The sequence below is a fragment of the Vigna umbellata genome, chromosome 1 (genome assembly GCF_029865625.1).
Source record: "Vigna umbellata cultivar VRB3 chromosome 1, Vumbellata_1.0, whole genome shotgun sequence".
Taxonomy (NCBI): Eukaryota; Viridiplantae; Streptophyta; class Magnoliopsida; order Fabales; family Fabaceae; genus Vigna; species Vigna umbellata.
In genome coordinates this window covers 104,099,437-104,171,525 of record NC_142165.1, presented here as the reverse complement: position 1 = coordinate 104,171,525, position 72,089 = coordinate 104,099,437, and the positions used below count along the sequence as shown (strand labels likewise).

At 31.3% G+C, this 72,089-nt stretch overlaps 4 protein-coding genes and 1 non-coding gene across 15 annotated transcripts; 2 read left to right on the top strand and 3 right to left on the bottom strand.

Moving 5' to 3' along the window:
- The first annotated feature begins 16,224 nt into the window (after window positions 1–16,224).
- On the top strand, window positions 16,225–26,643 carry LOC124839560 (protein TRANSPARENT TESTA 9-like). 11 transcript variants are annotated; one of them, XM_088105314.1, is made up of 22 exons: window positions 16,225–16,326; window positions 16,415–16,540; window positions 16,640–16,691; window positions 16,785–16,861; window positions 16,943–17,076; window positions 17,176–17,272; window positions 17,447–17,504; window positions 18,024–18,132; window positions 18,261–18,384; window positions 18,476–18,662; window positions 18,799–19,124; window positions 19,849–19,937; window positions 20,011–20,081; window positions 20,452–20,556; window positions 20,682–20,747; window positions 23,008–23,145; window positions 23,845–23,950; window positions 24,035–24,106; window positions 24,193–24,251; window positions 24,414–24,573; window positions 25,603–25,769; window positions 26,151–26,643. In XM_088105314.1, the coding sequence occupies exons 2-22, from the start codon at window positions 16,488–16,490 to the stop codon at window positions 26,466–26,468; spliced, it is 2,568 nt and encodes an 855-aa protein (XP_087961440.1). In that variant the 5' UTR covers window positions 16,225–16,326; window positions 16,415–16,487; the 3' UTR covers window positions 26,469–26,643. The 11 variants fall into 11 exon arrangements, 9 of the variants coding, with proteins under 9 accessions (XP_087961440.1, XP_087961443.1, XP_047171379.1 ...); XM_047315419.2 differs by having other exon boundaries at window positions 16,255–16,540; window positions 18,799–18,934; window positions 19,064–19,124; window positions 20,032–20,081; XM_047315417.2 differs by having other exon boundaries at window positions 16,256–16,540; window positions 18,799–18,934; window positions 19,064–19,124.
- A 666-nt stretch (window positions 26,644–27,309) lies between these two features.
- On the bottom strand, window positions 27,310–28,489 carry LYSOPL2 (lysophospholipase 2). The gene has a single exon (XM_047315438.2). It carries the CDS (start codon window positions 28,385–28,387, stop codon window positions 27,422–27,424), a length of 966 nt encoding a protein of 321 aa, XP_047171394.1. The 5' UTR covers window positions 28,388–28,489; the 3' UTR covers window positions 27,310–27,421.
- Window positions 28,490–39,964: 11,475 nt separating this feature from the next.
- LOC124839562 (protein SMAX1-LIKE 4-like) lies at window positions 39,965–44,145 on the bottom strand. The gene is made up of 3 exons (XM_047315425.2): window positions 42,550–44,145; window positions 41,730–41,937; window positions 39,965–41,545 (listed from the first exon to the last, which is right to left on the bottom strand). Exons 1-3 carry the CDS (start codon window positions 43,857–43,859, stop codon window positions 40,061–40,063), a joined length of 3,003 nt encoding a protein of 1,000 aa, XP_047171381.2. The 5' UTR covers window positions 43,860–44,145; the 3' UTR covers window positions 39,965–40,060.
- Window positions 44,146–52,951: 8,806 nt separating this feature from the next.
- TRNAA-UGC (transfer RNA alanine (anticodon UGC)) lies at window positions 52,952–53,024 on the top strand. Its single transcript has one exon. It is a non-coding gene; the product is annotated as a tRNA-Ala (tRNA).
- Window positions 53,025–55,796: 2,772 nt separating this feature from the next.
- Window positions 55,797–60,846, bottom strand: LOC124839563 (mannosyl-oligosaccharide 1,2-alpha-mannosidase MNS1-like). Its single transcript, XM_047315427.2, has 14 exons — window positions 60,682–60,846; window positions 60,291–60,338; window positions 59,987–60,181; window positions 59,508–59,620; window positions 59,260–59,325; window positions 58,950–59,121; window positions 58,434–58,523; window positions 58,186–58,310; window positions 57,900–57,965; window positions 57,537–57,645; window positions 57,358–57,456; window positions 56,910–56,990; window positions 56,667–56,837; window positions 55,797–56,377 (listed from the first exon to the last, which is right to left on the bottom strand). The coding sequence occupies exons 1-14, from the start codon at window positions 60,844–60,846 to the stop codon at window positions 56,138–56,140; spliced, it is 1,740 nt and encodes a 579-aa protein (XP_047171383.2). The 3' UTR covers window positions 55,797–56,137.
- Between the last annotated feature and the right edge of the window lie 11,243 nt (window positions 60,847–72,089).

Here is a 72,089-nt window from a genome sequence, read left to right as displayed (position 1 = left end):
GTTATAAGTGTATAATAAGTAGTTTCATAAAAATAATAAAAAATTAAAGTTGTGTATCAAAAATATGATTTTTGTAAAAAAATTAAAAAATATTATTCTTTTTGAAATCATGCTTCCAAAATATAACTTACTCATATGTATACTTTTTTTAATATATATATATATATATATAATCTAATTATAATTTTTTTATAAATATATTAATTATATAAATATTTTATAATTTTTTAAATGATTAATTAGTGTATTTAATTATGAGTACTGATTTTATATATGTTTTAGATTAATCTTTGGATAATCATAAATGGTTTGCGTTGTTATATACTTATGAGTATACTAAAAGTATTAAACAAGATTAATTTGAGAATTAAAACTTTGTAAAAATAGTTAGGTTTGATTGGTTTAAAATTGTATATGTAACTATTCGGCCAGAGTTATATTATCATTGTCAATTTAAAATAGTTCAATAAATATAAAAACTCGAGTATGGAATTAACATTAAATAATAACTCCATTGAAATAAAGAAAAAATAATATTTAAATATATGATTAAGATTATACGATATTACATTATATAAATGGAGTACATTTATTATACTGTTTACAATAGAAAAATAGGTTTTTGACTATAAATTTCTTTTAATACATGTATGGTATGAAGTATCTGTTGAACGATCAACCGTAATAACCGTTTAATCTATTTCTTTTGTAAATGGTTAAGCAGATTCAAATGTTAGGTCATCACTTAAGTGATTGATGTTGAGCCGTAATTGGGTCAACATTCAAGACTTGGACCAATAGAGCTATGTCGCTTTAGGATCCATGAAATAACTTATAAATAGAAGACTAAGCCACAAATGTAAGTGAGTCTAATTGAGTTTTGATAATTCATAATGAGAAAAAAATCATTAATCAGTGCCTGACTTGAGCGTCAGAGTGTTTTTTATAGTTATCTTCCTCGTCTGAACTTGATTTGCTTGGAGCAGAAGATTCAGAGGTCAAAAGACAAGAAGACTAAGACACATAAAAGTATCTCTCAATCCTACTTAAATATATAAAAAAACATAAAGTACATAATAAAATAATTATTACACTCACTCAAAATATATTAATTTAAGCGTTAGAATTATTATAGGTTAATTTTTGGTATGTTGATTTGGAGCTGGAATACTCCTTAATTCATTTTGAAATTTAGTCAGCCAAATTCGATAAAATCAATATAGAAATTTTTAATTTTGCCTTTCATGGATATTCCAATTTGTTTTAGACATAAAAATAACCATGAATTTTACACGTTAAATTAAATTTCTTTACGAATAACGTAATTAATTATTATTCAATAGAATGTGATGAATAACTTAGTTATCCTTTCCACCTGTTTTTTATTTCAACAAAATTAAGTTTATATCATTATTTATATTTTGGGTACATGTGCTGCTGACAAAAAAATTGCATATACATTTGAATTAACATTAATAATAAATTCTCTGTTGAAGTGTATGTGGAATATAAAGAAAATAATTTTATCAGTATAAAAAAGAAATGGGTTGCCACCTCACTCCAGTGGCTATATATTTCATCGAAAGGCCATCTAATTAAGGCACAGATCGCCCCTTCAAAACAAAGAATAAGTTGTCTACTGTCCATATATTATTTTTATAATTATCTTTGTCTTTATTTATTTATTTCTAATTCACAGATAATTTTTTTTAAATGTTCCTTATCTAATAACTTTATATTTATATTGTGTGATCTTAATTTCTATATATTTTTGTTCCTCTTATACGCTTAAGAATAGAAAGCATAGACAAAAAGACACCCAGAACAATGATATTAAAATATATAGTTTTTTTTTTTGTAAGTTGAAATAACATTTTTAAGGTGCGTACGCACATACGAAAGTTTAAGTATATATATACAAAATGTTAATTAACGTGTAAAATTCTAATCACAGATACAGGATTGGAGACAAGAGGTGGGGCAGAAAATTTGTCTTTGGAACAGCTGACAAATTCTAAGTCTATTTGACAAAAACAAACAAACACTTAAAAAAATAAAATAAAATAAAATAAATTTCACCGTCAATTTTTTTTTCATGTTTATGCATAACTGTTTATCGATATGTTCGTGAAAAGAATAATATGTTTAATAATTGTCTTTTAAGAAGTACTTTAAATGGACTACTTTAAATAATTATAATAAATCATTAATTTTTATAAGTACTCACTAACACCATTGAAATAAATCATTAATCATTTCAAAAATTATGGGGGTATAGATAGTGATAAAGAGGTGCAGAAAACAAAAGCCCGTCTCTTATTTGAGATTTGGACTACTTTAAATGGCCCAGTTCAAGACCTCAATGTTTTTTTTTCTATCTCATAGTGTGGAAATATATCAATACTCAATGGGGATGTTACATCTGGTTTATAAATGCAGAGTCTCGATCTTTTTGGAATTTAGCATCAATAAAATTAGGTTTAATAGTTTTTTTTTTAGTTTTTTATTATAATAATCTTTTCAATTTTATATCAATTTAGTTTTATCATTCAAACTATATTTAGTTGTTCTTTTTTTGTTAAATATGAATTTGCTTTTAAAAAAAGTAAAATTTAGCTAAAAATCTTAAAAATAGTGAGACGTGTTGAGAATCTTTCCCACACACACGCCTACCTTACTATCTTTTTCTTATGTTAAATTGTTTTCTTTAATATATAAACATTATTTCATTTACAACCTTAATATATACAGAGGATTGTTGAATATATTCTTTTTGTTATAATATCTTGTGAAATAATAATACTGTGAAACCCTAAATAATTAGTAGTAGTAATTCCCTGTCATCATAATTAATCCACACCACAATCAACGCTTATTCTCATTAAAAACCCACTTTCAAAAGCTGATAAATCCCTCTGCAGTGCACTGAAACCAAGCCCCCATAATTCTCTGAAACCGCTCCACGTCACACGCACTCAGTACATTAAAAACGCACCAATCCTTGCATGCAAGCACGCCACGTGTTGCGGAAGAAGCTTCCTGATCAGAGGTTGCTGTGCAGGTGTCGGCTTGAGACACGTTCGTTCAAACGACCAAGAAATTAACAAAACTCTAAGTTTCAGAAAAACCCTTTCACCTGCACTCACTCATCTTCTTCCTCCGAATTCACCCTTTCATCTCCTCCAACTTCTCTCTAAGAACTCCCAAGCTTCTCTCTTCTGTAACTTACCAAAGCTTACTCCTAATCCATTTCAGAAACTGCAGAAACGTTCCCTGCACCGTGAGCAGCGTTCTGAACCGAACAGAACCAAGATCTGGACTGGTAAGCTCTCGAACCCTAGAAACCCTTTTCTAAGTTGCATGCAGACCTTAATGCAGCTGCATGTTAGAATATACTCTAAGTTTCCTACGTTCTTTCTGGATAGAGTTAGTGAAACGCTTGAGAAAGCACGTTGCGGGTAGGAAATTTTATTTGGACAAGTTAACAAGTGGTTGCATAGGGAGTACACTGCTATCCAGGTAAGGGAAGCTATGTGTTTAATTTATACTGCATGTTGTGGAATCTGAGTTGTATGAATGAAAAATGTAAGGTTTGAGTTGTATGGATGATCACTGTTATTGTGCATGTATGAACTGCATGATGTTTGAGTTGTATGATTGACCACTGTTATGGAATCTGGCTTTCTGATTTTGATTTATCTGTCATGAACGATCACTGTTTGCGTGGATTGTATATATTGTTGGTGGTTTGAAATGCATGATGATTTGATTACGTATGAATGGAGTATGATTATGGTAGAGTTGGAATGATTAAAATGTTGAAATCTGTATGAGAATGATGTTAGTAATGAATTAAATCTGGAATGAAAGTTATAAAGTTATAAATTTGAAATCTGGAAAGTTCTGTTAAACTTGAGAAATCTGGAATTTTAATCTCCCCTCTGATAAATGACGCTCGTCCCGGTACGGTCATAGACCGTTCGGGGTTCAGCAAAATAACTTAGATTTGGAATTCCTTCATTTGGAAGGAATTCTGCTCGAGAACGAGCGTCCCCAATTTTGTGAATGAGCGTTCGGTTCAGCTCAGTATAGATAAATATTTGAAACTTTATAAATACGTGACGTTCGGCCTTAAGTCGAGCGTTCGTCCTCAATGACGTTCGGCCTTAAGTCGAGCGTTCGTCCTTGATGTCATTCGACTTTGTGTCGAACGTTCATTTTACAGAGCGTTCGTCATTTTATTAAACGTTAGTCCCAAATGGGCGCTCGGTCTTATACCGAAGCGTTCGTCCTAGATAGCGCTCGGTTTATACCAAGCGTTCGTTCGGATTTATGCTCGGTCATTGACCCAGCGTTCGTTAAAGGAGGGTTCGGTTTTATAACTGAACGCTCGTCCTTATTATTGAATTCTGAATGCGAACGTAACTGGCGTTCGTCCAAATTGTTATTTAACGTTCGTTCTTTGACTGGCAGTGTTGTCTTCTGAATTTAATCATATTTGGTTGTTTATCTAAATATTTTCTTACTGGTTGTATCCTTTGGATTCTACCTGGAGTCTATATACTTAAAATCTTTCTAAGTATCATCCATATCTTCTAAGATCAGTACCTTCAAAATTTTTAGTGTTGAAACGTATTAAGTGGATAAATGGTTCGTTTCTTTTGATCAGAAACGAGGATGTAGGAGTACTGTAACGATAGTCTCTATTGATTAAGTGATGAACGTTAATGAATTTAAGAGAGTGGAACACAGAATGAAAATGTGAATATGAGAACCGTTTAATATGGGCGAATGATATTGTGAACGAATTATTGGAAATGGATTTTAACGAGCGTTCCAAGGAGGAACGTCTCAGATATGATTGATTATTGAGTTTTGTAAAGTATGACTGTGGGCATGCTAATGCTGGCTTGGTCCATCCTGATATTCCGTGATGCTCATCTTCACGTAGAAGGGAGTAGTCATGTGTGGGAATGGCAGGAGGTCTTTCGTATCCCTCACTTAGCAGGGGCGAAGGATTAACCTCGAGTGGCAGCTGTTGAGGGTATCCCAGTTACTACATCACTCGGGTGCAAGGACGCCTGTAGCTACACGGTTCATACAGTCCGGACGGTCTGTCTTATATTACATTTTTCTATGATTATTATTTGATGAACCACATGCTGTATGTGTGTTTTGAAATGTAAATGTATGTGTGTTTTGAAATGTAAATGTATGTGTTGATTGTATAAATTAAATATTATAAGCTTACCCTTGCAATTTTCTTTGTGTTGTCTACTGTCCATGTATCTCCGTCTTGTCAAATGCAATGATCATCCGTTGTGGATGTGAGCAGATGGTGGTACGTCCGTTGAAGAAATGCTGGAAGAAGGAAATTTGGAAGATGCAAATCTTGTGGAAGTGGAAGTAAAGACCGAGCCTGAACACGCTCGTTAAATTAGGACTGAAGTTGTTAGCTTCGATTGAACGTTCGGCCAAGTGTTTTGTATAGCCGTTCGTCCTAGTTATTGTTTTGCTTCTGTTTAGCGTACGTTAGTATATATTTGAAGCATTCGTTTTAGTTTCCCTTATAAGCGTTTATGCGCGCTTCCCTTGTACTGATGTCGTTCGGCTTTTAAATCTGAGTTAATGCAAAGACTGCACTGTTTATATTATTAATTGTAATTAATTCTCAATTATGGTAATTACTATATTTTGGGATGTTACATTAGTGGTATCAGAGCAGTTTTGTTCTATTAAAGGACACTGTAGGGTTATGAGTGCACTGTGTTTTTGCTGTGTGCTTATTGCATGTTTAATGAGTTATTATTGTTTTAACTCTTGGACATAACTAATGCTCGTTTGTTTTTCTCTGCATCCAGAGAACAAATGGCACCTAGACTTCCTCCTCCTCCTCAACCGAATGAGTCCGAAACGTCCAGCAACACTAGATTGTTGGAAACCGTGGTGGAGAGACTGCATCAACAGAATACCACGTTACTGGAGCAAAACGCCACCCTGATGCAGCAAAACCAAGCTGCTATGCAAGGTTTGGAGGCCTCGCGTGTCAATTCTGAAAACACGCAAAGGCAGTTGATGGAAATCTTGGCTGCAACTAGAGGTGCGCCTGGAGCATCTTCTTCAAACGCTGCTCAACCTGCTGCCGAGTGGAGTTTGGAGAGCTTCCTGCAACATCACCCAGCTAAGTTCAGTGGAAAATGCCTTCCTGATGAGGCTGATCAATGGCTGGGAGATATGGAGAGAATTTTTAACGCCAAACGCTGCCCAGATGTGAACAGGTTGGCGTACGCTGAGTATTTGTTGACTGGTGAAGCGAACCACTGGTGGACGAGCGTGAAAGCTCTCTTGACAGACGCTCAAACTCCTATTACTTGGGAAGTGTTTAGGAGTAAATTCTATGAAGAATATTTTCCTGATAGCGTCCGGTTTGCAAAAGAGGTGGAGTTTCTTCAACTGGTCCAAGGAGGGATGTCTATTTCTGAGTATACGAACAAGTTCAAACACTTGGTTCGTTTCAACACAATGACCACAAATGAAGAATGGCAGTGCCGTAAGTTTGAAAACGGACTGCGGAGTGACTTGAAGGTTTTGATCTCCAGCTTATGTATAAGAACGTTCCCTGCCATGGTTGAGAGGGCCAAGGTTTTAGAGAAGAACATGGCAGAAGTAGAAAGGCACAAGAAACAACAGCAAATAAATAGAGGACCTATCGTTTCCAGAGGCAATGTTACTCCAAGGAGGACCCCCTACGTTCGTCCAAATCAACCATCTAATACGAGCGGCTCTCGAGCTCTAGTTCCTACTGGACAATCTGGTCAGGTCGGGAACGTTACGTGTTTCCAGTGTGGAGGGCCACACTACCGTTCGTCCTGTCCTCAACTGGTGGGAGTGAAGCACTGTAATCTTTGTGGGCGAAACGGACACTTAGATAATGAGTGTAACATGGGTGGAAGAGCAGTGATGAGACCACCAAACGCTGGCAGGAATCAGTCTAGAGGAGGACGAGCCCAAGCAGCTGGACGTGTGTATGCTATTATTGGTGCAGAGGCAGCTAACTCAGGTACGTTTACCACCTGCACTTTCTTGCGGTATGAAACGCCATGATGTACGTTGTTTAGTTATTGTGATAAGGGAGCAGTTTGGTCTGATAGTGTATACACCAACAATTGGATTAATTTTAATATCCGACAGTGAGATAGACGCTTATTATGATACTAGGGAGGATGTAATTTTCTAGAGTTGACTAATTTAGGAGAATACTTTCCGAGAACGGGGTGTTGGCATTCGTTTCTTTTAAGATTAGACCATTCGGTAGAACAAATCGAAAGAGAGTAACGAGCAGACTTTGAATTACGAATGGACGGTGTGTTGAAAATTCAGCTAAAAGATCTTTGTCCTTTATAGTGAAGTGGGAGATGGATTTTTACAAGGTCATCACGATCAACTTAGTAGATGGGTTTATGAGCAGGAGTAGCTAGGTTTACGTGTTGTAAGGTAACATGTCAAAATGTAAAGGTGGAACTTTGGGGATCACACGACAACAGGATAGGGTTACCTAGAACTTAAGTCAATTACCTTTATAGATCGGTCATAAGGTAGAGGTACTATTAGAATTACTGAGGATAGACTGACCAAGAAATTTTGCTTTATGATCATCGGTTTGAGAACTAACCATAATGATGGGTTTAACTCCACATGTAAGTAGGAAGATTGATTTCTTAGAATCCAAACTGATAGCAATTCTGATAGACATTTTCAATTCATCTCTAGGTTCCGTGCAATCATTGAAGAGTAAATTTAGCATCCGGTTGAAGACTTACTCAGTTATCATTCTGAAGGAATGACTCGACGAGTAGATCGATTCTGACGTTCGCATACTTGTACGAACGTCTGTTTTGAATCAATTAGGGGTCAGATGAAGTCTCGTTCTCCAAATGATCAAGAAAATCAGTTCTCTGCCTAACTCTGATACATTTGATACTCTCTTTCAATCACTCGACCTATACTCCATTCTTCAAACAGTAACTGTCAGTTGGAATAAAACTTTTAAATTATTTTTCATTTTGTTTCTGGTGATTAATCGTTTGACCTTTTTGTGGCCAAACATTTTTAGCGTTTGGCTATGAACGGACGTTCGGGTCCTTTGACTGCTCGGTTTCGTTCATTCTTTAACGTTCGACACTTATGCCCTTTACTTGAAATTGCTATTTATATATATATACTGTCTTAGTTTTCGATTATCAATCTATCCTGGGATATTCAGATTAATCTTTTATGTTTCCTCTCATCTGTTGCTTCTGTGTATCCCTTTCACACTCTAATCCAATAGTAAAATACTTCAATATTAATTCTTTTCCTATATTGGTTTCTCATTTCAGAGCTTCCTTGTAATTTATTACCTTCCCATAAACATTTAGTCCTTACCCAAACATAACCGTTAGTTATAGTTGAAACCAGTCAACATTTAAGAATTGCTAAAGACATGAGTGTGGGACGAAGTCGCTTGTCCCAGGAAGCTGCTACCGAAGGTACTTGGATTGTAGACGCATTGGAACGATAGCTTATGAAGATACCATTGCCTTCTCAATTAATTAATCATCGTTTAGTTTTCACGCATCACCACTCTGGAAGTATAATGGAGACTCGTCTAATGTGCTAGAACTAGAAGATGTTCATATTTAGGGATACCGAATTGTGTAGATCCAACCAGTACGCATAGGAGATACCCCAACCAAGTGTTTCAAGAGAAAATCCATCAGATGGGTGAGAGTGGTATGGAGCGAGAAGGATGACAACATTACGAGAGAAGTTGAAGATTTACAAGCAAAGACAAAGTAACTCCGTATACCCTTTAGTATCCCTTAAATTTTCGAGGACGTAAGTGCCGCACACCACTTTGTTGGTTCCAGGAAGGAAAGAATGTGCTAACTGGACCTGAACTCATTCAGCAAACTACCGAGAAAGTGAAGTTAATTCAAGAAAGGCTGAAGACGTCACTTAGCAGGCAGAAGTCGCGGATAGAAGAAGAAGACCTTTGGAGTTCACTGCAGGAGACCTTGTATTTCTTAGACTCAACCTGATCACTAGAGTAGACCAAACCGTTCGTCCAAAGAAGCTGTCACCCAAGTTTATAGGACCGTACCAGATTTTGAGGAAGATCGGATCAGTGGTGTATGAACTAGCTTTGCCTCCTCAACTCTCAAACCTCCATCCTGTTTTCCACGTTTCCCAACTCAGAAGGTACGTAGCTAATCCTTCTCACGTGTTGGAGTTGGAGGACATCCAATTGCGCCCAGACCGAACATTAGAATTGCAACCAGTACGTATTGAAGACGTTCGCACCAGGCTGCACAAAGGAAAGGACATTCGTTTGGTGAAGGTAGTGTGGGACGCTAGAACTGGTGATTCAACGTGGAAAGTTGAGGGTGCAATGAAGGACTTGTATCCACACTTGTTCACGGGTAAGTTCTAAATTTTCGAGGACGAAAATTTTTGTAGTTAGGGGGAATGTGAAACCCTAAATAATTAGTAGTAGTAATTCCCTGTCATCATAATTAATCCACACCACAATCAACGCTTATTCTCATTAAAAACCCACTTTCAAAAGCTGATAAATCCCTCTGCAGTGCACTGAAACCAAGCCCCCATAATTCTCTGAAACCGCTCCACGTCACACGCACTCAGTACATTAAAAACGCACCAATCCTTGCATGCAAGCACGCCACGTGTTGCGGAAGAAGCTTCCTGATCAGAGGTTGCTGTGCAGGTGTCGGCTTGAGACACGTTCGTTCAAACGACCAAGAAATTAACAAAACTCTAAGTTTCAGAAAAACCCTTTCACCTGCACTCACTCATCTTCTTCCTCCGAATTCACCCTTTCATCTCCTCCAACTTCTCTCTAAGAACTCCCAAGCTTCTCTCTTCTGTAACTTACCAAAGCTTACTCCTAATCCATTTCAGAAACTGCAGAAACGTTCCCTGCACCGTGAGCAGCGTTCTGAACCGAACAGAACCAAGATCTGGACTGGTAAGCTCTCGAACCCTAGAAACCCTTTTCTAAGTTGCATGCAGACCTTAATGCAGCTGCATGTTAGAATATACTCTAAGTTTCCTACGTTCTTTCTGGATAGAGTTAGTGAAACGCTTGAGAAAGCACGTTGCGGGTAGGAAATTTTATTTGGACAAGTTAACAAGTGGTTGCATAGGGAGTACACTGCTATCCAGGTAAGGGAAGCTATGTGTTTAATTTATACTGCATGTTGTGGAATCTGAGTTGTATGAATGAAAAATGTAAGGTTTGAGTTGTATGGATGATCACTGTTATTGTGCATGTATGAACTGCATGATGTTTGAGTTGTATGATTGACCACTGTTATGGAATCTGGCTTTCTGATTTTGATTTATCTGTCATGAACGATCACTGTTTGCGTGGATTGTATATATTGTTGGTGGTTTGAAATGCATGATGATTTGATTACGTATGAATGGAGTATGATTATGGTAGAGTTGGAATGATTAAAATGTTGAAATCTGTATGAGAATGATGTTAGTAATGAATTAAATCTGGAATGAAAGTTATAAAGTTATAAATTTGAAATCTGGAAAGTTCTGTTAAACTTGAGAAATCTGGAATTTTAATCTCCCCTCTGATAAATGACGCTCGTCCCGGTACGGTCATAGACCGTTCGGGGTTCAGCAAAATAACTTAGATTTGGAATTCCTTCATTTGGAAGGAATTCTGCTCGAGAACGAGCGTCCCCAATTTTGTGAATGAGCGTTCGGTTCAGCTCAGTATAGATAAATATTTGAAACTTTATAAATACGTGACGTTCGGCCTTAAGTCGAGCGTTCGTCCTCAATGACGTTCGGCCTTAAGTCGAGCGTTCGTCCTTGATGTCATTCGACTTTGTGTCGAACGTTCATTTTACAGAGCGTTCGTCATTTTATTAAACGTTAGTCCCAAATGGGCGCTCGGTCTTATACCGAAGCGTTCGTCCTAGATAGCGCTCGGTTTATACCAAGCGTTCGTTCGGATTTATGCTCGGTCATTGACCCAGCGTTCGTTAAAGGAGGGTTCGGTTTTATAACTGAACGCTCGTCCTTATTATTGAATTCTGAATGCGAACGTAACTGGCGTTCGTCCAAATTGTTATTTAACGTTCGTTCTTTGACTGGCAGTGTTGTCTTCTGAATTTAATCATATTTGGTTGTTTATCTAAATATTTTCTTACTGGTTGTATCCTTTGGATTCTACCTGGAGTCTATATACTTAAAATCTTTCTAAGTATCATCCATATCTTCTAAGATCAGTACCTTCAAAATTTTTAGTGTTGAAACGTATTAAGTGGATAAATGGTTCGTTTCTTTTGATCAGAAACGAGGATGTAGGAGTACTGTAACGATAGTCTCTATTGATTAAGTGATGAACGTTAATGAATTTAAGAGAGTGGAACACAGAATGAAAATGTGAATATGAGAACCGTTTAATATGGGCGAATGATATTGTGAACGAATTATTGGAAATGGATTTTAACGAGCGTTCCAAGGAGGAACGTCTCAGATATGATTGATTATTGAGTTTTGTAAAGTATGACTGTGGGCATGCTAATGCTGGCTTGGTCCATCCTGATATTCCGTGATGCTCATCTTCACGTAGAAGGGAGTAGTCATGTGTGGGAATGGCAGGAGGTCTTTCGTATCCCTCACTTAGCAGGGGCGAAGGATTAACCTCGAGTGGCAGCTGTTGAGGGTATCCCAGTTACTACATCACTCGGGTGCAAGGACGCCTGTAGCTACACGGTTCATACAGTCCGGACGGTCTGTCTTATATTACATTTTTCTATGATTATTATTTGATGAACCACATGCTGTATGTGTGTTTTGAAATGTAAATGTATGTGTGTTTTGAAATGTAAATGTATGTGTTGATTGTATAAATTAAATATTATAAGCTTACCCTTGCAATTTTCTTTGTGTTGTCTACTGTCCATGTATCTCCGTCTTGTCAAATGCAATGATCATCCGTTGTGGATGTGAGCAGATGGTGGTACGTCCGTTGAAGAAATGCTGGAAGAAGGAAATTTGGAAGATGCAAATCTTGTGGAAGTGGAAGTAAAGACCGAGCCTGAACACGCTCGTTAAATTAGGACTGAAGTTGTTAGCTTCGATTGAACGTTCGGCCAAGTGTTTTGTATAGCCGTTCGTCCTAGTTATTGTTTTGCTTCTGTTTAGCGTACGTTAGTATATATTTGAAGCATTCGTTTTAGTTTCCCTTGTAAGCGTTTATGCGCGCTTCCCTTGTACTGATGTCGTTCGGCTTTTAAATCTGAGTTAATGCAAAGACTGCACTGTTTATATTATTAATTGTAATTAATTCTCAATTATGGTAATTACTATATTTTGGGATGTTACAAATACTTTGATTATATGTTTTTGACAACATTTAAATATTGTCTACATCTCATTCTGTGATTGGTCCATGTTGGTGTTTATGATTATTATTATTGATTGTGGAGTAAGTTTGAACAATCACAGAATGACACGTAAATTATGTTAAAATGTTGTCAAAAAAAATGTTGTCAAAGTATCATTATCCTATTTTATGGTTAGTTCGACATGTAATTGGAAGATTCATACGAAATTTTGTGCTATTAATATATAATCATAAAATAGATTGAGTGATGTCTTATTAATGATTGAATTTTATTGTGTTTAAGAGACGCTTTAAACTCCTATTTTTTTTTTATGATTATACAAATTAATACATGAGTAAAACAATTTGTCTTAATTTTATTATATTTATATATTTGGCATCTCCAATATAAATTTTGGCACTCTAAAATATTTTGTGAAGATCCGCCACCACGTCTTATAACAAGAGAAAATATAGTCAATCATGTAACAGTGACTGTACCATTTTTTATACGTATTTATCTACACCACTATCTTTATGTTTTTTTTGTTTTGAAAATCCATTATACACCAGTGATTTTCTGACCTATACAAGTCTTAGTTTTTTCAATGGAATTAATTTCATTATCCATTGCTTTTCTTCATTTTCTTCTTCAATTGCACTACAAAATTATGGAATCACAGTTTGCAAACAAATCAAGTTGAATAATTTTCTATTCATTAATTATCTTTACCATAAAAGTCTTCATCATGTTTCTTTTCTTTTGTTGAAAACACTCAATTGTTGTTGCTGACTGTATACTTGCTTGGTTGACTTTTGTCTCCATTCATGCAAATCATTATCATTATTACCATCAGAATTAAATTGTAGTTATTGTTTAGATTGTTTGTATCCAAATTCTAAAACCAATTCTCTTATAACTTATTTTTTATGTTAATCTTAATATATTCATGTGTATTTTATCAATATTTATTTATTTTCAATTATATATTATATTATTTACTTCCATTTAATTTATTTTCGGTTATTATCCTCTTTATTTATTTATTTATTTTTAGTTACACACTCATTTGTTTATTTTTTAATTTAAATTATCTTCAATTATGTTAGTCCTATTTATGTATTTAATTTAATTTACCTATAGTTCTTATTTTATTTATTTCATTTCATTTATTTATAATTACGCATCGTTTTTATTTATTTATTTAATTTAATTTATCTCTGCACTTTTTTATTTATTTTATTTTATTTATTTCTAATTACGCACGGATTCTTTATATTAATTTATATTTTTGTTATTATATTTCTTTAACATTCAGATCCACATTTATTTGTTTAAAGTTAACGATTTTTTATATATTATTTTAAAACATTATTATATATATATATAATAAAAAATAAAGTAAAACTAAATATTTTTTTATTTAGTGAACTTGGATAAAAGAAAATTACTCATGTTTTACTATTATTTTATACTGAGTTGTATTTATCTAGATGATGAATATATTATTGGTAAAGAGAAACAGATACATATGGATAATCATCACATTTTGTGAGAAATGTTTAAGAATGTCACTTGAGAAAGAGTCTTAAGTTTAGTTTCAATGAGTTGTGATCAAACCAATGTAAATGTGTTTGTATTGGAAAGTCATATATGGATGAAAGACAAAGACCATGATTGATAGGGTCTAAAAAAGTTACAAAGTAGGTGAATATCTTGATACTCTAGAATAACGTTCTGAACTAGAATATTCACAGGTCAAAATTTAGATTATCCGATACTTGTTTAACATCATAAAAGTTAACTAGTAAATATATATCCTTTTGTAAGTTAATAAATGATTGATGTTACTGAGAAATAAATAATTATGATTGTACAAATATTTTTATGAAAAATACTCAATCATCTAATTAGTTTTCAAAATAACTTTTTGATGTACAAAATATATATCAAGATGAAATATTGTAGATGCAATTATAAGCAGCAAAAAATAATTTATTAAGATTTATATTCAAAGTTTATAAAAACCTCACTCTTTTCATGTTTTTCTTTTATGTGTATATGTTATACTATTAAAAAAGAGTATGCTAAATCAAAATTGTTCGAAAAGTTATCATGAAATATTTTTTAGATTGACTCATAGATAATTTATTATGATGTATAACTCTTAATATTCTACAATATATATTTTTGAAATATACTATAAACATTTACAGTGATTTCAAATATTAATATACATATGAAGTTATGTGATGATTTTATTGAAAAATATATATAATTCAAATATTTTAATCAAATAACAGTTATGTATATAATGTGGACACGTTACAATATGCTTTTATTTTTCTTACTATGATAATTTGTCATTTATTTTTCTTCTCTTTTGATAAAAAAATGGTAAAAAATCTACTATTGATTTCATTCCATTTGAAGCATTTTTTTCAAATGTTATGTTTTGAAAAACAAAAGTTGCACTTCTGCTTAGCTTTAATCATTTTCGAGGTTCTTAATTTTACTGAGAAGTTTCAAACAAGTTCTTACTTATTTTTTTTTCTCTCAAGGATTTCTATTTTCGAAAAATTAAAAGAGTTGGATCCTTGTCGTTAGTTTCGTATTAACACCATTAAAAAAAGGTGTCATTTAGCTTTTGATATAAAAAAATTTAAATGCACCAAAGACTTTGGATTTATCTTATAAAAATAGAGTTGTATTTTCTCACTATAATCATTAAGAAAAATAATTAAACAATATTTACTTGCATTCAACAAAGGTTTTATTGGACCATAAAAGAGTAATAACTCAAACTTTTTGTTAACAACACACCTTTCACAAACGTTTGAAAAACGTGTGGCCATTTCTTTCTAGTCGAGAAACTTTATAATCCTATTTAAATGTCCATAATGATGATAACAAAGTCTAGAATGGTATTTTCCTTTGATCATTAATCTATATTAAATGCTTTCAATTTTTAAAGTACAATCTATGTGAGTTTAGTTTTATAATATCAATAACACTTCTAACATGGCCATAAATTTAAGAAACCTCTTTATTAATGTAATAATGCAACTTTTTTCCTTGTAATTATCTTAGCAAATTACTAACTGAAAATCTTCATTTAGAAATAAAAAAAAATTAATGATTGCTCCTCAATTTGACTTTTTAAATTTTTCTTCAAGCATCAGAATTCATTAGGATATTTTTAAGAGATATACCGAGAAATTTTAATATTAACAAATCACGAACAAACTATTAAAAGATCATGATTTCTCTCCAATTTTAAAAATTAAATTTTTTTTTTTAATATATTATTCAACTTTATTATTTATACTCAGTAATTTTTCAATTCATACCTTTACTTTCAAAATTCGTATCTTACATAATATTCAAATATATTCATCATTTTCATAAAGAGATATAATGAAAAGTATTAACAATTAAGCGGCTAAGAAACCTATTTTAATAATAAAAAGACGAGATCAATGAAAAATTTACAGAAAAGTAGAAGCAACTTAGTAAGTTAGAGACCGGATTCTCTATAAATATTGTTTAGAGAAAAAAAGAAGAGATGAACACTTTATTAATTATTTTGTAAAAAATTTATATTTTAATTTGTACATAGTCTACTTTTAGTTTATGAATTTATCTTTCAAGTTTATTGATATATTTATGCTGAAATTTGTCAAAAAAAAGCTGCTCTTGTATTACCATTATTAATTATTAATATGATATTTGTAGGTATTATTCTTTAATTATATTTGGAGTTTTACAATGCAATAAAAAAATGAAAAAGAAATATTAGATATGAATACCTACGGTAACTTTGGTAAGGAAGGTATAGTCCTCTTCTTCACTATTGCTGAGCGAGTGTTCGGTTGTGCTGAAAGTACTTCCAAAATCCAAAATCAAGTGTTTGGTAAGTCACGATCTTGGAAGAACCCTAGTCTCTACAAACAAACAGCATTCACTCATTTCTTCTGATGATGCTCCGAAGTATCGTGCAGTTTCAGTTTCGATGTACAATGCATTCAAATTCAAGTTCAATTAAGCTTTATTTCGAGGTCTAATTCTTCAATCATGTGGAATTCCTTCTGGAGATCAAGGGATCGTTTCTCCCTGGACCAACTCAGGTCACCACTCTATGTTGACTCATTTCATTTCGTTCAAATTTCCCCAAGTTATCACCATTGATTATTGATTACTGTTTTTTCTTTGTTTTCACTGTTAAGGTACTTAACCGATCAATTGACGAAGGTACAAATTATTAGTGAGGTTAATAAGGTAAGAATGTGATTAGCTCGTCTCTGCTGTCAACTTTCCTTGATATGTTCTTCATGGTTTTCCCAATTTTCTTAATTGTGCTATGTGTGGAAGGGTTTTGTAATTGAGGCACTGAGATCAATTGCGGAGTTGATAACATATGGTGACCAACATGACCCGAGTTATTTTGAGTGAGGTTCTTCGGTGCTCATGCTTTTTATTGGTATAATTTTTGTTTTGCCGGAAGTTTATTGTGTCCTAGCTTGTGACAGATTCTTCATGGAAAAGCAAGTCATGGGTGAATTTATACGTGTTCTGAAACTTACCGGGACTGTGAGCGTTCCACTTCAGTTGCTGCAAACAGTGAGCATTATGGTCCAGAACCTAAAAAGTGAACATGCTATATGTTAGTTGAAAACCAAATTGAATTTAGACTTTCGTTAGTTTCTCAATGAGGTGTACAAATGTTGCGGGTTAACTAATTTCTTTGGGTGTTTTTTGGCAGACTATATGTTCAGTAATGAATATATAAATTACCTGATAACTTATCCGTTTGACTTTCGAAATGAAGAGCTGCTGTCGTACTACATATCCTTTTTAAGGTTCGTTCTGACCTCTAAGTTATTTTATTTATTGAACTGGTGATTGGTGGTTGATGATTGCACTCATAGAATCTGTTTTGTGGTGGCAATATATATTTGCTTTTGTTCACTTCTCATCTCCTTTCTATAATATTTCTTATCAGTTTTCTGTTACATGCCTTTTGGTTATTGAAGGGCAATAAGTGGAAAATTGAACAAGAATACAGTTTCACTGCTTGTGAAGACTCATGGTGTAAGTTTGATGTTCTCTTTCTTATTCTAATGTTTTTGAATATAGTCCTTAAGGTATTTTTAAAAGGTTGTCTGTAAAACCATTGGTTAGTGGGCCTGATGTTCTTGACATTGGGATTGCAAATATAGTAGTGGGGTTTTCTAGGCGTTTGCTCTCAAATGTTGATTTTATAAGGTGGATAAATAATACTGCTTTTGTACTTTGAACAGAAATTCATTAAAATTTCTTGATTAGGAGAAAGATAAGAAGGAAGAGAGGCTTAAATACAGTAAAAATCCGTTGTATATTCCAAGTGGATGACTTGGACAGGGAAGCCTGTCGGAGAGTTGTTCATCTTTATTGATCAAATATTGTGAGATCATTAATGTTTTTCTCATATTCATACTTTGATCATTTGTGTGTAGTTATTCTTTTAACTTTTAAGTATAGTTTTTGTTGTTCTTTTGGCAGTGGAGGATGTTATTCTGCTTTTAGTTTTGGGCTATCCAAATGTGTTCACTGTATCTTCTATGTGTTTAGGACGAAGTAGTTTCATTTCCACTTTATGTAGAGGCCATACGCTTTGCTTTTCATGAGGAGAGCATGGTTCGCACTGCAGTACGTGCTATAACTCTTAATGTCTACCATGGTGAGATTTTATTATTTTACATAAGCCCTCTTCCGTAATTCTTTTTCTCCCTATCGTTATCTCCAGGAAAACATGAACTCAATTTTTATGCTGACAAAAGTTATAATTTTCTAATGAACAATTTTCAGTTGGAGATGACTCTGTCAATAGATATATAACCAGCACTCCTCACAAAGATTACTTCGCAAACCTGGTTTCATTCTTTAGGAAGCAGAGCTTGGATTTTAATAAACTGCTTTCTGATACACAGCTGTAAGCAATTTGTTTTCTCTTTTGTTTGAACTATACATTAATATGCCCTTGCACCCTGAAAAGGCAATTGTGGTTCCTGAATCTGAGACAGAAATCCGGGCCCAGATTCAATGTCGGCAATTATTGCTGCTACAGATGAAATTGAGGATAATCTGTACTACTTCAGTGATGTTGTCTCTGCTGGAATTCCTGATGTTGGGAGACTCATTACTGATAGCATTATGATGGTTTTGATATTCCCATTACTTCTTCCTTCCCTAAGGGTCATGCCCAATAATGTATGAAACTTCACTTTATGGCCTTGTCAGTTTTTTTTAATATACTTTTGTCCTTGTTTCAAGGGTCTTAAAAAGTTCCGGACAGATTTTGATTCTTATTGTGCAACATATCATTGTTTGATATACATTATTGTAGGACATGCAAGACGGTGCTGCCCCTTCTCTATACTTACTTTGTTGCATCCTGAGGATTGTAAAAATCAAAGATTTGGCAAACACCATTGCTGGTTCTCTTTTTTATCCCTCAGAGGCCTTTACAAAGAGTTCTCAGGGTAATTTCAATTGCTTCATATCTGATCATGATTTCACATCTGAATGCCAAGGGTTAGATAGTGATAATCTCACAAAGTGGGATACAAGACACACAATGTTTAATATTCCATATTCTTTTAGTTCTTCAGGTTTTCATTCAGATGGTGTTCTAGTGCAAAATGATTGTACCAGTTCAAATTTGTCTTTAAGGTAAAAGCCCCATTTTTTGTTACATAGCTTGTGTTTTTTCTTTCTACATGTAATAAGTTAGATATATTAGTTTCTTTTTGTATTTCTGTCAGTCATCAGAATTGGAAACATTAATCAATATGTCATGCCAGCTTAAACTAAAAGTTATTCAAGCGAAATATGTAATACTGTTTGCTATCCAAAAAAGAAAAGAAAATGACAGTCCTTGGTTCCCTGTGTACATCCTTTCGATGCTATCTCAGAATTGAAAATGTTTCAATAAAATATTTGGTAGTATTGGAGTAAAATTATGTTTTATCATTTTATTATTAAAAACCAAAAACCGAAGTATCAGAATGTTATGATGTTGCTCTGATAGCATTTTAGAATAAAGAGAAACTGTATTATTTTTGAGAATCAAAAGCCACAGTTCAAGAGAGTGAAGTCAGCTATGTATAGCTGATCTGGAGAGACTAGCAGAATGTAACTGTCTAAGAAGAATATCTGTAAGTTAGTTACAGAGTATAGCTGTCAATAACTTAACTGAAAAGGAAAGGTATATTTACAATAGTAGTAAAACTGTGCTCAAATAGGTAGTAACTTGGTGTTTGTGTAGGCTTGAATTGATATTTTTGATGTCTTATAATAGTGTTTTTGTGTTTGTTCTACTTTAACTTGAGAGTTAAACTTTGTTTACAGGAAGTCTTTTGCATGTTTTTCCTAATGACTTTTATGATTGATGTAGGGAGGTTCTGCTTGCTTATGTAACAAAAGGAAGTGATGTCCTAGTTTTGGGTTCTTTGAGTGTGCTTGCTATTCTGCTGCAAACTAAAGGTTGTCTCATTGAATTTTTGTGTGTCCTACTGTTGCACTGTTTTCTGTTTACGTAGTATTTATTGTTCTGTAGAACTTGATGAATCAATGCTAGATGGGCTTGGAATTCTTCCACAACGAAAACAACATAAAAAATTGTTATTGGTAAGCTGTATTCTTCCATTTTTGATCCTTTTCATTTTATGAATATTTGATGGTGTGCTTTTGTACATAGTTTTGGGGATGGGTTCTTGTGAAACCATTTGTTTCAATTACAACACCAACTTGATATTTATACAATGAATATAATAAATAGACCATTTTTTAATTGCAACAATATTTTCTTTATACATTGAACCTAGAAATTTATACTAAATGCACAAAAAACAGTATACGTTTCAAGCACTTTCCTTCAAGTTGGATCATACACAAGTCACATGCGCTAGGCTTTTTATAGAGATAACTTATTATAGGAGAAAAACCGTGAAGCTCATCAATTCATTTCTGGGGAATTGGCTTTGCATTTTTGGTGCAGCAAGCTTTAGTTGGAGAGAGTTCTGGCGAAGAACAACTTTTTTCATCCAAAAGTAATAGGGATGGCATTGGTACTGATATCAATGTCTATCATATAAAGATCAAGGTTTTCACTTCCATCTCTTCAACAGAAATTGTTGATTTATTTAATATTAACAACTAATATCTATTTAGATTTTGGAATCTATGTTGCTTGAAGGTTGACTTTCTTAAGTTTACCATGTTTTACAGGAGCAGTATGGAGTATCTTTTCTGCCTTCTGATGTGGGAATAAGTCCTCGTATACATAGATTTCAAGTAAATTTTTGTATATAGTGGAGTCTTGTTGATATGCTATTTTTTTGTTATAGTTTCACTATACCTCTTGAAAGTCCTTGATTGCATTGCAGTTAGCAGGCTTGTCTTTTCATTTAAAATAATGGAACCATAACTGTTAGGCTCAATGGTGGGAAAACAAGGTCAGTTGATTATTGTTGTAGTTTTTGTGTGTCTTCAGAAAAGCAAAAGTTCCACACTGCCTAGTCCTGATGGCAGTCCAAATAGGCAATTGGATAATAGGCCCATTATTTGGAGAGTGTATGTGAGGAGGAATAGGAGGGTGAGAGGATGATGAGATGGCACCGGTTTGTGTTGTGCACAAGATTTTCAGTTATATTGAAGAGGGTGAAGAGAGATAGGGTATCTTTTGGGTATTGGAAGTTTGCTATGGATAGAGAGCTAGAGCTAGGCTAAATGGAAAGAGGACAAAATCTGATTTCTGTAATTTTCCTTCCGTTTTTCCATTTAATAATATTCAGATCTATTCTTTTCTATGTGAATTATCCTTTCTACTATAACTATATTATGGGTTTCCAACAATTTGGTCCGACTTGTCGGATTCAAACGGGGTGTGAATGCCACCTAAATCGAAGCAAATGGAAGCAAAAGTGAACATGCTGGAGGCTGATGTGGCCAGCTTTAAGTTGATGGTTGAAGCGATTCTAGCTAAAAGTGCGTTGATCATGGAGAAGCTAGACACCTTGGAGATTGCGGGAAATGCTGTACCTGCTGCAGTGTTGGCTACTCGCATAATTTCTCTTAAAGGGGATTAGGTTAAACAGTTGTTGGTCCATTGGCAAGGGAGACCAGCTGAAAGGGCCACTTGGGAAGAAGAGTTTTTTATTAGAAACCAATTTCCAGATTTCAGTCTTGAGGACAAGACTGATTCTCGAGAGAGCAGCATTGATAGCAGCCCAAACAGGCTTGGATAATAGGCCCATTATTTGGAGAGTGTATGAGAGGAGGAATAGGAGGGTGAGAGAATGGTGAGCTGGCACGGGAGTGTGTTGTGCACGAGATTTTCAGTTATATTGGGGAGGGTGAAGAGAGAGAGGGTATCTTTTGGGTATTGGAAGTTTGTTATGGATAGAGAGCTATTGCTCTCTGTTGGAGCTAGGCTCTGCGGACAGAATCTAATTTCTGTAGTTTTCCTTCCGTTTTTCCATTCAATAATACTAAGATTTATTCCTTTCTGTGTGAGTTGTCATTTCTACTATAACTATATTTTGGGTTTCCAACAAGTTCAATCTCTTTCAAGGGTTTATATAGCAACACACTTCTTATACCTTTAAAGTGTGTTGGAGGGCTCGTGCACAAGATGTTGAGGTGTAAAATTGAGCCTGTCGATTTCCCTCCTTGTGTGTTATAAGGAGGTCCATGTTCTTGGGATACTTGCCTCCCAAAGTTTCCTCCTTGTCTCATAGGAGCAGAGATATACCTTCTCCAGAACGTATTTCTTAATTTTAGGCAAGTAGAGGAAAGTGTATTGAGTTATTCTTCACAAACAATTTGTTATTCGAAATTTAGTTAGCAATGCATTTTTCCACTATCTTCTTTGCCTAAACCCATAATTGTGTTATGAATATGTGTTCAATAGATCAAAACCAAAGCAGTTTATGAAACATTTTTATACTTTTTCGAAATTATTCTCTAAAAGTTTAATGTGAAAAACTTTTAGCCTATCATGTAAAACTGGAGTTACCAGACTCTTTACTCAGGATAAGTGGTTATTGTATATACGTTAGTGTGCAAATACATGCATACATTTATGTTTTTTGTGAAGTAATTTAGTTTGATAATTTTCATCGAACTTAATTTACCATGTAATAAGAATTATCCGTGGTAGAGTCTTAGCACAACGGAAATATTGTCTTATGACTTCAAGGTCCTGAATTCAAATCCTGGAAATAGTCTCTCCTTGGTGGAGGAAGGTTGTGTGTCTAAGGATCTAACCTTCCCGCACTACACTAAGTGGTAGCCTCATGTACTGGATTTCCCTTTTATATTAGTGTGAATTTCAGAAGACTTCATACCAAATGTATGTGTTTGGCGTTAAAACTATTTCTTGTGTGGGCCTTAAAGGATGAAATGTTATTGGCATCATTTCCATTTTCTTCTTAGTAATACTTAAAAATCCATGTTTTGGTGCTGCAAGCATTGTCCAATACTCTATTCGCTAAATGCTTATTTGCAGTTTGTTATGGTTGATTTATTAATTATGAATCCTCTGTTTTTTCAGGTGATTGATGCATTAGTGAACCTCAGTTGTCGCACTAATATATCTGCAGAGATACTATGGGACGGTGGTTGGCTTTTGCGTCAGTTGCTTCCTTACAGTGTCTCAGAATTCAACTGGCGTCACCTTGAATTACTGAAAGTAAGAACAGATGAGGCTTTCTAGCAACACCCTTGAGAACTGAATACATTCTCTTGTGATCATGTAGTGTTTACAAATGGAAGTGCACATGTTTGAAATGATTTTATTAATGGCAACCGAGAAGGTAGCTCTTCTCTAAAATACTATTGTCAGTCCTCAAAATTAGTGCTTATCCCCTCCCCCAAACTCTTCACCCTTCTTGTACCCTTCTCTCATTATGCCCTCTATAACCATGGCATGTCGCCAAATTTCAGTTACAGAAAATTCCAACACTATTCTCACCTCCTTCTAGAGTATATTTTCCATTTAGATGCCTCGGTAAAATCCAGGTCCAATAGTCATTCCTCATTTGAACCATTTACATCATTCAGTCAATGGTTTTTATCAGTATCAATTTAGTAGACATTTTAAGAAAGCTGAGTAATTGGAGATAAGATATCAGTACAAATATTTGCAGAAATAATAAATGTGTTGTTTGAAAGATTGTCTTTTTGGTAAATCATGCCTTGTTCATGAATAGTCACATTAGTAGGCTATGATTGATGAAATTAATGAATAGAATAGGTACCGAGAATGCAAAAGAGATGATCTAGTAGAAACAATCGTAATGGAATATGAAAATGGCTGTCTGTCCTACTAGTATCATCTGCACTATTTTCATCTCCTAATGCAATCATATCAATATTCTTTTCTATACAGATTTCATACAAGAGTTATGCTTCTGCTCTTGTAGAGGAGGTTAGAGGTATTTGGTCCGACTTACTTATTTCTGTTCTCTGTGATGAATGGAGAAAGTGCAAAAGAGGTGAATTTTTCTATCACGTTGTTCTGCTTTTGATTGTGTGATGGTTGTACTTATGTTCTTGAACAATTTTTTTCCTACCTGTAGCAATGGAGTCATCATCTCCTCGGAAAGAACCAAATTGCATACTTTTGCTACCATGGAAGATTTCTTCAGGAGGTAAGCTTGTATCTGTTTCTATTTTTTCTTACGGAGGGAAGAGTGAGAAGCCCTTTAAGTGATCCCTCTGATTCTTGTCACTGCAGGTCATATTCCAGAGGGATCATCTTTTGCTGCTGGTAAAAGAATGCATGAGTTGGTGAAGGTTTGTACCTCTTTTTCTATGCTCCCTCCCCCGACAGACTTTTTTATAAGTGCAGTGCGGCATAAAAATGTGAATTGGAGTTCTCAATTCTGTCTCTTCCTGGGTTGTGTTTTAATGTACCTTTATATATGAAGAGCTTTTTGTTGTCATTTTTCCATTTAGGTATTTGTACTACTGCACCAACTTCAAATATTCACTCTTGGCAGAACTTTAACAGAGCAACCACTGATTTACCCTCCTGGTGATCTCCCTGCAAATTGCCGTGCCCAAGGTTCTGGGCTTGATGTGTCAGGCCCAAAGGCAGGAACTGAAGTCAGCCTTGGTCAGTGATCTGAACTGCAGTTTCTTCTAATCTCTACAATGGTTTTACTTAATTTGAGATTTATTCTTTGCTTTAGGATGAACAGAAGAACAAAAACGAAGAAGAGAATAAGGAGGTAAAAGGGGAGGGTAGAAAGAAAAGAATGAGGAGAAAAACATCTCAGTTGTAATCTCAGCTGCAAAGAATTTTCTGAGAACCCAATCCAAATACATTGCCAAACTTAATAGTCTAATCAATCAAAATGTAACAAGTACCAACTTTATACCAATTAATGAAAAGACAAGTGACAACAAAGAGAGAAAGCTGGTGTAGGCAGTCATGAGGGACTTGGAGAGACTGGTGTGCAGTGTTTGGTGTTTCATGCTTAGTCTCTGATTTTCTCTTTTTCTTTTCTTTGTTTAGTTTTTGAGGATACCTTATCCTGTTGTTTTATATCTCCTTGTCTTTCTTAATAAATTCTATTGTATCAAGTTAAACTAACATTGTCTTACTGGCTTGTTTTGAAGTGTCTAAAATTGACATTGGCCATGATGTGTGAAAGAATTTTCTCTCTTCTGTACTTCTGAATATGGGCATATCTGTAGGCTGTAGTGGTACAGTGCATATAGGAACTGATTGTGTTACAAAGTATTAGGTTGAAGGGATGATTTTGAAACTAAAGTGGAAAAATATATTGCAAGCCTTCATGTCATGATCACATATTAAAAGGGTTACTTAAACCACATATTTATTGATTTCTGGCAATAAACCTGACAGCAGGCAGCTACTATGTAAATTCCACCTATTTGAAGATTGAAGAAAATGCTGGTCTCTTCTAAATAATAATTATCACTAATTACAATTTTCTTTAGTGTTTTTTTTTTCTTTTCTTGGTGGGTCTTTTTGATTGTATATGTATTTGGTGGTTTTCTTCTGTTAGTTTCTGTTACATGTTATTCCTTTGTGATCTATGGAGCTACATCAGGCTATTATCTTTAGTCTGCAATAAATTAATTTGTTAAAATTCTCTTATTCATTTACCATTTGCAGGCCATGCCGTGCCTTGTAGGATAGCTTTCGAGAGGGGAAAAGAGCTTCATGTTTACTTTCTAGCAATATCTTTAGGAATTTCTGGATGGCTTGTCGTTGCAGAAGAATTGCCACTGAAGAAGTCTCATGGAGTGGTTCGGGCCGTTGCCCCTTTGGCTGGGTGCAATGTATGTATACTTTTCTTCATTTGAATCTTAGTCTTGAGTTAATTTCATTTGGTTTAAAACATTTCTTTTAAGTCTGACAATTATGAAGCAAAGTCATTTAAAAAAAATAGAATAAAAAAAATTCTTGGATAATTATTTTCAGCTTGGGATAAATGATTCTCAATTGATTGATGAATTACTGTTTTTAACTTCATTACCTATATTATAGACTGGTGTTTTAAACTTGAAATATTGTGTCAAAATTCTTTTTGTTTTCTTCGTTTTCTCAATTTATTCTGGTGGTGATGATACAAAGCCAAACCATGGATGTATTCTGAAAATTTATTATTATTTTTACCCTGATAATAACCTTCTTATCAAAGTTGTCCACTTTTTGTATAGCCCAGGATTGAGGACAATCATGCGATGTGGTTACACTTGCGGATTCGGGCTTCTTCTTTACCCTTTATAGATCCTGTCCACTTCAAAGACTTTCGGAAAAAGAAAACAAGAGCTTCGGTAGATGGCAGATGGACATTGGCGTTCAAAGATGAGGAGACTTGCAAATCTGCTTTTCTCATGACCGTTGAGGAAATCAATTTTCTGAGTAATGAGGTTCATAGAAGACTAAAGCCTTTGCTCGACCTTGAAACTTCAATAGATTTACCAGGTTCGACTTTTTGTTCTCCCAAAGATTCTTATAGAACACATCCAAATTAATTTTGCCGACCTTTTTGTATATGCGTCCAAAGAAATGTATCTTTTAGATTAGTTTTTGCTTGTGTCATTCTTTTGTATACTGTGACAAATGTAAATCCGAGGGAACCTCGTATAGAAAGTTATTCCTACTTGGTAATTTCTTGTTTGGAGATGGAATTTTTTTTTTCTTCGCCAATTATTCCATCTTGCGATGCGCAGTGGGTTAAAACTGATTATTGGAAGATTTCTTTGCTGTTATTCTTTCTTTTGGTCGTGTTTGTTTTTGGCTATTCTAAAGCATTTTAAAAAGTTTTGTCCCATATTGCTTGGGTTAATCCACTAATATATATACTAACGTGTTTGAAAAGAGTTTAAACAAGCAACAATTTGTTGTAGGCTCATGCATGAGATAAGGTTATACTTCTTTTTTTGTAACCTCCCTGATTCCTTTTATAAGTCTTAATTTATTTATTACAAAAATAAATTACTAAATAACTTTATTATATGTAATTTAATTATTTGCTCAAGTAGTTTTATTATTTTAATTACTTTTATCTTTGCTATCTTATAGTATATTTACTGTTTTAGTTTTAATTGGTTATGCATTTGAATAGTCAAAAGCCAAAAGCTTCAAAAAATTAATGCCTTTTACTTATTATTTCTTAAATTTTATAAATTACTCTATTATAAGTATTCTTGAAAAAAAATTAATTGTATCATAACCGATATTTTATCATTTAGAATAGAAGTTGTGCAGAGAATATAAGAGAAATTGTAGGTTACACTTTTTCACTACAAGTTATAAGATTAGTTATAAGATTGGGTTGAAAAGAAGAATAAGAAAAAAAAGATAACCTCCCGCTGCCTAAAATAATAAACATTTAATATATCAACTCAAGCAATTTTTTCTCAAATTTATCCAATTTTTATGTCACATTATCCATAATAACAACCATTCCATAAATTTCCTTAATCTATTGGGAACCATATCTTCGAACCCTGTCATCAATCCATTCTCTCATGTCTCCCAACACAAGGTTGGCAGACTCATCAGGCTCGCCCTGGATCAAGGAATGATACATCCCATCATAGAGCTTCAATGTCTTATCCTCACTCGAAGCCTTCTCGTAAAGCAGCTTGGACGACGAAGGGCACGTAACGCCGTCAGCAGTTCCGTGAGCGGTGAAAAACGGTGCCGTCACTTTGGAGAAATTATCCTGTACATACTGCGTCACTCTCAGAAGCTCTCGCATGGTTCCCACCCTAGGTGGGCCCGTGTACCTCCTCGGGTTCGACGCTATAACCTTCAATTTCTCAGGATCCCTAATCGCCTTTCCCACCATCTTGTTATCAGGCATCGCTGCCCACGTGTCAGCCAAACCGAACAACAGACCGTACATGAACAAATGCACCTTGCTCGGTTTCATATCCTCAGGAATAACAAATAGCGGCGCCGAGAAAATCAGGCCCGTCCACGTCCCCGGATCTGATTGGAAGTACATCAGGAGAGTCGCCAAACCCCCCATTGACTCGCCAAAGAGGAATGCGGGGAGGGTTTTGTAAGGCTCGCTGCGGCGTACGTCGAGGAAGAAGGAGAGGGACGTGGCAGCGACGGTCTCCATGTCGCCGAGGTAGCAGCGGAGGCCTTCGGAGCGGCCGTGGCCGAGGAGGTCGGCGGCGAAGACGGCGTAGCCCCAGTTAGCGAAGCTGATACATATTTTCTGGAAGAGCCAGCCGGTGTCGGAGCCGTAACCGTGGGTCATAAAGACGGTGGCTTTGATGGGTTGGTGGAGAGGGAGGAAGGATTGCGTAAAGATTTTGGCATTGGGGGTTTGGAAATGGGACTTGGTGTTGCGGACGCCTTGGGAGGTGTAGTATTCCTCTTCGGGCATGTGGCCCCAGAAGTTTGGGGGAACCTCCGATGATGGTTCCGGTGCCATTTTTGTGTTTAGCTGTGTGGAATGTGAGTTGAAAGAAATAGAAAGAGGGAGAGAAGTGTGGTAGGTTAGTTGGGTTGGTGAGTGGGACCCAGGGAGTGGGTGAACCAACCAACCCCACCACTACAAGAAACTTATAAGTTCCAATGGACACTTGGTTGGTCACCATGTCAATGTCCCATGCCTTTCCTTTCATGGTCACTATTACTTTTGGCCAATCAATTCACCAATTTTAAACTAAAAAATAATAGTCATGTTTGTTAATATTTTGAAAAAATATCAAAAGAGAAAACACCGAAAATAAATAATAGATATGAAAATAGAAGAGAAAAACATTATTAATTTCCATTTGAAATAATGAGAAAAAAATACTGCAAAAATTCATATATAATACTTATATACATAATCAATTATAAACATGGCCAATTATCTTTCTAAATATCATATTATATTTATTATATATTATACTGTTTCGATTATTAAATTACATTTTTTTAATGAAATTACTGTTATTAATAACTTTATTTATAAATAAATAATTAAAATTATAAATAAATAAAATTAATTAATTTAAATTTCAGTATAAAAACTTATTTTAATGTATTTTTATTATTAAAAAATATAATAATTTTAAAATTTATTTTCATATTAAAATTTTTAACTTTTTTATAAATATATTAATATAGAACTAAATTTATTTTATTATATTAATCAAATCATCTGTAAGTTTTTTTTTTTTTTTTCTGAAGACGTTGGATTGCTGGTTTGGTGAATTTGAATAAGGATAAGGTAGGAGCATGGAATAGATGGGAAAGTGAAATAATCTACATTTGTGACTCTTAATTATGTGTAGAGTAGTCCAAACCGGAGGACATTATGAGAAGAACCTAAAACGCTTTAGTTTTGGCTATTTGAGTAATAATGACACAAACACTCCATGTGCTAGTTAGATTAGATTAGAGAGATTTCAACTTTTTCACTCACATCAACTAAAGCTCATTTTTTTTTTTAAATGAATTTGAGAAGAAATAAAGTAAAATTGAGATCGTTTTCAATAAAAAAAATAGTGAAAAATAAAATATCTGAGATAAAAGTAAAGTTTATGATAGTTAAGTTAATAATGTGATAGGTTTGATAAATTTAAAAATAATTTAATTGATAAAAATGAAAGATTTATATTTTATGTAAGGGTCTGTAAAATTAATAAAAGGGTCTTTGGACCTTATGTGGGGCAGTCAGACCCATCAGATCAAAGGCACATGACCTTAGCAGAAGTCTTTCTCCTAAGTCAGCTTTCCACTCTGCCAACTTTTTCCTTCTCTCTAAAAACTCATCTTCTAAATATTGCTCTGCCTTCTCTCTAAAATACCACCCTGTTGAACAATTCAATTTTTGAATAGGTGGTGCTCAAACGTTCACCGCGTCAAGAGCTCCGTAACGGACCGAACGGGTTCTTGTTCCAACCGATAAGTCACTTTCTCCTTTTCTCCACCATTTCTAGCACCTAGGGCATTGCTATTTTACTGAATGCATGCCACTAGAAGTTTCAAATTTGTGGTAATTTCTAGCCTAAAAAGCTAATTCTATCACCATTGGGTGATTTATAGGGTGTCTTTGAATTTTGCTGTGAGGAGCACTATTTAGATCATCACTGTCAATTAAACTGTGAAGTTTTCCAGGTAAGGGGAGCTAATTATTTTTGTATGAATTTATTTTATACAAATATATGCAGGTTGAATGTTGAACTGGTGTGTTCTTGTGAAGCTATTCTACTATGTTAATTTTTATTGGATAATTATAACTGAGACTGTGGAATTGTGCTTAAATAATTTATGTTTTGGTGTTGAACTGTTACATGTGGCAATTATGTTTGTAAGTGTCTATGTTGAAATTAATTTGTTTTGGTTGAAATGGTTCTAGTTGGAGGATTTGGGAGTAAGGGCTATGTGATAACATGTATATGGGCAGATACTGTTTAAGGTTACTATGAGGGGAAGGGTGATATATATAATTGGGTATTTGATGTCTAGAACACTATAGGACAATTTTAATAACTTACATAATTAAATCATAACTTGTTAAAAACCTTTCTTTGTTGGTAGGATAAAGGGGACTTAAAAACCTGAGTTGGCACATCCCTGATCATAGAGCAGCCCTGTCCTGGCCAGTACGTTGTGACTAGTCACATGTGCTAGCGCCGAAGGTGAGTCTGATGCGTTCAGACATTGAACCCTCTCCGGTGACCAATGTAGGAAAGTAAAATCTCTACTATGATGAAAATTAGACAAGTAGTTTACCAAATAAGAACCATGATATATATATATATATATATATATATATATATATATATATATATATATATATATATATATATATATATATATATATATATATAGGAACGTAATGTGGTGCATGGAGGGGATCTCACTCATTTTTCTTCTTCTGTTTGGATTGATTGATGTTGTTTGACTGTCAGGATGTATGTATGGTGTTGTTGAGTGGTTGTAAAACATATGAATGTGAACTACAATGATGTAATTGAGTATGCAGTGGACATCTCAGGGTGAGATGATTGAAAGTGATGTGTGGAGTGTTGTGGTTGTTCTGTATAACTGTATGGAGCTTTGAACTGGTATGTCTATCCCTACACTCGAAGCACTGTTCATGCTCAAATAGAGGAGAGCAGTGTAAGTGGTGAGAGTTGAGGGAGGTTCTCGTCTATAGTCTTAGAGTTTAGACATAGACAGATGCGGGATTTACCTTGCATAGTGTTGGGGAGTGCTAGCTGAACTATGCAAGTGCAAAGACGACCAATAGTTTGACAGTTATACCAATCCGGATGAGTCGTGTGAGTGGTTGAGTCATGGTTTAAAGTGGTATGCCTTGATTGTTCTTTATATGTAGCTAAGCACGATCATATTTATTGATTGAACTATATGATTACTGCTTGTTTATCTAGCTCACCTTTGCTTCTTTGTTGTGTGCTACTTCTTGTGTATGTTTTCCTTTGTGATGATCATCCACTTGGATGAGAGCAGATGTTGTTGAGGAGGTTCCCTTGGAGCAAGAGTTGGAGGATGCCGATGATGCATTATAGTATTTTAGGATTTCTAAATTTAAGTTGGTGTTATTTTGAAGTACTCTAAAAGTTTTAAGTTCTGTCATTTTGTGGATGACTGTAATATCAGCTACTGAACTACTATTATACTCTGACTGTTCACTTTATTGGAATGTGGACGCCTAAGTTATATGATTGTGATTATTATATATTTGGGATGCCACATTTTACCTTGATCATAAATTATTATTATTATTATTATTATTATTATTATTATTATTATTATTATTATTATTATTAAACTTTATGATTAACTTTATATTTAACTTTCTTTGTTTTAGTTTCTCTCACAATTATTGTCATCCAACCACCTATAACACTTCAAGTTTCTTTCCAACCTATGAAATCATAAAAAACATAAGGTTATTTTCATTATCATACAGTACTCAGACGGTTTTTTCTTGCAAAACTTTGTATTTGAATAAGGACATGGAAAACTCAATTACCGTTTTTTCACGTCTTCAAATGTTTGTAAATATACAAAAACAATTAAGTCACTCACTTACAAATTCATTTGAGTAAATAATATTTAAGTGGACACAAACACAAACTAACAGTGTGCTTATTTCAAACCACATATTTATGAATACAGATGAAAACTATAAAATGAGGAAAAAACACTAAATACAATAAATAAAAAAATAATTAAAATAAAGTGCAAGACAAATATTTTAAGGTTAACTTTCTTCGCAAATTAGAATTTGTTTTTGAGGAAACACGTTGAAATGTAATAAAACATTGATAATAATAATAATAAAATAAATAATAATATAATTATTCCAGGTAGAATGGTAATTTACTAATTTTATTAATTAAAATATTTTTAATCTATCAAACTCATCTTATTATTTAGTAACATTCATAAAATTTCAAGTAAAGTTCTTTAAATTTTTTTCACATCTTTTTTATTTAAACAATATCACTTTAACATCTCTTTCCTCTTAAATTCATTCTCTAAATCCATCTTAAAAAACAAAATTACCATACATATAATATTTTAAAAAATAAACTTCCAAGTAACATTTTAATTTTTTTAAGAAACCGTTAATGTAATATATGTATTTTAGTTTCCAGAAATTAACTTTAGGAATAAGTTTTTCGAATTAGTTAAATGTTACATAGAAACTAGTTTTCGACACATCTAGTAATTAATATAGAAACATGGCTTTATTTTAGAAGATGTATTTAAAAAATCATTTAGTATATTTTTTTTTATATAAACTCGTTTGATTACATATTACAACTAATTGATAAATTAGTTATTACAGTTACGATAAAGTATTTTATTATTATCGCTAACATTTTTTTGAATTTCGCATTGCTATTTTAAATGTTTATAAAAAAAATTAACTAAAGATGATTGATTTTATATAATCTGTATTGCCTACTCGTACGATAAACAATTCCAATTTCTTTATTCTTAAATATATATGTAAGGAGAAATTGTAAAACTAACTTACCTGCAAATATTGCTTTTAAATTTGAAACGTATTTTAAGAGTGGTTTTGAAAAACATCCTAATCAAGTTTTACTGTGAAATAATATTTGAATAAGTGAGGTAGGAATGATAAATAAATTTATATAAGTAGCTATTGTTTGAACGTGTTCTGACATCAAATTGATTCCGTATACGAATATAAATACCATTTAACCTTTTAGAGAGATGAAAGATCATGATAAATATGTATACATATTTTTTCTTATTTTAGTTCTTATTTTTATATTATTGTTTTATTTTTTTAATTTTTTAATTTTTAAACTTATGTAATTATATTTCTTAATAAATAGTCGATTTTATATAATAAATATTAATATATTTCACTTTTAATATAACACAAAATTATCATCTTAACATAAAAAATTAATTTCATTGGTTTTGTTTAAATTTTATTAATATTTAAGAATTGTAATTGATAGAGATTTTAAATTTAGAATGAAACAAGACAAAAAGTTATTTGAAGATTAATTTCATGTTAACGCGAATTTTTACTCTGATAGAAACACACTTAACCATTATTAAATATCTAATAATTATCTTAACAATTACTGAAATTCTAACAAAATCAATGAGATTAAAGTTTTTGTATTTAGATTTAAATTTTTTTACTGTGTTAAAAATAAAATATAAAATATATCTCACTATTTATTCTAATTTTTATTGTTGTTTGATATTAAAAGAAAAAATATATATTATTTTGATATTAAATTTTTGATAAAATATATTGTTTCTTTTATTTTTTTTAATTATTTATTAAATATTTAAACAAAGTATTACTATATCTATTTCTTAATCGAAAAATAAATGAAACCAAACATTTATTCTTATCAATATCAACCCTTAACATCTGATATATATATATATATAGATATATATATATATATGGGGTTTGCTAACGCGCGTACGCCTGTTTTTCAGTTGGTACATTTTAGCAATGTGTACCGGGTTTTAGTAGACAAAAATATCCTTATATATCATGGATTTTAAGTTTTAAGGTTAAGGGTATTTTAATAATTTTCATTCTCAAAACTTAAAAAAAAAAAAAAGAAACCCCCAAACCCCCTTGCTCACCTCTCTCATTCCTCTCAATCCTTTCTCTTTCATCTCTCTCACTCTAACCTTTTCTCTGTCATCCCTGCTGTAGTCCCAATTGAAAAAATCAGAAACACCCTATTGTCTCTGTCATCCTACTGGAGTCTCAATTGAAAAAATCAGAAACACCCTACTGTAGCCCCAATTGAAAAAATCAGAAACACTTGCCGTTAAACAATCTTACAAAAAAATGATTTTATAATGAGTTTTGATCTTATAATTTTTGTCTCATCTAATTTTATCCAATTTTCACAAGCATAAAGGAATTGGTAATTGACCTGGAAAAAATCAGAAATACTTGTTAAACAATTTCTTAAAAAAAATGATTTTATAATGAGTTTTTATTTTATAATTTTTGTCTTATCTAATTTTATATAATTTTCACAAGCATAATGACATTAGAGGAATTGGTAATTGGCCTGGAAAAAATCAGAAACGCTCGTTGTTAAACAATTTCTTACAAAAAATGACTTTATAATGAGTTTTCATTTTATAATTTTTGTCGTATATAATTTTATCTAATTTTCACAAGCATAATTGACATCCGAAAGAATTGGTAATTGGCCTGGAGGGTTTTTTTTAGAGATGATGATTCAACATATGGAGATGATGAAATTAGAGAAATTAGTGAAGATGGTGAAATTGAAGAGATCTTGAATGAACCTTTGCCTGAAGGTGAATATGTCAATGACTCAACTCTTTACAAAGGCAAATTGTTTAAAGGCAAGTGTTTCTGATATGTTCAATTGGGACTATAGTAGGGATGACAGAGAAAAGGTTGGAGTGAGAGAGATGAAAGAGAAAGGATTGAGAGGAATGAGAGAGGCGAGCAAGGGTTTGGGAGTTTCTTTTTTTTTTTTTAAGTTTTGAGAATGAAAATTATTAAAATACCCTTAACCTTAAAACTTAGAATCCATGATATATAAGGGTATTTTTGTCTACTAAAATCCGGTACACATTGCTAAAATGTACCAACTGAAAAACAGGCGTACGCGTGTTAGCAAACCCCTATATATATATATATGTATAGTTTTTACTTCTACCATAATATATTATATAATATATAAGGATTGTTGTCATTATTTTGAATACTCGAGAATCTATTTGCACATGGTTTTTTTTTGTTGCATGCATTTGTATAAAGTTTTTAATTTTTTTTATGAATAAAATTCATTGTGTAATAAATTAAATAATTTCATTTTTATTTATAAAAAATTATATACATAATTTAATGTTTTATTTTCATGTATTTATTTATATATTTTTATAATAGGTATAATTTGACAATATTTTGTGAAATATAACTTTTTATTATAAGTTTAGTATAATATTATCATATGTTTGTGTTCTTTTATTTTACTTTTTTGTTTTAATAATTTTTTATGATGAGAAATAACTGATGAGCTTAATAAAAATATCAAGGTTTATGGAAGAAAAAATCTATAAAATATTTAACGTCAGTTAAAGTATTTTTAGTAGACGATTTTATTTTAATATTTTATACTGGGTAAATTCCTTCATTTTATTTACAATTTAAAATTTTATTTCAATTTTGCTAAAATATTAATTTTTACTTTAAGATTTTAGGTAGCTTTTCAAGTCTACATATTTTTTTAGAAAACAAATTAAGAATATACATTTTTTATTGTTGTAAAGATATTGAGAACTTTTGTAAATTAATTATAACCATACGGAAAATCTTATTCTTGACTTCGATGCAAGATCTTATAAATAATAAATCCTATTGTGAACATATTGTAAAACCATACTCTTAAATTAAAAATACAGAAAAAAAAACGGTTAAATATATTTTAGAATTTTGTTTTGTCTTTCAAATTTTTGGTGTATCTAATAAAAAATCAATTCCTTGGTTTTATTTATTTTTTAACTATGTTAACTAATTCCAAATATTCATTATTTTTGTCAGCAAACTTAACTGATCATTTTTAGTAAAACTTTATTGTCATTCCAACTAACGAAATATTATTGATCCATATGTATTTATATATGAACGTTGTCAAGATAAATAATTTAAAAGGAAAATAAGTATGTAGTTGAATATCTGATGATAAGAATGTAAAATAGAAGTTTTCATTTAAACAACCTTTTATTGATAATTATTTAAGCAAAACGTTAACAATATTGAAGAAAAAGGATTGAAATAAACATTTTTCAAATCAAACAGACTGAAAAAAAAAATCAATTTTAAATTTAGACCGTTGAAAGTTGAGAAAAGAGGGAAAACAGAAGAAGAAAGTAAGTCTAAACTGTTCTGTTCGTTATATTTTTGGCTGGACCCAGAAGTTAAAAGGGTTTTGTTTTGGGTTTGGGTAGTGGTTCTTGGCTATTGCTTCCTGTGAAGAAATTATGGGGTGCAGGAAGTAAAAGCTATTGTTCTTGTGCTGAAAGTGAATGAAACCGAAATTGGGCCGTAACTGAAGGAAAAACCTACAGCAATAATCCATAATCCAGTTTTTCATCATCCAATAGCATTCAACTACCAACTTTCCACCTCTTTACTGTCTTTACACCAATTTCACACTATTTATTTAGATTTTAGAGATAAAATTAACCTATTAATTTAACAAAAGTATTAATTAAACAAGCTAAACATTGTGGTCTTGTAAAAAGAAAAATTATGATGTCACGTGTCTATATCATATTCACTTACTCTTTTAGAGTTGTATCAGATATAATAATTCTCCCATATTGCTTCCATGTGAGAATTACATAAATGTTAATTTAACTTATAAAGAAGTTGATTTTTTTTTTTTTAATTTTTATTACTTTTACTAAGCAAGTGTTTAATAATTTAAAATCAAATCAGTAACTTTAATGACGCCATCAAGAAAGTGTATACAATATTAGTTATGAATCAACTGACCTAATAAATATGACACCTTATTTTGTTAAATATTAAAATTGTGGATTCTTCTTTTGATGAAAATATAGCAATAATTTAAATATGATAATAATGAATTAACTCAAAATTTAATATAACTTCAAATGTAAAACATCTTTTTATATATATTTCATCTTTTTCATCTTCGTAGAATTTCAAACTTTATATTTAAATTTTTCATATAAATTGATATGATTCTGCTTAGAAAAAAAGTACGATTATTTTCTAATTTGGATCCGAAAAGGTACAATAGAAATAAGAGAAATATACAGAAGAAGACAAAGATGAAAAACACTACAATCTAACAAATAAATAAAGTAAAGATTCATCACAAAATTGTTAATAAATCAAAGTTGTAATTCAAAAACCAAAATAATCTTCTTTCAAATAATGAAAATACATATAATATAACTTTAAATTGTTTATGTTAGCTTTTGGTACTTCTATATAAACACATAAATTTAAAAAAATCTATAAACTTTAAAATAAAACTTAAAACCCAAAAAATATGAAAACCAAAATTATAGACTTTCACTTAGCGAGATCTAGTTGTTTAGCTAACACAAACTTACTTGTCTAACTAATTTAATATTTTGTAAAATAAAAATAAAATTATAATTTATTTAATTTTTTAAATTATTGTTAAATTTTATTCATAAAAAGACGTATTTTGATATTTCACGTTACATTTTCATAAATTATTCGAATTACAAATATTTTTCCAATAAAAAAGTTAATTCAACAAGTAACCTTACTTTCTCTCTCAGTTTAACCTAAACAACTAAAAGCAAAGTTTAACAATTCTACAACCTCAAGCAATGATTTGAGGCTGATTGTGTTAACAACTTTTGGTGTATTTAGCTTGTATTCTTAAAATACCTTTGCAATTAAGAGCGTCATTGTGAACTTTTATTTCAAGCAAAGACACTTGCCAGCTCTAACATCAAAAGAACCAAATCGGAGTTCCTCGAAAGAAACCTTAATCGGGGACATGCCTTTTTGGAGAAATAAAAAAAAAAATCAGAATTTCTTTGTTTATTTGCACATGGTGAAGCTAGATTGCGAAGAAAGTGGCAGCCAGATCATGGGCACGTAAACAAAAGTTAAGACGTTAGACTCCCCAGATTTACTAGATTGTTTCAAAACATTCTTTTTCACAACATTTTTCAAAACATTCTTCACTTTAGGATATAAGGTATTTTATTTTATTCATCCAACAATAAAGAATGTGCAAACAAGGTATCTTATTCATACTTTTCTTCATTTATATTCACTTATTCAGTAGCAATTACTACATTTTAATCTTCAATTATTCTCACACTTGTTAAATTAAAGTCAAATTATATGTCAACACTTTATCAATGCCATGGTCAATTTTGTCTATTGATGATTGAACCTATTTTAGATTTTTATTATTTTTAATTAATTATTTTAAAGTGTCATTTTTTATTTTATCTTTGTTCATAAATTTAGTACTTTCTTTGTGTTCAATAAAAATTCTTATAGATAAAGGCCTGATATATGGAGAAATGTTTCATTACTTTTGGCTGATTAAACACATAACTCTTTTAAAGTAACAACTACAAAACATTTTTCTAAACATTTATTGGAGATCAACTTTTACCAATCGAAAATTAGAACAAGAGTGACTAAGTTATGTTTTTTTAACCTTGAAAGTATGAAATCCGAACTTATGTAAATTTTGAATTTATCAAAATTTATTTAAATTGTATTGCTCTTTTCTTTGAGTTTAATCAGTTTATTTGTTGAATTGAAATTTGATTCACATTGAAAAGAGCTTTTAAACCTCAAACTGAAAAATATATTTAAACTCTTAATTTGATATGTTGAATCGATTATAATTAAAATTAAATTAAGATTATAATAAACCAATTTAAGTTCATTTATTTTCGGAACTAAAAGGTGATGATATAATTGAGATTTATTAAAATAAATAACTATAATTATTTATACGTGTAATTTTATGAAACCTAGCTTGAATTTCTTCATACTTTTATCTCTCTTTATCTTTGTTTTTCTTTTTTATATATATTTATTTTTATCACTTCACTTGTTAATTTGTTCTCCTAAGTTATTTTTTTCACAAAATAATAAAATTATTATAGTGTAAATTTTGTTTATACTCCTTAAATACATGTAATTATAATACTTTTTTTAAATATCATTAGTGTAATATTCAATAACAACTTAAAACATAACTTTTAAATCTACTTATTGGGAATAATCTAAAGTATAAGTTAAAATTTTATATTGGATAAAAATGTCATAATTAAATATGATAACAGACTTATAAACTCATTGAATGAGAAGTGAATCAAAATGTAACACACACATATATATAAAAACCTAATTACACTCTTTAATAAAAAGATTAATGACTCTTTTAATTTATAAAAAGTTTGTTAATAATTTATTTATTATACTTTGATTATATATAATTAATTTAAATTTTAATAAAATTAGTTAATAAATTTCATAAAGTGTCATGGTTCATTTATCCACATGCAATTTTTGTTCCTCGAGATGGTCAATTATTATGAAGAATGGTGCAACGAGAGAATATGATTGTTTATCATTCACCTATCATAGAACAACTTTACACAATTAAAACATCAAGTTATTGTAACATAACGCAATGCAAAATTTGACTATCATGACTTCCCAGAACACAACGAATGAATGGTTTTGTAAAGAAGAAAGAAGGGACACACTCATGGTGGTCAAAGCAATGATGCATTTGTATATTTAAATCGGAACCAGAAAGCTCCAAGATTGTCTTGTAGCGAAGGCATACGCATTTCTCAATTGCTATTATTATTTGTCGTTTTGATTTTCCTCTGTTGGGAGCATAACTTCCTTTATATGTTTGTGCATGGAAGCCCTACTGATTGAATAATAGAACGCTAAACTGAAATTAAAACGTGTAATAAATGAAAAGCGATGAAGTAATTAAGAGAATGAAAAGAAAGCCATGCTATTATGAAAATGAAGTGTTACAGAAACTATTCGATTTTACAAGAAGAAGCCCTTGGTAGCCAAAATTGATCACTCTATGAAGTAATTAAGTTGGATAGTCTTGGGCAGAGAAGAACTCATGAAGCCACTATCTGCTTTTGTATCTCCTTTACCACCCCAACAAAGTCTAAAAACTATACCCTCCTTCCCTCCAAACTTAACTGTTTTTAAGCTGCTTTGGAATACCTTTTTCAGCCATTTCTCAAACACCTTCTCGCTAAAATAACCACACCCAAAACACACATCCTCAATCACCCTCTCATCTACACTTAATTTCTCCCAACCACGAACCTCCTCAAATGACCCTTTTATCTTCCACAAAATCAACTCTGCCATCTCTCTCTCTTTAACAGGATTTGTGTTCAACTCAAACCGGTTTTCAATCCACTCAAGAAATCCCTTTTTTCTCACTGGATCTGCTATACTTTCCCCAGTCAAATCACTTGAAATAGTACTACTTTCTGCTGCTTTACCCTCCCCATCACCCTCTTCATCAGCTTTCATGTTCAGATCAAGAGTGTTAAAGCTCGTCTGTCTCGAACCCACTTTCTTCTTGCTCCCTTCAAAACTCTTTGTGTGAGAAAACAAATCAAGTTCAGCTCTTCTTTTGTTGCCCAAACAAGGCTCTATTATCCTAGTTGTGGCGGATTCAGTCTCTAAGTTTGGCTTGCTTTCACTAACCTCCCATAACAACTTGATAACCGAATCCTCGTTCTTCTCCTCAATGCCAGTGAATCCACCACTTGTCAAAATGAGTATCACTTGGCTTGAGTTCTCTTCTGTGGAATTTCCAAACTTTCCTGTTTCAAACCCATCTGAGAGGACTTTCTTGAACTGGGCATCAGCAAAGTCAACATTTTCTATTAGCACCACAAGCTGTTGGTGGGTTTTCAGCGCTCCTGCCAGCATTTCAGAAAATGGGGCTACTGAAGTCTCTTTCTTTAGCATGTCAAATTGAAGGAGCACATCAGTTGAGCCAAAAACTGATTCTGCAACTGCAAGTGCCAACCTTCTTTTCCCAATGGTGTCATTGCCTTTCACAAGTAACCAAGTAATACTGTTATTTTGCTTTGCTGATTTGGAATGGATCAAGGCTTCTGCTATTGAAGGAACAGTCTCAGACTGCCATGGCACATTCTCCTGCAATAGTTTACAAATATGAGCTCTTTGCAGTGTTCTATCATCAGTTATATCCCCCACCGTCTCACCTGAACCGCCATTGCCAAGAGCAAGAGTAGTCTTTACTTCTTTACCTTCCATGCCCTCCGGGGAATCTAAGACTCGCTCTGTTGCTTTCCTTTTGTCGCCGAAATTGAACTCAATGATGCATGATTGTTGGCGCCGGAACCGAGGAACAAGTTTGGAGGTGGAGCAATGTGTCGCATTGTTCGCAAAAGATATGGAGCTTGCTGAATTATAACTGTTGTTCCAGTTCAATGGGTTATGAAGCTGTTTGCTTTGATGGAGACAGTGGCACAGTCTATTCCACTTTCTTTTCAACTTGACTAATTCATCCTGAAAATGTTCGATTGTTACATAGTATAAGTCATGAGTCATTACAATTTTTCAAATCTAAACTAAAGGGATCAAGAGCATGCATGTTGAGAAGAAAAATAGAGTCCTTCCACAGTTGTTCGATTATAAATATATAACCAGAAAATTAACTTGACTTTCAGTTTTCAACTTAATAATGTTCTACCTTATTATGGTCTTCTGTGCTATGAGACTGAAGCCAGAACGGCATCATTTTCTTTTGATCTGACATAAGAAATTGGGCTTCCTTTTCATAATTTGAGGCACATTCTTCACAACAGTTCAGCCTATCCTGCTGCTCCGTGTTACCAAAGGGCTTTGTTTCAGGCACATGAGATTGATTTTGGGAGATGGTCATCTTTGAATCAAGGACACTGTAAGTTGAGAAAAAATATTCATAAAGTTAACATCCAAAATTAAACAAATAGTCACTGTTGAGTTTACAATATGTGGCTTCCATTCTTTTCACTTAACATCACAATAGCTCTGAATTATTCCCACTGGGTGCAATATGGCATATTTACAAAAATATGTGAATATATTTTTCTTTTTGGTAAAGTCTAGTTTCAGTTTTTCCAGCTCAATATCATGTGCATGCGTATGTGTAAGAGGTTGGTTATATACTGACAAACTAAAGTGAGGCAGAACCAGAAACAGAAAGGCTCTGCTTCACATCTGCCTTACCAACCAACCAACCAACCAACCAACCATGCTTTTCACAATGGTTCTGGCATAGCTCAGTGACCGTACGCACTCCTCAACAAAATGTAAAACAAACTAAGCTTTCAACAAACCATCATGCCTGAATAACTTTTATGTACTTATGTTTTCCTCTCTTTTAGTTTTTTTCCTTTTTATTTAATTTTTACTTGTCATAAATGGAGTTTTTTTCTTCTTTCTGCATTAAATTAAACAAAATAAGCAAGACATTTTCTGTAATTGACTAGTGTTTTTGGCATTAAACTAATTATTAAGCAAATGATTACCTGGGAGCATGAAGACTCAAGTCAAGTCCACCTGATGGAACAGGAACAGCCTGAAGAGCCCACTGCTTCTCAAGAGGGGGTTGCCTCATTTGACATCTCATGTATGTTTGGTAACTAGAAGTGGCCATGAGCCACACCTTAGCATTATTTGAGGTTCCACAGTCACAGAATAACTTTCCAATTTCTGAAACCAAATGATCAACTGGATTGTAACCAGAAACTTCTCCTTCTGGGGATCCTTCCTCTTTGTCACTGAGGCTTGCCTCCTCCACGGTCCACTTCAGGTCTCCAATGTAAAAAATGCCACCCCCTTCTCCTGATGCAACGGAATTCACCTTCCTTTTTAGTTCCAAGAGTTTCATTTCAACTTCATCTCTCTTCATGCAACTCAAAGAAACAGGTGAAATCTGGAATTTGATAAAATGGATTGACTTTAACTCATCAGGCACTTCTGACCTTTCCACCCTTCTCATTAGCTCTCCCACAAGGCCCTCGGTTAAGGACACAGAGTCACCTACAATCACAGTGTTCTTTTTCTTCTTCCTCAGGAGAATATCCAGAACAACCTTGATATCATCCTTACTGGAAGAAGCTGCACCAGAGAAGGAACACGCTGGTGCACTCTTCAGCGGAGAAAAGAGAAGTGAAGGGTGGAACTCAGAAGCATAAGAAGTTAAGAAATGATGAGTCTGCCTGAAGTTGGCAAGGTTGGTGGTAGTTTCCCTGTGGTTCTCGCTGGAAGAGGGAGAGCAAGGAGAAGAAAAGACACCACCAGAGCTATTGTAACACTGGAAAACAGAATGGGGTGAAGAATCCTCTATGTTGTTCTTAACAGCAGTGCTGGAGAAACCAGCCTCTCTCATAACCCTGCTAACACTAGGGTCATCAAGGATTGATGTGATGAGGTGTTCAAGCTCAACCTTGATGGTAAGAAGAGGCTGTTGTTGCTGTTGCTCTATGCAGCCCCTTCTCTGGTGAGCCTGAGCTCTCTTCAAAGCAGCAATGAGAGCATTGGAGAGAGAGGGCTGAGTGTGGATCAAGGGAGCAGGTGCTGTTGGGAGCCTGTTGAGAGCCACATTGAAGCAAAGCTCAAGAGCCCTGCATTGAAGAGGATGAGAAGTTTGGTGAGGCTGAGACTTGAGACAAGCCCTTCTCAAGGAACTGCCTCTTAGGCTGAGCAAAGTGGCAGCCACATGCAGAGGAGTGACCTGTGCATGGCCCCTCCTCCGAGCCAACCCCAGAGAGTGCTTCAACACTGAAGCAGCCTCAGCTGTGAGGGTCTGCTGTAATGCACAAACTCCTGAGCGCATCACTTGGCCAAACACCACCCCCCTCACCACCCCCTTTGTTGCTCAACCTTTTCTTTTCAACCACACTTTTCTTCTCTTCTTCTTATCCTTCTCTTTCTCTCCAACTATACACCACCCCTATGAACTCTTTCTTTCTATGCTCAAATCACTTTCGACGCAACAAGTGTAAGCTCAGACAAAAACAGAGAAGGAGAAATGAGCTCTAGTGAGAGTCGTTAGGCTTTAGAAATACCTCAACTATATGCCTCACCGCCTTCTTTATACTTCTCGTCACTCATCATTTTTATTCTTTTCTTTTTCTTTAACTCTCTCCTTTCGTTTTAGTTTAAAGAGGCAGCTTTTTCTTGTCTTTATTTATTATTTCACCAATTCTACTTCGTTACCTTTATTCTCTCTCATCCCCTCCAGTTTACAGTTATCACTACAATATCATCACTCATCAACACTTTATAACCTTTTTCTATTTTATTTTTTTCCTATCATATTATAATACCCTTACAAATTTATATTTTTTTTCTCTCTGTAGATGTCATTTGAATCTATATTTTTTTCTTTCTGGTGATCTTATAATACTGGATTTTGGGTGTTCATATAATTTTTGTAGTATTGATAAGAATGATAACATATAAAAACATCTAAATTTCTATATCTTTTCTGTTTTTTTTTTCTCTCCATACACTAGTTGTCCAAGATTACTATTGCATACAATAATAATACAGCTTGCTCATATCCGTAGAAGTTTGAATGAAGGAAAGATATTAAACAATGTCTATGTACAACCAGTTGTTATTAACTTATGTTGAACATCTTTAAGTAATAGCTTATTATGTATGTTCTACTAAGTTAATTAACTTGGTGAAAAAATGCATGTGTGAGAAGCATTGTAATCATGCATTTATAAAAGTATGAAAGGCTGAGGCTTTAGTGATCTTAGTCTACTCATCTAACTGCTACCTGCATTAACAATGTGCATGCATGCATTTTCTTTTTATCATGGTTAATCATTGTTATCATAATACAAAGGGCTAAAGGAATTATGATAAATTGTAGTGTTATTTTCTGCTGCATTATTTGTAAGAAATAAAGTAGCACAGGAAATTAGAGAGTGCAGTGATGTGGACCCGCAATTCAAAATTTTTACTCGGACTCATAGAGCTTCCCACCCACCCTTTTCCACGTCATCTTTTGAATAGACAGACAAGGCCAGCAGAAATTCAAAAAAAGTTACTAAAGGGAAAAGAAATCAGTGGCATGAAAGATTTTCTTTTTAAAAGCAAAGCGGTAAACTACATTTTTCTTATAATCTTTAAACATTTTTTTTTCAATTTATATAAAATAAACATAACTAGGTTATGTTTAGTTTTACTATTTAGCCTCCTTCAAATACTCTTGTCTGAATAAACTCATGGGTTTGGTGATAATGTTGAGCTTTCTGACATGATATCAAGTATAGTTTGCATTACATATGCCTTAAAGAGGCTTTGAAATTCAAGCCATTACGATTTAGACATTAAAGCTCAAAGTTGAGTTTTAGAAACTAAGTTTAGAAGATAGAATTGATTCAAACTTAACATGCAAAAGAGGTTAAGTTTTACATTAATTGTTGAATTATACTGCTACAACATTAATATTAGGTAGCTAAGTTGGGGTCTCTCTTTTGACGCCAATCCTCGTAGAGAGACAGTAATTTATTCCCCAAGTACCCAAAAAGCAACCCTCTGTCTGCTATCCCCTGTTAGCATTATTGGTTCTTTTTCAGCCTCACTTCTCTCTCCTCTGCAAACTGCAATCACCTTTTGTCTTAATCTCATCTCCCATTCCAACAACCCACTTAAACCAACCTTTTGTTTTACCATATAAAGCAACGAAAACTGATCTATTCTCCATACTGTTACAGAAATTGGACACCCATTTTTGTTCCCGTCTCGTTTATTCAATTTTCACATTGTGCTTTCTTGGAAGCCTTAAAACACAACCATTTTACTATTTTCGTCTAATATTTTACCCCTCACCATTAATTCCATTCATTTACGTTTGTCTTTTCTCTCTTGCTTTCTTAATCCAGCTATTCCTTTTGCAGGTTTTATTTTATCTATGCTAGACTAGATTCTTATTGAGATGTATGAAAGGAATATGTATGATCAGGTAGATCTCGAGATTATATACATATAGCATAAGGGACACCACTGTATATACACTATTCATATATAGACGAAGAGAGAGAGAGAGAGAGAGAGAGAGAGAGAGAGAGAGAGAGAGAATAAGGCAAAGGAAACATGGTAATGGTAAATATGGATGATGTGAGGAAGATAGAAGACAGAAATAAAAGAAAAAGTGTGAAAATTGAGGTTGTATTACTTGTACTGATAAGCCATATCCTTATAAATATGTATAAATGAATTTACGTTTGTAAGTAGTTTCTTGGATTGTCACCTTTTGAAACTACATTGACACTAGTTTCGTTGTGACGTCTTCCCATGCAAAATAGTAACTGAGAGAGGGCAGGATTAGACATAACTTTGACCAAACTGTACATGAAGGAAGCATATGGGTCCTCACGTAGTCACCTTAATTTGACCCTTGCAAGATTCGAAGCATGATTCTTATCATAAGAAAAATGAATCATTGTAGCCTTTACTTTTATGTTAATAAATCCCTAAAGAAAATGAAAGAAGATAACAAATCTTGAAAAGGACTAGGACCGAGAGGGAGAGCTTCATCATCCAAGTATTGCATCGCGCGAATTCCGAGACTACTATCTGTTCAAGAGTTTAAGGTAGGTTCAAGAAAAAGGAAACGAAAAAGAGAAAAAAAATAAAAATGGAATAGAAGCATAATATTCTAATTCTGTAACTTCCTTATTCTCCATTACACCAAAAAGAAGGATGGAAAATCCGTTGATATGGCTTATGTATATATATATAACTATAAGAAGTGTTTCTGTTGGAAGTGAGTGGAATGGAAAGTACATAAAAAAAATTGAAAAGCTTGTGAGTACCAATGATGTACTTAAATTTAAAATTGAGCACCAAGCACAGTAGATAAATGTATTTTATTGAACGGTTGCAATGCAATTTATATAAAACTATGCAAATTAATCACCTTGTAAATACTTTTCGTTTAGAGCACAGTAGAATAGTAAACAGTTGCCCTAGAGCGTTCAAATTTTTGAGGTTAACATTGAGCATCTATTTTGCAGTCAAAGACACAGATATGTATCCATTAAGTTATTGCTTTGTAAAAGTCTATCGAATATATGTAGCTGAGTGATACTGATACTGATACCTGTCACTCTTACATTTATCATCACGAGATTGGAGGCTTCATCACTATATTTAAGACATATATACCATGAGAGAGAAAAAAAACTTTCTTTACGTGAGATTGATGACAGTAGTGTGTTTTAATTATTATTATAATACAAAAATATGTTGATTTTTAAATAGTTATGTTGATTGCAATATTTGATTTTCACCAGTCCCATTTGTTTATCTCATATTTTAAGTACAAGTAAATATCATACTATAAAATTGTATATTTTATTTATTTCAAAGTTTATATATGAAACTATCAAGTTTATATTAATCAACCAAGAGATAAATCAATCTAGTGAGAATATATAATTCACTATATGGAAAAGAGACCTTTTTAAAATCCTTAGGACAAAACTCAATATCAAAAATAAGTTTTTAGGATGAATAATAGCTATAATTGATTAAAAAATATCAACATATTAATGAGAGAAAGTTGGTCATTGTGCTTATCAAAATTCACCAAGAAGTATTTGAGAGGAGTTGAAACTATGGAATAATGTTGGGTCGTTGTCGAGTTGTTGCTTTTGAACAATCTGGATCGAGCTTCGACTACAGTCTGATATATTACATACAGAAGATTCTCTTACACTTAATTAAATAATCTGAATCGAGCTTCGAGTACACTCTGATATAAGATTTAAATGCAGAAGACTCTCCTATAGTTAATTAATAAGTAGATAGTATGATTAAATTTGTGAATTAAGTGAATACTTTCTAGATGTTATATAGCATAGATAGGGTTGTTAAGCCTCTGAATAACGACTTAACATATATAATGATATATGAAAGCTCGGGTATCTTAGAATCTGTATTTATTGGTGTTGGATACTCTATGTAGTTCATTTTGGACACGGAAGAATTGGACGTACAGTCATAATGGTTGGGATTTAGGAATCTATTATGTATCTTGAATAATCATAAGAAAAACACATAAAAATAAGAATAAAAGAAATCAGTGGTAAATTTTATAGTCAGAACATATATTCTCGACACAAATGTCACTCGCATACATATTTCATACAAAACATTTGTTTATATAAATAGAATATCACAGTATGCGTGATTAGGGTTTTGTTCTGATTAAAGACAAAGGCAGCACTAAGTAGGTAATTATGAGCTGCTGAGGCTCACTGATCATTTTGGTGCCATCAATGGCAAACCCTTTTAACAAAACAAAAAGGGGTGGTTTTGATTGAAAGGGGGAGCTCAAATCATTGGAACATTATATTTAAAAGTTCGAAAAAGTGAGGAAGACAATAGGATTTCTCCAGTTGCAAGAAAAGGATCCCTTTATGGATTAATTGCCAATGTGAACCTTAACCATCCTCCTTCATATACAAAAATCAATCCTTCAATCCAATGATTTGGTTTGCATGTTCACTAACAGATTTTCAACAAAGTATTAAAGAAAAACCCAGGCTTCATCAAGAGACAGATCAGGCCCACGTGTATTCCAAAGGGTTTATTGACTACCAAGTAATTACATCGTTTTACCACAAGTTACATTATTAGGCAGATTAAACAATAAACATGAAGCAATTCCAGATATGATTTGTACAGCTTTTATTGTGAAAAGGGTCATTATAATTATTCATTTTTCCTAAAAAGAAAGAAGAAAAAAAAAAAGAACTGTGTGTGATGAATTGTGGTTGACAGCTCCTACTCCTAGGGTTACGTAGCACTTATTTCACAGCTATATAGGAACTCCTCCTATAGCTTTGTTTGACAGAAAAGACAAGCTCATGTACTTTCATTAAACCACGACTGATAATTTTTCCAGTGATGATAGGTTGGTTACTCAAATCATTAATCACGATGTGCATTAATCTATTCATTCAATCTTTTTTTCTTGATGCATCTGCGAAGATCAAAGGAATAAATCAGATAAAAAAACAGAAAGTAGTATTTGATCAGCTCCCTTGTCAAGAACAGTTAACCAAAAGTTTTCAACCGGATATAATCTTATAGATATATAAAATAGACGTATTCTAGTTAATTTACCATGTTGAAACGCTGGTAAAATTAAAGTTTTAGATTTAACAACAGCTAGTGTTGTTGATACTGGGATTGAGAAGCTTCGATCTGGATATGATGAAGAAATATAAGTACAAGATTGTAGTTTAATGTGGGTGAGGTGAGAGCAATTGTATGTAAGAAATAAAATGATTAAGTATAAGGTGCGTTGAAAGAAGAAAGAAAAAGGAAATGGAATGTGTGTAGGTGGGAGGCATAAAGAGAAGGACAGTGGAACCCACAAAGTAGTAGCATAGAGGCTTTGATTCTGAGATGTAGTTCTCTGATCTCTATAAGTAACCACATTCCTGACTCAAAAAAGTTAGTATGTAGACATTTTTTTAGGAGGTGAAAAAGAAGGCCTAGCGTGCAACTTTATACATTTTCCCCACCCATTATCCTCTGTCATTTAATACATCATATTCACTCTTTTATACTCTCATGCATCCATATATGTGTTCAGATGGAGGTAATATGTAATTTTAACTGCTTGCTTTATATACTATTTAAACATATACATTATATGAAATTAATCTACACATTGTAAGTTGTTTCATTTTTAAACTAGTAATACATTTGTATTATATTTTAAACTGATAATACTTTTTTTTTAATTTTATTCTTTGAAAGTTACGTAAATTTAAAAATATATATGTGCAATACCAATACCTAAATTTATTTATATTTCAGATTTAACATATGTGTTTTCTACATCTGTGTATGTCCAAAAGCAGCAGAGAAAAATATGTGTAAGCCTCTTTTTCCTTCCTGAGCCTTTATTCCCTAAAACACACACAGTATTTGATAAAAATTATGTACATCTCCGTGATCGTGACACACAAACTTGTCTCCTGGCTACAGTTTTATTTCTTTAGGCTATGTGTTTCTCAGTGGAATATACAATTCTTAAAATTACATGTTGGCTTTTGTTTTTTGTGGCACAATGGTTTGTGATGTCAGGCGACACAATGATTAACCTGACATTCAAAAAGGCCTACCTACATCCTTCATTCTCATACTAACAACTTCATTTGTAATTCATCTTAAACTCAATGCAACTCAAACATGAACAATTATGTAGTTATGCAATCAATATCGAACAAGTTATTCGCTCACCATTATGAGATCAGATTGAGAGCATTTTTACGTAGAATTTGTTTGATGGTACATAATAGAATTTGTTATCTATTCAAATAAAATTATTTTTGAGTGGAAAATATCAGTGATTTTTAGATAAATAAGTAACAAGATTAAGCTAAGGTTGTAATGAGAGAGAGAGAGAGAGAGGTGAATATGGAAAGTGAAAGTAAGGAAGTAAAGGAGAAAGGATAAAGGAGGAGGAAGCTTTTGTTACTGAAATCTAAGAGAGTGATTAAAGCAAAGGAGGGAAGTAAAGCAAAGAAAGTGAAAGGGAAAGTGACGAAAGTATGTTCCTTTCTTTCTCTGCTCATCTTTCTATATTGCATGCAAAACGATGACAACCTAAATCATCATTGCTGCCACTCTCTTTGTTCACTAATCCCCATAAAAATGTCATCGATCTCTTTCTTTCTTTCTCTTTGTTTTGTCACAGACACTCCTTTTGCTAAAGAATGCATAAACAAATCAATAAATTAAAGCGGCTGTGTTTAATCACAAAAGCTGTCTAGAATTAAGAATAGAAAGATTTGTTGGTGAGAATGATCCAACATGTCTTTCCATATTGTCTCAACCTCTACATATCAATATAATATAAAAAGGCATTATATGGCACCTAATGTATAATTGTGAGTTAAGTAACCATGCTCCACCTTCACCCTTCCTTTCTCATACATCAATTCTAGCTATCTCATCTACAAATTCAACCTAAATATATCTTCCTCGGACTCATTTTTTATATTGATTTTAAGCTTACAACTTTTCTTTATTTTTAAATTATTAAAGACATTCGTTACATAAAAAAACAATACTTGTATCAAAGGCTTAATTATTAATGTAATTATTTTTCAATATACTTTCTAACTGCATTCTTATATTCTTTTAAATAAAGTTAATAACGTTAATAGTAGAAAATGATCACATGTTAATCCCAACTATTTTTATCTTCTCTAATAAATTATTTTTTAGCAATTAGTTCCATCATCTATCTCTGTATTCATCACCAACTACTCTCTTTCTTCCCTTTTATCATCTACATTGTTCTCAAACTTCCTCTTCTCAGTCAGTTTTTATTTTTAAGTTTATTTTGATACTCAATTAAGTAAAAAGAAATAGAGTTAAAAAAGTTGGAATTAGTCTTTAACCCAATTTAGCCTCTCCTTTTTTAAAATACATTAATTTAGTTTTATCCAAATTTTGTTAAAATTATTTAACATTTTAAACACATTTCTTAATTAATATTGAAGTACAAATGTGTCAAATAGTATAAACAGCTCAAATGTTATCATGGAAAGTGTTTGAAAAATCAAATAAACTTAATAAAATTTGGATAAAAAACTAAATTCATGTATTTTTAAATTTTAGAGATTAAATTAGGATAAAATTTGGAAAATGACTAATTTTAATTTTTATCTAAAATTAGAGGATTAAAAACATGTTTAATCCAAAATATATATAAAAATAAAATTAAATCATAAATCTAAATATAGAAAATAAATTATTAATTAGACTTGTACTTAAGGAGCCTCACATTCGTTCCAATTATAAACCTTGTAACTCTACTTCACTCAGAAAAAAAAAATTATAAAAAACTCAACAATAATAAATTATGATGCTCTTGGACAGAGACAACAGGAACAGCTAAGATTGGTATAGTAATCCCCTTACTTGTTTCATCACATAGAAATTCATCATTTTCCTTACATGAGTATCTCTTACAAAATAGTTCGCGGACTTTCTAGTTTTATTTTCGAGTATGAATGCCCATGTACATGTTTTTCCAAAATAGAAAATATAGAATAAAAGTATATAATATTATGACATGCACGTAATATAAAAATAAAAATAATCATTTTAATACTTTTTTAATTGTCATACCCATATAAAAATTCACAAATTGTGTTCTTCTTTCATAAAATATAACTATAGAAATTTTGATATATTTATGAAAAACATTAAAATATTGAAAATATCTAAAAGTTACTCTTTCTAATAAATTCAAATAAAATTATATTCTAAAACATACATTATCGAGTACATTAAACACCTAAATAATTTTACAACTAATTTAAATTATTTACAAGTATCTCTTTTTTTCTTGGGAAAGAATTTTGTTTTGTTGAGTTTTGCAAGTCAGTGATTTAATTAGCCCAACCTATACATGAGATGGAAGACACCACTTTAATATAAAATCTCAAGATAATGGATTTGTATTTTCTTTTATCTACAAGTTAATCGGTTTGTATATATTTAATTTTATATATTGTTGATCTTGCTTTTTTCTTCTAAGTATGAGATTCACATTTAAAATTCTGACAATCCCTTCTTCAAGTATAAAGTTTCTTTCACATTTTCATATACTTCCTCACAAATAATAACAATGACCATGTATTACCATTTTTTTATCACAACAATATTCGCTTATTTGAAACTCTTGTCCAAGAAATTTCAACACAAAAAAATCCTTAAATATATGATATTTCATCCATTCACGTTAAAACTAATAACAATTTGTTAATTACTTAGATGATATATTTCTCGTTTCTAATTTGCCTGTCTTTCTTACTGAGTTGAGATGATATATTTGAAAGATTTTATATAATAGTCAAATCCAAACATATTCATTGTGGGGATGTAGCTCAAATGGTAGAGCGCTCGCTTTGCATGCGAGAGGTACAGGGTTCGATCCTCTGCATCTCCAAATGGTTTTTTTTCAGTGTTTTATGCACAGACTTTATCTTTGTTTTTATGGCACACCATCAGATATTGTTAGCTTCTGTTTCTTAATTTGAATTTTGTTTGTTTTCTTCTTAAATTTTGATGATCCTAAATCCAAAAGGGGAGACAGTCACATGGCTTGAATACATCACAATCAACTGGTCCCAAGTCAAAACTATGTATTGGCTTTTCTGGTTGTTTTATCTGAATCTGTACATCACAGCCAAGTAATCCAACCAATACTTCTGATTCAATCGCTTGTTTCTTGCACAGTTTCTTTTCTTGTTTTTAAATAAGTTGCTTATAAAACATTTTTTATACATGAGTAAGACAGTCTAATTCAGAACTAAACACTGAACCAACAAATTAAGTTCCCAGATTTCTGGCAACAGACGATAATTTTTTAGGAATATTATACTTGAAAACCAAATCAACATCAGCATAGAGGTTTTATTCTCTTTAGGGTGATTCCTCCTGCAACCTTTTGCTGAGACAGTTAGACCAAAGATGGTCACACATAAGTGTGATAATGCATAAAAAGTTTTCTCTGGGCTCAGTTGCCCATAACATTGATTGATGGAGAAATTGGCAGGAATCGGGTAGCACTTGAATAACATATATGAGCAAGAAAACACAAGACAACAAAACAAAACCTAGCTATGCCATCTATATCTATATAAGGTAACAAAATAGGTCAGGGATGACTCAGAACAAACAAACTCTGCATGTTTGTCCCTGCTGGCCTGAAAATAGACCTTTCAAAAACATCACTTGTTTCTTCAGAAATAATGCATTTGGGTTCACAGAATGCTGGTTAACGAATAGACCTCTCACTAACTGCTTTCCTCTTCAATATAATATTCTATTCATATAATGTACTCACTGCACATTACCCTCCTTTTTCTTACCTTTATACCAGTTAAGCGTGCCCTTCACCATGACCATAAATAACATTACATTTACCTTTTATTTTCCCTCTCTCATTTACCATTTACACAATTTCATACTGGGCCACTTGGCCTCCACTCTCTCAGTTTCCCAAAGATGGATCTTGACTCAAACACCATGCATGAGATTCTTCATCAAATGGAAAAAAGAAAATATGTGTTCTGCTTTACCTCAACTTTGGTGACTGCTAAATGTTTTGTCAGCAACTCCAAATATTCGTGTGCATTTTTTTACAGCACCCAACTTCATTATTTTTGAGATAGAAGTTTTCAAATATAAAATCATTCAGTTTATATATATGTTTATCTGAAAACACTTAAAAAGAAATCGCGAGCTAAAACATAAAATATCATCGTGTTATGAGTGCAAAGAAAGAGTATAAAAATCAGGCTAAAATGTGCAGAAGTAGGAAAATATAAACGTTTTGATTTGATATATGTCTGATTCTAATAATTGGTGCCTTGTCTGGTACCTTAGAATTTAGAAGGATAGCAGTGCTCTTTTTAGTTGTCCTTGGCCCATTTTTATCTGTCACCCATATAAAATTTATCAACATTTATCACTCTATGGTTCTGAATTTATATGTTTTAGCTATAAGGGTTTAACAATTTTTATCTTCTGTTAATGGACCTAGAACATGATTCTGAAAAAGAACAATTGAGCAGTGAAGCATAATTAAAGATCCTGCCCTATGGGATGTTTCTTCTTTCATTAAGCCAATATTGTTAATTTAATCTTTTGACATTAAATGTGTGATTGCCACATTAATTTAATGATGTGGATTTCAATAGTTAACTCTATTTATTAGAGTCTCGAATTTGCATTTTAAGTATAAAAATAAAAGTTATTTAAATATATGAACCATGTATCCACATTTAACTTGATTCATCTCGAAACTAAACACGCATTAATACCTTTTAAGTTATTATCTGTTGGATTTTAAGTGCCTAGTTTTGTACTAAATATACGACAACTCATGCATTCCAGATGAGATTCCTGTAATGTTAAATGTTGTAATTCTTGTTGAGGTGCATTTGAATATATTGTTTTTCTCTATGTATTCATCTTGTTGTGCCAGCAACATTCACCTAACCTTGTTAGTTAATAGTATCAAAATTTGTATCCCACTATATAATAGATATTTAAATAACTCAACCAAGAAGCATTTAATATCTATCAGAAGACTTGATAAATCACACAAACAAGTATCAAGGAACATATTTGTTGGTGTTTAAGCAGTGAAGTCGAGGTCAACTCTCTTGCACACTAAATTCCAATCAAACTCCAAACAACCTCAAAGCCGTCTTGTGATTCAAGTCTTCAATCCTTTACTCCTTTACATCATGTGGTGGGGTTACCTGCAAAAGGTACTCCTATGCTTAAGTCAGTAATGACTGTTTGGTAATTAAAGTTAATTCTCGATCATGCAATCACCTAACTTTTTACCTTAAACCTGTATTTATAGGTTTCGAAATGAGTTTTTAATTAAAATTTGCCTAATAAGATCCAAGAGTTGATAAACATACCTTATTTGTAAATGTGCTTAATTTATATTTAATCAATATTAAGAAATTCATTGATCAGCCAATGACTTTTATCAATGACTCTCTGATTTTCGAAAGTTATCTCTGGATGTGAAGGTTGACCGCCCAGTCAACTGCTAACCGAGCAACCGATCATACGGTACAGTTGGCAATGCATTAAAAAAATTTAGAACTGGTGTGAGTTATCCTTTTCTTATATTGAGTGTTACTGAACTAAATTTCCTCTCTAAAACATTGATATCAGTAAATTTTGTATTAGAAGAGCAAAGAAGTCCTCAGTTTTCAAACATGGATGTCTTACATCTCATAGTTGCAACTAATACACAAGCATTTAGAACTATGCAAAAAAGAGGTCGAATATAAAGTAGAGCGATCTCTGTTTCTATCTAAGAATTTACACCCACATTTATCCTACTAATTACACCATAAACAAAGCTTCCAAATATCGTCCACCATAGACAGGCAGGAGAAGTAGACCCATGTGCTAGCTATCGTTAATCTGGCTGATGAAAAATTGTCATGTAAAGATGGATCTAACTTGAAAGTACGTTAGGAACTATGCTTCAGGATATGTTTACAATAATCTCAAAGCAACAACTCTTAGCTACTTATATTCAATTCGACCTTCTTTTCTACCATGCAAATGACGTGGAAATACCTCTTCTGGGTTACCACTCTCTTCATTAGCAACTCTAGTCACAATTCTTAAAGGATGAGCCTCCGTGTTGAACACCCATTCATCCAGGGAAATGACTGATGAAGGCGAAAACAACAGATAAAGATACTTTAGTGTTTCTGAAAGGAAGTAGCTCTGCATCATATTATCTTTCTGCCCAGTAGTCACCTAAGCATTTAGTCACAGTTTGTTTAGCAGTGCACCATGCATAAAACAGCTAAATGCTTCTATGTACTCATTTGCTTTATAAATTCTATGCATTGAAAAAAATTAAAGAAAAAAGTACGAGTATGATCAAGTTTTGATACAACATTCATAACTTATGATTATTATGACAACTATATATGTCAAACTAAATAACAGCAAAGTGAGAACAGTTAACAGATGCATGCACAACTTTTCCAAGCGTGAGAGTAAATCATGTAGGATAAATATTGAAGAGTTATGAATTTCTTACATCTTTGAGTCCGACATATCCTGTTTCGATCCGAGTATTGTTTTCAAATGCTTGGAAAATATTCCAACCCCATTCCTGGTATGTTTTGTTTCCAGTGAAACGCCAGAGGTAGAATAGTGACTCAATTGTTTCAGGCCTTTGGATATTCCACGTGGTACCAACACTCATATCCTACAGTTTCATAACCTTAGAACAAAACATCTTTGGAATTTCACAAACAATGTTAGAATTTAAGGTTCAAACCTCTCCATCGCGAAAGTAATAGTTCTCTCCTGCCAATTTAGTTGGTGTTGATTGGTAAAAGTTGTAACAAGTCCATACAAGCTGCGAGCAACAAGAAGAATCGGAATTCATCGTAAGTTTGAAAGAAAAATGGAAGCTCAAACCTATATTTTAAGCATAAATTAGTAATTATCGTCACAATAGAAGTTATTTCTTTGGGAAAAATTATTTAATATTCCGTCAAAACTGAAACCTTGGATGTATGATTCTTTGGTTGAAAGAGAAAATACAAATACAACATGGTTCTTCATCATGTTCTGAATAATGTTTCCAATTCCAAGTGAAGAGGCAAGAAAAAGTGTGATGTTGATTTTCGGAAGAATCAGCAGCACATAAATTTAATAGCTTAAGCTTTTAAGAGAATAAGTACTCTGGTATTATATTTCTAGGAAGAAAAAAAGAGGGTCACCTCCTCTGCAAGTGACAGATATTTTTCAGCTTCTCCAGGGCCATAGGTTGAAGATCCCAAAGCCAACATTCCAGGAACAAAACAAGCTAACTCGTCCATCTGAAAAGGACACCAAGTCAAATATTCTTTTAATGTCGTACTCAGCTAAGACTAAAATAAATATCTTTTTCAAATAACACCTTATCAAAGACTGCATTTCCAAGCTTCTCGGATATGTATGCAAAAGACGAAGGTGTTGACTTTTTAATCAAGCTTTGAAGACCTATCATTGATTTCTCCCACATTTCCCTGATCCACCATTAGCTCACACATTTCAAATATGGTTCTATGTGTGTCTCTTAGCTCAAAAGTTTGAACTTTCATATTAAAGTGGTGTTGAAAAGAGTTTGCTAAATGTGTGTTTTTGTAGAATATGCATTATGGATGAAAGGTATTCCATAATACTTTGGCTTCTTCCAAAAGTCTATGGCAACAAAATATGTACATGGTGAACTAGAGTTAGGTATACTTTGTAAGAAAAATCAACATTGAAAGCTCATTACCTGTAAAATGCTACAGCTTCAGTTTTATTTCCTTGTATCCAGGCCTTGAGTAGGTACTCATAAAAGCTGCAACATATAAATGATAGAAAAATGTCAAGCAGACTGTAACCCAATGAAGGTTAAGCATGTTTATTCCACGTTCCCAAAAAAAATAGCACATGAATATCAAGAGTTTAGCAGAAACTTACACAAAATTGGAATTGAATTTTACTTGAAGACTTAAGTGGCCAACAATTACAAGATCATAATGCAATAATGATGTTAGCAAATTTTGTAAGTCTCATACCTGTCACCCATGGCACCAAATGTAACTGATCCACCTGTTTGAGTTCCAGTAAGCGGATTAAGGTATATAGGAAGTAACCCATCATCCGGAAAATCTTTACGAAGCCCCTTGATGACCTTCTCTGCCTGAAATTATTATTATGACATTCTTGAAATCAATATGCTCAGTAATTTTTAGTTATGTTGTGGGTTTGAATTCCACTGATAAAAAATGTTTAGTAATATGAAGGAAAAGCAGTAAAATGTCACCTTTTCTTGGTACTTGGGGTCTTTTGTCCTTTGAGAGAGAGCAATGAATTCGAGTTGTTCGGAACCAGAATCCGCAAGAATACTGTTTCCCTAGTAATAAAGAACGACCAATCAAGAACATAAAACAATCTACAATAAATCACAATATATGTAACAATGAGATGCAACTAAAATTTGCATTACAACACACCATATGATATGTTGTATTACCAAACGCAGAATGAGAGTTCTATAGAAGGACAGTAAATTTTCAAGACCAAAACAAAAGACATTGATATGATCATCAGGCAATCAAAGAATGCCTTATCAGTCAGTGATGATGGAGGTGAACATGATCCAAATATTCAAGTCAAACAACAATTGAAAAAAAACAAAACTCAAGTCATCATGTTATAAATATCTAGCAACAGAATATTATCAGTGATTAGAAATGATTTTGATAGAAAGCTGCGATTCTGTGTTATGACATTAACTCTAGACAAATAAATGAAGTAACATAGTGATGACAAAACATACCCGCGCCCATGCAGGGTTATTTGTATTGCCAAATGCCAAGTTAATTCTATTGTAGGGGATTCCTGAAGCTGTATTCCATGCAGGCAACAACTTATCTGCAATTTCTCTGGCCTTCTCTAGGAAAACTTTGTCACCAGAGAGATCATAAGCACTAAGAAGGCCACCCATCACTCTAAACCAAAACGATAGATAAATGAGACAAAATGAATTACAAAGAAAAACTGTTGCAATTTACAAAGCTACAACAATTGTTAGGTGGGGGAGGAAATTAACATTTCAACAAAACTAAGATTGAACCTTCTAATTCAACCTTATGGTTGTCTCGAACACACTAACTTCAATGTTCTTCTCGAAAGACAATGATTCAGCAACCCACCTGCATTATTTATCTCATTAGATGCTTATAATGTGTTGGATTCCTTACTACAAAAATGATCCTTTCTCTTTTTCCTTTTTTTTTCCAATTCAACTTGTAGCAAAAGTAGAAAAGAACAAACACTTTCAAGCAGACACAGTGGATTGCAAAATCAAATGTACTAAAAATAAAATACAACTCACTCTCTAGCTCTATTAAATTGATCATCAAGACCCATCACAAATAATGTGTCAAGTGAATCTACTATAGTTGCCCCTAGACCGCCAAAACTGTCAACACCATTCATTGATTGTGGCTGTGCAAGGAATAGCAAACTAATTAGTTGCATAGTTTTAATTTGACTATTCTAAACTGTATGCTATTATAGCATAAAACATAAATGGATTTAGAAAGGAACATGCAGACACACTTTGTTATTGCTTCTCCTGATGTGTATAATAGGTAAATTTCAGTTGTAGAAAGAATTTGCATATATTATTCTGTCCTTCGTTGATCAAAATTTGAATGAAGTGTCGTTTATTATTATGTCAAAGAAATACCTATTTTTCAAAGTTCAATGGCTTATCCAAAAGGGTTGCCTCCTCCTCAAGCAACAAGCATATAACACTCATCATATCAAGCAGTGGATTAAGTAAAAGGTTAAGAAAATATTATGAAAAACCTTAAGTTCATCCTTTCCCCACGCATACGTTTCATAAGACGTCCAAGCATGAAGCATGGCATCTTTTATTTTATCTCTTCGTTGTTTGCTGATAGGATCTTCTTCAACATAAATATCCTTAGCGAATTTATTGACTTCCTCCTCATTCTGAATACTTTCTGCCGAGTCTTTCATGTGGCCTTTTATATCTTCTATCTGCAATTTCAAATAACTCAAACCAAGTCAATTACCACGAAGGCACAAAAACAAAAATTTGAAAGTATAACAAAGAACCCTGTAGATAACAAAAATCTGCACATCTTACTGAATTCTGCAAGCGTGTAACCTCTTCTTTCAATTTCAAAATGTCATCCTAGCACCAGACAAAGAAAAAGAAAACAGCTTAAAGAATATTTCAAGAACCAAACTTTCAAAATATTACATAACCAAGATTAAAATACGTAAATCAACACATTATTAACCATGATCAAATAGACTATTCAAATCGAAAACACTAACAAGGGATGAGATGAGACAAGAATACAAAGCAAGATGGCACCCCTTCCATCCCTTTTAACATCAGAAGTTATTTCTTTTACAAGACAACAACCAATGCAATTAATATAAAAGATGAAAAAAAGTCTTGTAGGATTTATAATGAAAATGGAAATTTCTTGGTTAATTTAGGAGAAGATGAGAAAAGACAATGAAAGAACCTGCTGTCCACTGCTGAGTGATTTGCGGTCATAGAGTAGCCATGTAAGTGAAACGCAGACGATAAGGACCATTGCGAGTCGTTTAGGTCTCTTAATGTAATAACGAGGTTGCAAATACCTCCATGCAGAGATGGAGGAAGATGAATAAGAAGACTTTTTACCCATTTGTTTGAGAATGTTGAATGAACCCAGAAGAAAAAAATGAGTGGGAGAAAGAGATGAAGCATTAATAGTGTGTTATTGGAAGAGAAAGAATGATAAGAAAGATATCATTTGTAATGGGTGATGGTGCAAATGCATGCGTAAGTTGTAACCTCAACGTAAAAATAGGACGCAGTAAATGTCGGAGGATATTTTCAACCTTCCCCTCTCTTTTACATCACTCTTTGTCTTCATCATTCTCAACCTTCACTTAATTCATTTTTTTTTTAATTTCAATTTTTAAATGCTTTTCTTATAAATAATTTAAGATATTTTCCCACTAGTACCTTTTGAATTACCTTATTTCATCCATATTTACCATTTAATAAAAGGTTAAACGTCTTAAAAATTTATTACTGTATTATTATTTTGTTCTGATCCAAGAATTTTAAACATAAATTATAGTCAAGTATATTTTTAGAATCTTTATTCTTTTTTTAATAGTATAAATATTCATATTTTTATATAAAAACTTTATTTACTGGCAATATGAATATTTACATATGAAATTGTCTTCGTGATTGATATTTTACAGTTTAGAAAAAATATATTTCTTATAGAATAATATAAATAAATAATTAAATTAAATTATTAAAATTTTCAAAACTAAATTAATATTAAAAAAAATGTAAGGATTTGAAATCATATTTGTATCATTTTAGAGATAATATGATTTAATAGGCTTAAAATAACATAATATCAATTTAAATTCATTAATAACATTATTTTTATCATTTAAAATTTGAAACATTATACAATTCTACTTCTTGACGTAAATTAATATTTATTTACATAATTAAATTATTTGCGGATAAATGTTTTTAAGTGTATAACTTTTTTACAAATATAATTCACAACATATAAATATTTTTAATATATAGATTATATTTTAGATCTGTAATTAGTAAGTTGTGAGTTATACGAGGATCAACATGTTGTTAGTCTGACACTGGATTTGTCCCATTATATGGTCATAAAAAAATGAGTGTTTCATCCTACACATTCCAATTTTATCCTTCTGACATCTCATCATCATCCTGCACCTCCAACTTTTTCAAAACTTTATTTTTAACTTTAATAAATATTTTTTCATTTTCTTTTCTTTTTCATTAAAAACAATCTTCACTACCTTAATAATAATTTAATTTAATTTATTTTAAAATTTAAATATTATTTAAAATAATTTTGTATTTTAATAATTATTAAAATATAATTTATATTATAATAATAGTTATATTAAAAACATAAAAATAAAATAATAAAAATAATAATAAAAATAGTAATAATAATAATAAATAATAATAAATAATAATAAAAATAAATTTGATTTAATATATTCAAATATATTAAATTATAATAAAATATTAAAATAAATTAAATAATTATTAAATTTTAAATAAAAATAAAAATTTTAAAAAGCTTATTTATATATTACAATTGTTAATACTTTGCTTTTTATTTAAAATTTAATAAATATTAAACTTAAATAAAAATTATAATATTATTTATTATATTTTTATATTTTAATAATTAATAAAATATAATTTATATTTTTAAAATAGTTCTATTAAGAAAATTCAAAAATAATAATTAAAATAAAAATAAAAATAAAAATAAAAATAATACTCAAAATCATATTTAATATATTTAAATATATTAAATTATATTAAAATTTTAAAAAAACAAAATTTTGAAAAATTTGTCAATCGGATATAGATATCCGATGAGTTATAAATCGGATATCCATATCCGATAAAGAATGTTTTTAAAATTTTATTTTATATATAAATTTTAATAATTATTTAATTTAATTTAATATTTTAATATAATTTAGTATATTTAAATATTTTATTTAATATAATTTTATTTATTATTTGATAAATAACTGTTTTAAAATTTTGTTTATTATTTAAATTTTAATAATTATTTAATTTAATTTAATATTTTAATATAATTTAATATATTTGAATATATTAAATATTTTATTTAATATAATTTACTTTTTTGTTATTATTTTTATTTTTAATTATTTTATTTTTATATTTTTAATATAATTATTATTATAACATAAATCATATTTTAATAATTATTGAAATATAAAATTATATTAAATAATATTTGAATTTTAAATTTAGTTATTATTAAGGTGATATAGAATCTTTTTAATAAGAAAAAGAAAAAAATAAGAATATATTTATTAAAATTAAAAATAAAATTTTTTATGAAGTTAAAGGTGTAGGATAATGATGAAATGTCAAAAGGTTAAAAGTGGAATTTTTGGAGGTGCAGGATGAGATCTTGGAGGTGTAGGATGAAACACTCTAAAAAATAGGTCACCCTGCACCAATCTGGAAAGCCCATTTACTTAGGAAGTCCATTGAAATGGCCCAGTTACTATGGATTTCAATATCACTTATGTAGAATTTGGGTGGTTGAACTATGATAATAATATTTAAGGGTTCTTTTAAGGACTATATTATGTTGATACTCCCATTAAGTTATCTTAAAAACTATTATTTTATTTATTTTTATTTTTATTAATCGAATATAATATTTTATTATTATTATGAAAAATTGTAAAGTAAACTATAAAAGATGGGTATCAAAATATAATTTTCCCTCTTTTAATTGTGTTTGAGAAGAAGAAATTTGATTAAGAATGACAAATAAATTTGTATATGTAGATATATCTAGATATGTTATGATTTTGATAGAAGAATACTCTGATTGGATATATAAATGTGTCTATAACTAATATTTAATTTTTTTAAATGATAATTGTTATATCTTAAGAAACAGAAATCTTAATTTTATTTAACGAAACTGTTTCCGAAACACACAAATTTATAATTATGGTAAAATTCACTTGTATATAATTATATGCTCTTTTCTATAATTATTTTGTAAGTATGCAATTATTATTTAGTATTACATTTTATGCCGAAGTGTTGTAATAATGAGAACTGATACTAAAGAAATGTCGTAACAAAATCATAGCGATTTATTTATATATTAAAAGTAAACATAAATGATAAGATAATTAGTTTATATATTTATATTACAATGTTTCGGTATAGGCTGCAGGATTTTCCACAAAACACTCTATTATACTTTTACTCCAAGTTAGTTTAAATAATTCTGATTGTTTGTGGTAAAAAAAATCTTGATTATGTTTTAATATCTATATTCTATTGTTTAAGTTAGTGATTAATTTAATTGGATTACAACAAAATTTTAAATTCATAATAAATATAATCATTTATTATTTTGCTTTTAATCTCTATCTTTTTATCTTTAACATTTATTTATAAGTTTCGAGATGGATTTGAAATTAATGAAAACTTAATCACGGTCCAATGGTGGTCAATCGATCATAATAACATTTATCAGTAATTTTGGTTAGAATTAATGTTTACGAAGAAGAATCATCGTTTGTTCGTTCTTTACTTTTTATAACCGTGCGATTAGCATGTTATTTATATAAGTTGCGTAACACTTGACGGTATCCTCGGCCGATCGTTCTTCCTTAAAAACCTCGTCCGGTTAGTTTCATGACCATGTAACCATACAGTAATTTGAATGTATATAAAATGTATGAAATGATTTGCTATAAAAAAATATAAATTAAACGGTGAAGAGAATTGGTAAAGAGAAGTAATTTAAAATGATTTAGCATGGTATGTGTCGATGAGAGGTATGGAAGAAATAGAAAGTAGAAAGTGTAGGTTGGATAATGACAGAAATTAGGCAAAAGAAAAGATTGCGCGTAAACCTAAGCGTCATTTTACGCGTCACTTCCACGTATTACTTTAAAGAAAAAAAAAGTGATGAGATTCCATAATGTTTGAAGTGGTGAAGAGGATCGATTGGACGTGTTTTCCGGAACGATGGAGACGCAGGGAGAGATCTAAGTCAACGAAAAATGTGAGTGTGAGTAAAGCGTGTTGCAGCTCGACAATCTTACCATATATGCGCATGCACCACCATTTCATTCATTATTCAATCTGACTCACAATTATTCAAAATGGGAAATTCAAGTACACAGAGTTAATTAGACGGCTCATGTTTCCTTCAGAGTCACACCTTTTATTCAACCAACTGTTTCCCTCCTCCTCACAGTCTACATAATCAATTACTACCTTTTCTTTACCAATTTTTCTTCTTTTTTTTTTTAATTTTACACATAAAACTATTATTAACTTCATCGTCTGCTTCATTTTTCAATAGTTACTATTACTATTAATCACAAAGACACTCTAAATTTTTAACAAGATAAAAAAATAATAATTGTCGTTGCCTTTGTAAACTTTTAATTTTTAATAAACAAAATAAAAATATGAAATTTGTATATTAAATTCGACACTTCTTATTATATATATTATTATAAATTTACTTTACATAATTTTAATATATGTCAAGAATTTTAATTAGTTTTTATTTGTAACGTCTAGTGTTACTAAATATGTGTTTGTTTATAGTAAAATACTAATAATGCTGATGAAAAAGTGATTTGTTGTCACATTTATTTTGAGTGATTTAAGTGGATTTGCAATGATGGTATGCAAGAGGAAGAGGGGAGAGTCTATGAATTAAGATGGGTTCTCCTATTTTGGTAAGATAAAAATTGAATTCTAGACATCGCCACCAAATAGAATAGATTCTTAGTGGCATAAGTGTTTGGAGAATTCATTCTCCTTACTCTCATTTTACAAAATATTAATTATCTTAAGTGTCACTCTGCAATATTTATGGTAATCTTGTGGGTTGCAGAAGAAGAACAATAAAGACCTATATTATAATCTTGCACCAAAGAAGAAGTTGTTGAAAACATGTATTGTAATCTTGAGCTAAAGACCTATGTTGTAATCTTACGCTAGAGAAGAAGTTGTTCAAAACATGTGCTACATAGCAATTTCTCCATAAGAAGATGAAGAAATTGTTAATAATAAGAAGAACAATAACAATAATAAATAATATAAAATAAGTTTTAATTTCACATATGAGTTGAGAAACTAAAAATATATTTAATCTTAATAATAATAATAATAAATATAACAATAATAATAATAATAAAATAATAAGCTTTTTCTTCAATTGTGTGATTAAGTATATGTACAAATATATTTATATGACACACATTTTATTATTTTATTATATTGACGTCTATATAACGATTTTATGACACACATTTTCTTATTTTATTATATCGATGTGTATATAACGATTTTATTGAATAAATATCGATGAGATGAGATGAATTAAATGAAGAAAAGTTAAATGTCATGATAATACTCTTGAGTTGTTACTTATGATATGAAGTAAAAAAAATCTACCAAAAAAACTATATATTATAATTTTATTAAAATTGAATCTGTAAATTATATTGATGTGAATAATTATCTCAGTATAAGGAGTTAGGAATACCTCATATTTTGTGGTAGAATATACTTAAAACAATTTTTTTATAAATTGTAGTATGAGGATACAAAAAATTAATTGAAGATTACTGTAACCATAAATTATGAATCCAGTATGATTTATTGTTATAAGTTTATCTAGATTAAGATGTGTTGTAATAGTGATACAATACACCTCTGATTAATCGTGATTGATATATATATATATATATATATATATATATAATATGTTTATGTTTACTCTTATGAAGTTATGTTGTGTTTCTATTATATATAATGTAGGGTGGAAGAAAAAACTTTATATTAAATAAAAATAAAAAAATAAAAAAGTGTGCAGCGGATAAAAATCCAAATTAAATTTGCAGTTGAATTATGCTTGATTTGATTCTTCATCGATTGCACATTTGACATTGATCAAACTGTAAAGATATATTTTTATGTTTTCTTCCTATAGATTTGAATTCAATACCATTTCCCACTTTCTTTTGTAATTTATTTGACTGGGCGTGATTCAACAATGGTGAGATACAAATTATTTGATTAGACATAGTCATAATTTTGCATCTTTATTCATATACAAGTACGGTAACAATCATTATTAATTAATTTGTTTTTTCTTTACATATTATAGATGCAGATTGAATTATAAGACATCCTGGAGTTATCTTTTTTGTTTTATAGAGAAAAATTAGTGTTGTGTTCGGACAGAAGGATCATAAAATTGACACAAGCGTGGAGTGTGAACGTGAGAAATATTTAGCATAAGTACCATTATGTCATGTAAAAGGGAAGTCGAATTTTGATTGTTTTTTGTCTTGTCATTATTTAAGATATACAAATATATATATTATTATTTTTTATTTTTTAAATATCAATGTATTTTAAAGAAATAATATAGAAACTGAATTCATGAAAATGTATTTATTATTTAAATGAAATTTGTTTTGTGATTAGTTTTCAAATAATGTTACAGTATTACTAAACTAGTCCGGCAGCTTATGGTTTTATTGAGAGTGAGATTCAAGCACAGGTGGCCGGTGGAAATAAAGCCAACCGTTGTCAATTATTTGTCGATAAAGTCAATGCCACCAAACGTGACACTCATAGACTCATACCATAGACTTCGTGGGAACCAAATTTCAATTTATATTTAGACAAAAAGAATTTCAAAATTGGGACTTCGTCGCGATTGAGACAGAACAATCAAAATATTACTTGTCATTATTTTTGCTAATCCCGTATTTGTTAGACTGATATTATATTACGCTTTCGTCTCTTCTATTTTTATCACTAACTATATTCAATAATCATCGATTAGTTTTACTGTTGACATTTTGTTAACAACCATATTATTAAATATATAACTTTTTGCTTTTAATGTCATAAATATATAACTTTTTTCCCTTAATGTAAGATACTGTCAAACATTGGTTGTGTGACGTATTGATAATGCCATGATGGCGTGATATTTGAATATCATCTTAACATAAAATATTATGAATGTAGGAGGGCTCATAAGGTGATGATTATAGAACTTAGATATGAATCTATATCTATGATAAGAATCTCCTTTCCAACATTTTCAAAGAAAATACTTTTCAAACATATTATTGATTGTTTTAAAAATAAATTATTTCTTTGATATATTTATCTTTAATATACATGAAGAAAGTGTTAAGATAATGTAAAGCTCCAAATAGAAGAATGGTTAGTACTGTGGAGATTTATGTGTGTGTTGAATTTTTTTATAATTGACATTTGAGCCGATGATTAATCCTAATGACAGACTCGGACAAATATGTTTCTTTATGGTAAGGTAAAATCCTGACAAGTGGTCGGTGACAGACAATCAGACGAATCATGAGTAGAGTTGTGAACTTAACCCATAATCTATGAACTAGTCCCAACCTAGTATTGAAAAAGCCTCCTTTTAGGAAGCTCCTCAAGTGAGGACCAAAAAAAAGCCTCAACCCCCAAAACTCCCTCTTAAGTGGGTCAGGATCACGATTAAAGTGAGTTTAGCCTCATTATAAAAATTTAATTAACTTTTAAAAACAATATTATTTATATATACATATAAAATTATATATTTTATTAAATAATTTAATATATTGTAATTTTATTATATTTAAATCAATATTTTTATATCATACTTATTATTGTGTTATTAAATAAAAATACATAATAACCCTTTATATTTTTGAGTTTTCATATATTAAATAAAATATATATTTTTATATTTTATAAAAATATAATCACTTTATAAATAATTTATAAATAAAAATCACTTTTTAAATTTAGTTTGGCTTTACAATTTTTTTAAGATCCGTCCTAACGTATAAATTTTATGAGATTTATTTCAAAATTTGATATAGTTATCTCATAATCTAATAAATGTCTTTGTTAGAATACAGTAGAGTTGAGCATCGTTAAATTGGATTAGTTGTTATTGTTATTGTTATTATTATTTTTTGTTATTGTTATTATTGTTTTTATTTTTATTTTTATTTTTCTGATGAACTTGTTGAGTAACTACAATACTTGAAGAATTAATTTGTTCACAGTTAGGGAATCAACTTGAGAAATAATGTGCTCCCACACTCACCTTTATAACTAACTTGAGCACCCTAAAATTGATTAAATTTTTATTCAGAAGATAAATAGTTTGTTAAAAGAAAAATAATGAGAGGTTATTAAGTTAGTCTTTTTTTTTTAAAGTATCTGATGACACCAATTAACATACGTAAAATGAGATAAAAGAATAAGTTTATACTGTATTTATTTGTTTTATTATTCTTGTTAATAAAATTGTGTGTAGATAATTATAGTTGGGATTTTTTTAGTTAATTTTAATTTCCTGTAGTTTTTTGTTCCTTGATAAAAAAAAGTAGTATACAATAGAATAGTAATTAAAGTATTATAAGTTGAATTTTATTAAAATAAATATTATAACATTAAATAAAATAATAAGTGATGAATTTCGTTAAGGAAATGCGTTTAATAATAATAATAATTGCAAACTAAATGCTCTTTGAGAAACATATGAAAAGAGAGAGACATAACCTCCTGTAATGAACTTCTGTATAAGTACTTATATTCTAATCAAACATTTTGTAAGCCAATTGAAATAATTTATAAAAACTCATAATACTGGAATATATGTATTGTTAATACAATTATATGAATGAGAATGTAATCCTAAAAGCAATTACATTTTTCATTTAAAATAAACATTTTTTTTCTAAAAAAAGTTTATGGTTAGTCTTCTCTTAAAAAACTTTTATAGATATCTTAATTTTATTAATTTTTTCTATGAGAACTTTTTGGTTTTGTAGATTTTTATGACTCTAATTCACATGGATCATAATCAAACCATATATAAGAAGTCAAATTGACAGGTGTAATCATAAATAGTGAAAAGTAAGAAGTGCTAAGTAGTGTGACTATGGATAAATTCAAAAATTGTAAAAGACCTATGTGTGGAGTGATATAAAAAACAAATCTGTAAAAACTTAACCCAAAACGGATAATATCTTACTATATTGTGAAAACTTTTATGTTATACCTTTTTACAAAAGGAAAATAAACCAGAGATTTTCAAATATAAATAAAAATGTTTAATAATTTTTGATAAAATATTTATGAAACTTAATAAACAATTTTCAGTTTTTCTTTTGTATTTTTAGTGTAGTTTTTATTTTATTTAAAATAATTTAACGTGATATTTTGTTAAAGTGGTGTTAAAACCTGTTGGAAAATAAGATGTTGAAATATTCTTGAAAGACTGTTTGAATAGAACTTTTGTTCTCCGGAAAAAAGTACAGAAATGAAAAAGAAAAGAAAAGAAAAGAAAAGAGTAATAAGAAGTAAAAGGAAAAAAACTTATAAAAAAATAAGCACTAATGCATTTCTCAACTTTGAATAGAATTAACATTGTTTTAATACATTTTAAAAATAAATAGTAGATAAAAAAAAGTAATAAATTATATCAAGTAAACCTCACAGACATTAAAAAAAATTATTAAGCTAAAATATAATTGAATTTCAGAGTTAAACTAAAAATATAAACGGTTTGACTATGGTTGTGCATAGTACCATCGCGTATAAATTATTTGACCATGGTTAAATTGCATCTGTGCAGAGTACCATCGTGTATAAACGGTTTGACCACCGTTAGCGCCGCAATAGGTTGAAGAGCTTGATCTGTACGCCTTAACTACCGTATTTCACAAAGCAAAACTTGTCATGCAAAATCTCTATTATGTGTGTATGACTAAATATAATATATAGAAACTTGGAGATATGGTCGTAATATAATATAATAAAAGAGATATTTTTATAACAACTTAATATATATAAATAATTCATGTAAATAGTTGATACAAATGCATGTTAATTAACTACTTTATATATAATTTTTGTTTGTTTTGATCGATTATTTTTGTGTTCTTGTCCTTCCTAGACGCATTATGCTTTCTCTCTCACTAGAAACACTTTATTCCGACGAACCCACTTTTTGAAGGTTAGTTTTCGTTTTCGTTTTGAAGAACTTATTTGTTGAACTTGTTTGTTGTTATTTGGTTGAACTTGTTTGTTGTTGTTGTTTGATTAAAATTTTTTGTTGTTTGTTAGTGTTATTTGTTGTTGATACTATACTTCATAGTTTATGCTTTATAAAATATCAAAAACTGAAATTTATTATTTTTCTGCTTTTCATATCTAGTAGAGTTGTAAAAAAAGATTACAATTAATTAAAAAAACTTAATGATATTCGACCTGAAAGAGCAAAAGACAACAACATTATACGATATTTTTGTACTAGTGATTTGAGAAGACAACTTATAGATTTACTAAAATCTCACTATCTTTATGAATATGAATTTATTTTATTTAAATGATTCAAAATAAGATTTGTTTCGGATAAGATGTTGAGATTCCTTACTCAAAGCACTCCCAGTTGTTTTGAAGACTGGATGAGCTTCCTGAAGATCTTGCATTATCCAAATTGCATATCTTTCCCTTGTTCATGCCGTGGGAGCGGGTACCTGTCAAATGCACTCAAGTTAGTGGTTTATTCAGTAATTTTATAATAAGATTAAGTAATCAGAATTAATTACTTGTCTTTTTCGTCAAACATATAATAAATGACATTATTCTTATTAATTGTCAATCAATGACTATTATTCTCATTAGTTGTCCATTAGTAGTTATTATTGCTCAAATTAATTGTCATTATTGACTATTTCAAATCGGTCGATCATTCCCTTTATGGAGGGTCGACCGTCTAATCATTGGCTGACCGGTGGTCATAGAGTCCACAAGCTCAAACAAGCTTTTTATTGAAAAAAGTGCGCAAAAATTATTATGAGTTTAAGACAAGTTGTTCATGTTATACTGAAAAATTTATTTTTTTTAAACTTAACTGAATAAAATCATATTTTATTTTATTTTATTTTTGTTTGGAATAATAAAATAAAATGGTCATCATAATCTAATAAAAAAAATTTAAAGACTCAATACAACCATTTTTTTAATGAATAATCTATTCAAAATAGTAAAATTTATGAAAGATTTAAAATTAAATTGGTTTTTTTTTTGTATATGTGAAGACTCAATTAAAGACTTGATACTTAATAAAACACAATTTTTATAAAAAAATTAATTAAAAATACTTAAATTTACGAAAAAGTTAAAATTCAATTAAATTAATATTTTAAAATACAATATCTAATTAGTCCGAATCATGAATCTAAAACAAAATATATATTAAGAATAACTAATTTCACTTAT

Excerpts from the sequence above, each read along its gene's own strand:
- LOC124839562 (XM_047315425.2), bottom strand. The coding sequence starts at position 43,859 with ATGCGCTCAGGAGTTTGTGCATTACAGCAGACCCTCACAGCTGAGGCT. Across the intron at positions 41,938-42,549 it reads TTGAGTCTTCATGCTCCCAG|TGTCCTTGATTCAAAGATGA; the intron begins GTAATCATTTGC and ends CTCAACTTACAG. Across the intron at positions 41,546-41,729 it reads GCACAGAAGACCATAATAAG|GATGAATTAGTCAAGTTGAA; the intron begins GTAGAACATTAT and ends GAACATTTTCAG.
- LOC124839560 (XM_088105314.1), top strand. The coding sequence starts at position 16,488 with ATGTGGAATTCCTTCTGGAGATCAAGGGATCGTTTCTCCCTGGACCAA. Across the intron at positions 20,082-20,451 it reads AACATAAAAAATTGTTATTG|CAAGCTTTAGTTGGAGAGAG; the intron begins GTAAGCTGTATT and ends TTTTTGGTGCAG. Across the intron at positions 20,557-20,681 it reads TCTATCATATAAAGATCAAG|GAGCAGTATGGAGTATCTTT; the intron begins GTTTTCACTTCC and ends CATGTTTTACAG.
- LYSOPL2 (XM_047315438.2), bottom strand. The coding sequence starts at position 28,387 with ATGGCACCGGAACCATCATCGGAGGTTCCCCCAAACTTCTGGGGCCAC.
- LOC124839563 (XM_047315427.2), bottom strand. The coding sequence starts at position 60,846 with ATGGGTAAAAAGTCTTCTTATTCATCTTCCTCCATCTCTGCATGGAGG. Across the intron at positions 60,182-60,290 it reads TTACACGCTTGCAGAATTCA|ATAGAAGATATAAAAGGCCA; the intron begins GTAAGATGTGCA and ends TTGAAATTGCAG. Across the intron at positions 58,311-58,433 it reads ACCCCAAGTACCAAGAAAAG|GCAGAGAAGGTCATCAAGGG; the intron begins GTGACATTTTAC and ends TAATAATTTCAG.